Source organism: Hyaena hyaena, unplaced genomic scaffold (assembly GCF_003009895.1).
Source record: "Hyaena hyaena isolate Hyena2069 unplaced genomic scaffold, ASM300989v1 scaffold_606, whole genome shotgun sequence".
NCBI classification, from domain to species: Eukaryota; Metazoa; Chordata; class Mammalia; order Carnivora; family Hyaenidae; genus Hyaena; species Hyaena hyaena.
The window spans coordinates 1,142,413-1,214,501 of NW_024081238.1; the positions used below are offsets into that span (position 1 = coordinate 1,142,413).

General features: G+C 39.0%; 1 protein-coding gene and 1 pseudogene across 1 annotated transcript in view; one reads left to right on the plus strand and one right to left on the minus strand.

The window, feature by feature from the left end:
* Window positions 1-23,650: 23,650 nt before the first annotated feature.
* On the plus strand, window positions 23,651-24,349 carry LOC120248728 (annotated as a pseudogene).
* Window positions 24,350-54,358: 30,009 nt separating this feature from the next.
* The window catches only part of CFHR2 (complement factor H related 2), a 25,044-nt gene continuing 7,313 nt past the window's right edge, over window positions 54,359-72,089 (minus strand). The window contains exons 4-5 of the mRNA XM_039257196.1: window positions 55,200-55,382; window positions 54,359-54,736 (exon numbers count right to left, since the gene is read on the minus strand). Coding sequence (XP_039113127.1) covers window positions 54,528-54,736; window positions 55,200-55,382 — 392 coding nt within the window. The 3' untranslated portion in view covers window positions 54,359-54,527. The remainder of the gene's footprint in view (window positions 54,737-55,199; window positions 55,383-72,089) is intronic.

Consider the following 72,089-nt stretch of genomic DNA (forward strand, 5'->3'; position numbering starts at 1 on the left):
CTCGTTGGGTTGTATGTTATCTCAGTGACTGGCATTGCCCTGAGATTATTGCTGTTCTAAGAGTATTCCCCACATCAACCAAATCCTAACTGCAACACTGACAACCTACAGTGAGAGAAACATCTTTAAAATTGTTTGTTACTGGGGCACCTGGGTGGCTCAGTTGGTTGAATGTCCAGCTTTGGCTCAGGTCATGATCTCACAGTTCATAGCGTGAGCCCTGCACTGGACTCTGTGCTCACAGGTCAGAGCCTGGAACATGCTTCGGATTCTGTGTCTCAAATGCTCTTTGCCCCTCCCCCGCTCACAATCTGTCTCTCACTCTCTTTTTCTCAAAAATAAGTAAACATTTAAAAAATGTGCTAAGGAAGAAGGCATGATGTGGAATTTCTACTTACCCTACAACCTAACTGCCTCTGGATCCATTGAAAGGTGTAACGGCTTGTTTAAGCAAAAGCTTAGGTTGCTTGCTAACAATCTAGGTCTCAAAGCTTGGACTAAAACACAATGTCTAAAGTACAACTATGGAAAGGATGGAAAGACTCCTGTTGAATTCATATTGCAGTCTACATGCCACCAAGGGTACGTAAGGGTTCTTTTTTCCTTCACATCCTTGCCAACACTTGTTTCTTGAGGTGTTTTTTGTTGTTTTGGGGTAGGTTTGTTTTGTTTTGTTTTGCCATTCTGACCGTTCTGAGGTGTATCTCATTGCAATTTTGATTTTCATTTCCATGATGATGAATGATGAGCATCTTTTCATGTGTATGTTGGCCATCTGTATGTCCTCTTTGGAGAAAAGTCTGTTATTGTCTTCTGCCCACTTTTAATTGGCTTGTTTGTTTTTTAGGTGTTGAGTCATATAAGTTCTTCATATATTTTGGATACTGACCTGCTATCAGATGTGTCATTTGCAAGTATCTTATCCCAATAAGTCGGTTGTCTTTTACTTTTGTTGATAGTTTCATTCACTGTGCAGAAGTTTTTATTTTGATGTAGTTCTAATAGTTTGTTTTGGCTTTAATTTCTCTTACCTCAGGAAACATATCTGGAAAAATATTGCTATAGCTGATGAGAGAGAAATTACCACCTGTGTTCTCTTCTAGGATTTTTATGGTTTCAGGTCTCATATTTAGGTCTTTAATGTATTTTGAGTTTCTTTTTATGTGTGGCATGAGAAAGTGATCTGATTTTACTCTTTTGCCTGTAGCTGTCCAGTTTTCCCAACACCATTTGTTGAAGAGACTGTCCTTTCCACACTACATATCCTTGCCTCTTTTGTTCAAGATTAATTGACTATATAATTGTGAGTTTCTAATCTGGGCTTTCTAACCTGTTCCACTGATGTGTCTATTTTCAGTACCATACTGTTTTGATTATTACAGGTTTGTAGTATATCTTAAAATCTAGAATTGTGATACCTACAGCTTTGTTTTGCTTTTCCAGATTGTTTAGGCTATTGGGGGGTTTTTGTGGTGTCACATAAATTTTAGGATTATTCTAGCTCTGTGAAAAATGCTATTGGCATTTTGATAGGGATTGCATTAAATATGTAGATTGCTCTAAGTAGTGTAGACATTTTAACGATATTTGCTCTTCCAGTTCCTGAGCATGGAGTATCTTTCCATTTGTGTCTTTAATTCCTTTCATGAATGTGTTACAGTTTGCAGAATACAGGTCTTTCACTTCCTTGGTTAAGTTTATTCCTGGGTGTTTTATTACTTTTGGTGAAATTATGAATGGGATTATTTTATTAATTTCTCCTTCTGTTGCTTCATTATTAGTGTATAGAGATGCAACGGATTTCTGTACATTGACTTGTGTATTTTGTGACTTTACTGAATTCATTTATCAGTTGTAGTAGGTTTTTTTGGTGGATTCTTTCAGGCTTTCTATATATAGTATCATGTCATCTGCAAATAGTAAAAGTTTAATTTCTTCCTTACCAGTTTGGAGACCTTTAATTCCTTTTCCTTGTCTGATTGCTGTGGTTAGGACTTTTATGACTATGTTGAATAAAAGTAATGAGAGTGGACATCCTTTTCTTATTCCTGATCTTAAGGGGAAAGCTCTCAGTTTTCACCATTGAATATAATGTTAACTGTGGGTTTTTTTTTTTCTTATATGGCTTTTATTATGTTAGGGTATGTTCCCTCTAAAACCCACTTTATTAAGAGTTTTTATGATGAATGAATGTTGTATTTTGGCAAATTCTTCTTATTCATCTATTGAAATAATTGTATGGTTTTTATCCATTCTCTTATTGATGTGATTGTATCACAGTGATTGATTTTCTGAATATTGAACCACCCTTGCATCCCAGGAATAAATCCCACTTGATCATTGTGAATGATTTTTTTTAACGTATTGTTGGATTCAGTTTGCTAATATTTTGTTGAGGATCTTTGTATCTTTGTTCATCAGAGATATTAGCCTGTAGTTTTCTTTTTTTGTAGTGTCTTTATCTAGTTTTGGTATCAGGTTAATGCAGTCCTCCTACAATGAATTTGGAAGTTTTCTATTTTTTGGAATAATTTGAAAAAATAGTTATCTTCTTTAAGTGTTTGATAGAACTCACCTGTGAAGTCATCTGGTCCTGTACTTTGGTTTTGGGGGAGTTTTTTGATTATTGATTCAATTTCATTGCTAGTAATAAGTCTGTTCAAATTTTTTTACTTCTTCCTGATTCAATTTTGGGAGGTTATCTGTTCTAGGAATTTATCCATTTTTTCTAGGTTGTCCAGTTTGTGGGCATATAATTTTTCAAAATATTCTCTTAGGATCTTTTGTATTTCTGTGCTGTCAGTCATTTTTTATCCTCTTTCATTTGTGATTTTGTTCATTTTAATTCTCTCTCTCTTTGATGAGTCTGACTTAAGGTTTACATTTATTTTTATATTTTCAAAGAACAAGCTCCTGGTTTCATTGATGTGTTCTATTAGGGGGTTTTTTAGTTTGCTTTTTTTTTTTTTTAATTTCTGTTCTAATCTTTATTATTTCCTTTCCTCTACTGGTTTTGGATTTTGTTATTTTTCTAAGTTCCTTAAGTATAAGGTTATGTTGTTTGAGATTTGTCTTGCTTCTTGAGGTAGACCTGTATTGTTATAAACTTCCCTCTTAAAACAGCTTTTGCTGCATCCAAAAGATTTTGGACCATTGTGCTTTTGTTTTCATTTGTCTCATGTATTTCTTTTTAATTTCCCCTTTGATTTCTTGGTTGATCCATTCTTTGTTTAGTAGCCTTTTATTTAACCTCATGTATTTGTGCTCTTTCCAAATTTCTTCTTATGGTTGACTTCTAGTTTCATAATACTGTGGTCATGAAAGGTATATGGAATGACTTTGAACCTTTTGAATTTGTTGAGATTTATTTTGTGGGATAATATATGATCAGTTCTGGAAAATGTTCTATGTGCACTTGAAAAGAATGTGTATTCTGTTTTAAGATGAAATGTTCTGAATATATCTGTTAAATCCATCTGGTCCAATGTGTCATTCAAAGCTACTGTTTCCTTGTTGATTTTCTGTATGAATGATCTATGTGTTGGTGTAAGTAGAGTGTTAAAGTCCCTTGCTATTTTTGTATTACTCTCAAGTACTTCCATTGTGTTTGTTATTAATTGCTTTAAATATTTGGGTGCTTTCATGTTGGGTGTGTAAATATTTACAAGGATTTCATCTTCCTGTTGGATTATCCCGTTATTATTATAAAACGTCCTTTGTCTCTTGTTACAGCCTTTGTATTTAAAGTCCATTTGGTCTGATATAAGTACTGCAACCCGAGATTCCTTTTATTTTTTTATTTTTTTAAATAATTTTAAGTATAGTTTCTTGTCAAGTTGGTTTCCATGTAATATCCAGTGCTCATCCCAAGTGCTCTCCTCAATGCCCGTCACCCATTTTCCCATCTCCCCCACCCTCCATTATCTCTCAGTTTGTTCTCAGTATTTAAGAGTCTTTTATGGTTTGCCTCTCTCCCTCTCCATAATTATTTTTCCCCTTCCCCTCCCTCATGATCTTCTGTTACATTTCTCCTGATCTACATATGAGGGAAAACATATGGTATCTGTCTTTCTCTGCCTGACTTATTTCACTTAGCATAATACCTTCAAGTTCCATCCATGTTGCTACATATGGCCAGATTTCATTCTTTCTCATTGCCATGTAGTATTCCAAAGTATAAATAAACCACATCTTCTTGATCCATTCATCAGATGATGGACAATTAGGCTCTTTCCATGATTTGGCTATTGTAGAAAGTGCTGCTATGAACATTGGGGTACATGTGCCCCTATGCATCAGCACTCCTGTATCCCTTGGGTAAATTCCTAGCAGTGCTATTGCTGGGTCATAGGGGGGTTCTATTGTTAATTTTTTGAGGAAACTCCACGGTGTTTTCCAGAGGGGCTGCATTCCCACAGTTTACATTCCCACCAACAGTGTAAGAGGGTGCCTGTTTCCCCACATCCTCGCCAGCATCTATAGTTTCCAGATTTGTTCATTTTAGCATGGGGTGGTAGCTTAGTGTGGTTTTGATTTGTATTTCCCTGATGAGGAGGGATGCTGAGCATTGTTTCATGTGTCTATTGGCCATCTGGATGTCTTCTTTGGAAAAGTATCTATTTATATCTTCTGCCCATTTCTTCACTGGATTATCTGTCTTTTGGGTGTGGAGTTTGGTGAGTTCCTTATAGATTTTGGATACTAGCCCTTTATCGGATATGTCATTTGCAACCATCTTTTCCCATTCCATTGGTTGCCTATTAGTTTTATTGATTCCTTTGCTGAGCAGATTTTTATCTTGCTGAGGTCCTAATAGTTCATGTTTGCTTTTGATTCCCTTGCCTTTGGAGATGTGTCAAGTAAGAAATTGCTGTGGCTGAGGTCAAGGAGGTTGTTTACTGCTTTCTTCTCTACGGTTTTGATGGTTTCCTGTCTTACGTTCAGGTCCTTCATCCATTTTGAGTTTAGTTTTGTGTATGGTGTAAGAAAATGGTCTAGTTTCATTCTTTTGCATGTTGCTGTCCACTTCTCCCAGCACCATCTGTTAAAAAGGCTGTCTTTTCTCCATTGGATAAACTTTCCTGTTCTGTCAAAGATGAATTGTCCATACATTTGTAGGTCTAATTCTGGGTTCTCTATTCGATTCCATTGGTCTATGTGTCTATTTTTGTGCCAATACCATACTGTCTTGATGATGACAGCTTTGTAGTAGAGGCTAAAGTCTGGGATTGTGATGCCTCCTGTTTTGGTTTTCTTCTTCAATATTACTTTGGCTATTGGGGATCTTTTGTGGTTCCATACAAATTTTAGGATAATTTGTTCTAGCTTTGAGAAGAATGCTGGTGCAATTTTGATTGGGATTCCATTGAATGTGTAGATTGCTTTGGGTAGTAATGACATTTTAACAATATTTATTCTTCTGATCCATGAGCATGGAATGTTTTTCCATTTCTTTGTGTCCTCTTCAATTTCCTTCATAAGTTTTTCTATAGTTTTCAGCATATAGATCTTTTACATCTTTGGTTAGGTTTATTCCTAGGTATTTTGTGGGTTTTTTGTGCAATTGTGAATGGGATCAGTTTCTTGATTTCTCTGTTTCTTCATTATTGGTGTATAAACATGCAACCGATTTCTGTACGATTGATTTTGTACCCTGTGACTTTGCTGAATCATGGATCAGTTCTAACAGACTTTTGGTGGAGTCTGTCGGGTTTTCCATGCAGAGTATCATGCCGTCTTCAAAAAGTGAAAGTTTGACTTCATCTTTGCCAATTCTGATCCCTTTTATTTCCTTTTGTTGTCTGATGCCTGACGCTAGGACTTCCAGCACTATGTTAAACAGTGAGAGTGGACATCCCTGTCGTGTTTCTGATCTCAGGGGAAAGTTCTCAGTTTTTCCCCATTGAGGATGATATTAGCTGTGGGCTTTTCATAAATGGCTTTTATGATGTTTAAGTAAGTTTCTTCTATCCTGACTTTCTCGAGGGTTTTTATTAAGAAAGGGTGCTGTATTTTGTCAAATGCTTTTTCTGCATCTATTGACAGGATCATATGGTTCTTATCTTTTCTTTTGTTAATGTTATGTATCACGTTGATTGATTTGTGAATATTGAACCAGCCCTGCAACCCAGGAATGAATCCCACTTGATCATGGTGAATAATTCTTTTTGTATGCTATTGAATTTGATTTGCTAGTATCTTGTTGAGGATTTTTGCATCCATATTTATCAAGTATATTGACCTGTAGTTTTCTTTTCTTTTTACTTTTTTCTTTGTTGTTGTTGTTGTTGTTGTTGTTGTTGTTGGATCACTGTCTGGTTTGGGAATCAAAGTGATGCTGGCTTCATAGAATAAGTCTGGAAGTTTTCTTTCCATTTCTATTGTTTTGGAACAACTTGAGAAGAATGGGTATTAACTCTGTTTTAAATGTCTGGTAGAATTCCCCAGGCAAGCCATCTGGTCCAGGGCTGTTATTGTTGGGAGATTTTTGATTATTGATTCCATTTTTTCACTCGTTTTACGTCTGTTCAGATTTTCTATCTCTTCCCATTTAAGTTTTGGTAGTGTGTGTGTGTGTGTGTGTGTGTGTGTGTGTACGAATTTGTCCATTTCTTCTAGGTTGTCCAGTTTTTTAGCATATAATTTTCATAGTATTCCCTGATAATTGCTTGTATTTCTGAGGGATTGGTTGTAATAAATCCATTCTCATATTTGATTTCATCTATTTAGGTGCTCTCTCTTTTCTTTTTGAGAAGCCTGGCGATAGGTTTATCAATTTTTTTTAAGCCAACTCTTGGTTTCATTGATCTGTTCAACTTTTTTTTTATTCTATATTGTTTATTTTGCCTTGATCTTTAGTATTTCTCTTCTGCTTGGTTTGGGGTGGTCTTGCTGCTCTGCTTCTAGTTTCTTTAGGTGTGCTGTTAGATTTTGTATTTGGGCTTTTTCTAGTTTCTTGTGATAGGCCTGGATTGCAATGTATTTTTCTCTTAGGACTGCCTTTGCTGCATCCCAAAGAGTTTGGATTGTTGTATTTTCATTTGTTTCCACAGATTTTAAAAGTTCTTCTCTAATAGTCTGGTTGACCCATTTATTCTTTGGTTTCTTTAACCTCCATGTTTTTAGAGGTTTTCCAGACATTTTTCTTTGATTGATTTCAAGTTTCATAGCATTGTGATCTGAAAGTGCACATGGTATGATCTCAATTCTTTTATATTTATTGAGGGCTGCTTTGTGACCCAGTATGTGATCAGTCTTGGAGAATGTACCATGTGCACTCAAGAAGAAAGTGAATTCCACAGCTTTGGGATATAGAGTTCTAAATATGTCTGTCAAGTCCATCTGGTCCAATGTGTCTTTCAGGGCTATTGTTTCTTTAGTGTTTTCTGTCTAGTTGATCTATCTATTGCTGTAAGTGGAGTATTAAAGTCCCCTGCAATTAGCACATTCTTATCAGTGAGGTTGCTTATGTTTGTGATTAGTTGTTTTATATATTTGGGTCTCACGAATTCGGCACATAGATATTTATAATTGTTAGGTCTTCCTGATGGATAGACCTTGTAATTATTATATAATGCCCTTCTTCATCTCTTGTTACTGCCTTTACTTTAAAGTCCAGTTTGTCCAATATAAGCATGGCTACTCCAGCTTTCTTTGCACTTCCAGTAGCATGATAGCTATTTCTCCATCCCCTCACTTTCAATCTGAAGGTGTCCTGAGCTCTAAAATGAGTCTCTTGTAGACAGCAAATAGAGGGGTCTTGTTGTTTTTTTTTTTTAATCCATTCTGATACCCTGTGTCTTTTGATTGGAGTGTTTAGTCCATTTACATTCAGTGTTATAATTGAAAAATATGGGTTTAGGATTCATGCTTGTAGTAATGTCTCTGGTACCTTGTGTTCCTTGCAACATTTCCCTCATAGAGTCCCCCTTAGGATCTCTTGTAGGGCTGGTGTAGTGGTGATGATTTCCTTCAGTTTTTGTTGGTCTGGGAAAACCTTTATCTCTCCTTCTATTCTGAATGCAGGCTTGCTGGATAAAAGATTCTTGGCTGCATAGTTTTCCTGTTCATCACATTGAAGTTTTCCTGCCATTCCTTTCTGGCCTGCCAAGTTTCAGTAGATAGGTCCCTTATGTGTCTACCTTTTTTATGTTAAGGCCCATTTATCCCTATCTGCTTTCGGAATTCTCTCTTTATCCTTTTATTTTGCCAGTTTCACTATGATATGTCATGCAGAAGATTGATTCAAGTTACATCTGAGGGGAGTTCTCTGTGCCTCTTGGATTTCAGTGTCTGTTTCTTTCACCAGGTTGGGGAGGTTCTTAGCTATGATTTGTTCAAGTACCCCTTCAACCCTTTCTCTCTTTGTCTTCTGAAATTCCTATGATACAGATATTGTTCCATTTGATTACATCACTCAGTTCCCAAATTCTCCTTTTGTGCTCCTGGATCAATTTATGTCTCTTTTTCTCGGCTTCCTCTTTTTCTATAATTTTATCATCTAATTCACCTATTCTCCTTTCTGCCTCTTCAGTCTGTGCTGTGGCCACCTCCATTTTATTTTGCACCTCATTTATAGCATTTCTTAATTCTTCATGACTATTTTTAAGATCCTTGATCTTTGCAGCAATGGAGCCTCTGCTGTCTTCTATGCGTTTTTCAAGCCCAGCGATTAATTTTACGACTATTATTCTAAATTCTTATTCAGTTATGTTGGTTATATCTGTTTTGATCAATTCTTTAGGTGTCACTTCTTCCTGGAAATTCTTTTGAGGAGAATTCTTCTGTTTCATCATTTTGGCTAGCTTTCTGTATCTTGTAAGATTTGAAAGCTTGTTATGTGCTCTGCACCAGTGAGTACTGTGATATTAAAGGAGGCTCATACACTGTCCAGGGCCTGGCCATTCAGGAGGTGTTTTTTGAAGAGTGTCACTTGCTCTGTTCTTGTGATATTGGTTATTTTATTTCCCTGCTCATAGTGATGTTTTGGACTCTCTACCCTATGTGCTTTGGTTTATTCCCTGATGTAGCCCAGTGGTAGTGTGCTGAAGTGCTGTAGCAGGTCAAGAATGGAAGCAGGAAAGCAGAAAGTGATCACAATCCATGGTGTGGTCGTCCTCATGCCTAAAAGGACCTTATTTGAGGGCTTTTCACTTCAGCTTCTGAGCTAGAGGCCAAGCTGCACCGAACGTCCCAGATTTCTTTTAAAATGTATTTGTTTGGTTAATGTTGTCTATCCCCTCACTTTTAATCTACATGTGTCTTCAGGTCTGAAATGAGTCTCTTGTAGGTGGCATATAGATGTTTTGTTTTGTTTTGTTTTAATCCATTCCATCACTGTATGTATTTTGCTTAGAGTGTTTGGTTCATTTACGTTCAAATAAACAACTGATAGGTATGTATTTATTGCCATTTTGTTACTTGTTTTATGGTTGTTTTTATAGCTTTTCTCCATTCTTTTTTCTCTTGCTCTCTTCTCTTACAATGAGCTGTCTTTCTTTACTGATATACTTAGATTCCTTTCTTTTTATTTTTGCATATCTATTACTGGTTTTTTGATTTGTGGTTATCAGTTTGTAGATAACATCCTCTGTATTTAGCAGTCTATGTTAAGTGGACATTTACTTAAGTTTGAACCCATTCTTTACTCCTTCCCATGTTTCAGGAATATGGTGTCATACAGTATATCCCTTTTTTTTAATTCCTTTGACTGATTTTTACAGATAAACTTATTTTTACTGTGTTTATGCTTCCTATTTTGCTTATTCCTGGTTATGGTCTCTCTTTTCCAGTCTAAGAGTCCCCTTTAACATTTCTTGTAGGGCTGGTTTAGTGGTCATGAATTCCTTTAAGTTTTGTTTGTCAGGGAGACTCTTTATGTTTTATTCTGAATGATGGCCTTGCTGGATAGAGTATTCTTGGCTACAGATTATTTTTCTTTTTAGCACTTTGAATATTATCATGCTACTCACCTCTGCCCTACAAAGTTTCTGCTGAAAAATTAGCTGATAGCCTTAAAGAGTTTCCCTGGTATGTAACTGCTTTTTTTTTTCTTGTTGCCTTTAAAATTTTCTATCACTACTTTTTTGCCATCCTAACTACTATGTGTATTGGTGTAGACTTCCTTCGGTTGATTTTGTTGGGGGATCTCCATGTCTCCTGGATCTGGATTTCTGTTTCCTTCCCCAGATTAGAAAAGTTTTCAGCTATTATTTCTTCAAATACATTTTCTGCCCCCTTTTCTCTCTACTTCTTCTGGGATCCCTATAATACAAATGTTATTACACTTGATGATGACGATAAGTTCCCTAAGTCTGTTGTCATTTTGCATAATATTTTTTCTATCCTGCTCAGCTTGATTACTTTCCATTATTATGTCCTCCAGGTTGCTGAGTCATTCTTCTGCTTTGTCTCATCTATTTATTCCATCTAGTTTATTTTTATTTATTGTGTTTTTCATCTCTAATTGGTTATTTTTTATTTCATTGTTAAGGGTCTCACTGTTTTGCTCTACTCTTTTCTCAAGCCCAATGAGTATCTTTATGATCACTGCTATAAATTATCAGGCATATTACTTATTTTGTTGCTTAGGTCTCTTGCTTTGATTTTGTTCTGAACTTTCATTTGGGACCTATTCCTCTGTCTCCTCATCTTATCTAACTCTATGTCTCTTTCTGAGTGTTAGGGAAAAGAGGTTTGTCTCTTCCCCATGAAAGTAATGGCCTTATGAAGAAGAGGTTCTGTAGTGCCTTGCTGTGCAGTGTCCTCTATTCACCAGGACCTGATGCTTCAGGATTGTCTCCTATGTGTGATATGATATGTACACTCTACTATAGTGTCTGAGCTGCTTTTTCCTTCAGTCATCTGCAGTGGTTGTCTTTGCCTGTTGTGGACAGTGTTTGATCCTTGTGGTGTGGGTGGGTCAGTCTGGGGATACCTTGGGGTTGAGTTGATTTAGACCAGGTGTTTCCCAGGGATGCAGTCATACCAAACTGCAGGGCATTTTCTTTGTGTTGTCCTCTGAGCTTTTGTTGGTGGGTAGGGCCCATCATCAGAACAGTTGTCTGCCTTCAACCCTTTCTCAAGGGCAAGAGTCACTTTGGAGTGGTGCTGGCCACTATTGGGGCTGCTTGCACACTGCCAGACCTGTGGCACTGCCCTGTATGGGCTCTGGCCAAGAGCATATTAGAGAGGAAAGATCTGTCAGAGCACAGCACAAGGGGGTGGGGCAGCAGGCTGGCAGGCTGGCAGTGTTAGTAAGTTAGGTAGTGGATGCCACAGATGGTTTTGTGTTTATACTGGAGGGTAAGGGAGGAAATGGCACCTGCCAGTTCCTTTGTTCCTAGGGGACTTCCCCAGCAATTTCTGTCCCTTTGGGACACACTCTGAGATTAGTAAATCTCTCTCCCTTATGCCCCAAGCATTTTTCAAACTCTGCTTCTATGTTGTATCTTTGCGGCCTGTTTGTTGTGCTGTCTCTTTAATGGGATGGACTGTTTTCTCTTATTCTCCCGACTCTCCTAGAGCTGAGCCCACTAATTTGTTTTTAAACTCCAGGTTTTACATCCCATTGGTTGTAAGAACTCTCAAAATTCAGCCCCTCTAGTTTTCAAAGCCACATGTTATAGGGAATTCTCTTACCTATGCAGGCTTCCCAGTGTGGGCATCTGTTTTTCTCCCTTCTCCAAGCCCACAGTGTTGCTCCTTCCAACAGAAAGTCCAGTGAATCCATTTCATTCCTGTGTCTTTGCCCTTCTTACACTCTTTGATGTGGCTTCTTCTCTACACTCATTGAGGAGATTATTCTGCCAGCCTTTGGGTTATTTTCTGGGTTTACTCTGATGTGAGTGTTTTCTGGTTGTATCCATGGGATGAGGTGAGCCTGGGGTCCTCCTACTCCATCACCTTCCCCAAAAGTCCCTAAATCATTTTGTTTTTTAAAGTTAAATTTTAGAAATCTTTGCCTTTTTAGTTTTCCTAGTGAGTTTGTCTACCTGGTTATTTGGTTCCTTCAGCATTGTCCTTTTGATGTATGTGATGAATATGCACTTATATTCTGCCATGTCCTTACCCCCTATGTTCTTATTTCTCATTTGCATCATTTTCCCAATATGTTCCAAAGAGCTATTCCATTAGCTACTGCCCATTTAGTCTGAGAAAAGTTATACCTCATTCTGATTCTCATTAACAGACTATTCAGTCACCTATTTTAAGACTATTTGTTAAGCATATTTTGCTGATTCTCCTGAGCCTGATTCTGTCAGGGTTAGACCATCTTTAGTCCTCAAGGCCATGGACAGCCAGCATAATTCAGATGGTGTCATGGAGGTGATCCATCTATAGACCATGTATTGTTGAGCCATGGGCGCGGGTGCTCTTGATTGCCTAATCACTTCATCTCGGATGGTCTCACCCTTGAGAATCTGGAACCACCACTGGCTTTGCTGGGATTAGCTTAGTTCATGCAGAGGGTTGATCCTCCATCCATTTGTCCTGCCTAGAAATATGCCATTTCCATGATAAGAGTTTATGGTCAGGAGTAATTTCTCTCTGTCCGGAGTCTGCTTTACCCATTCTAGAATAGGCTGTTGAAGTATAATTCATTTATTTTTGTTGGTGGCTCTGTATTTTGTAGGGCCTCATGGAGTGCCCAGCTGCGCCTTTCAATTGGCTGGTATGTAATCTATGTTCTTTATGACTGGGCCTGACATTTTTCTGCCTTCAGGGTACCTACTCATGCCTAGAAATTTTACTGTAGCTTGGGGTCCTTGGACAGCACTTGAATTAATGACCATCCTCGATGGATGGAATTCAATTAACTCTATTTTTTACACTTTCTGTTCTTTCAAATTATCACATACAAAGATGTCATTAATGTGAGTAATGCTAGTTTTTATGTGTTGTGTTTTCATCAAAGGCCTGCATGTCTTGTGTTAGATAGTTGTCATGATTACTAAGCTGTTAAGGTATCCTGTGGTACTGTAGAAAACTGGTATTGTCTGCCCTGCCTTCCCATGTGATTGCAGTCATGGGTTGCTTTCCTCAATAATTAGAATAGCAAAGAACATGTCAGATAAATCTATCACCAGGTAATCACTTCCAGATCCAGTGGTGATATTTATGATAGCACCTATATCTGAGAGTGCTCCCTCAATTTGGGGAGAGTATTTAAATTCCTATAATCTGCTGTAAATCTACATGAGATGTCTGGCTTTTTAATGGGCCAGATTGGGTTAATATATGGCAAAATAGTAGGCACAGTAATTTGTTTATTTATGAGTTCCTAAGTGTTTACCTTAATCTTTGTGTGTCCTATTACATCCATTCCAAGAATGTTTTGTTTTATTTATTTTTTAATTTACATCCAAGTTAGTTAGCATATAGTGCTATAATGATTTCAGGAGTAGATTCCAGTAATTCATGCCCCATGTGAAACACCCAGTGTTCATCCCAACAAGTGTCTTCCTTAATGCCCCCCACCCATTTAACCCATCTCCCCTCCCACAACCCCTCCAACAACCCTCAGTTTGTTCTCTGTATTTGTCCCCCTCCTCATTTTTATATTCTTTTTGCTTCAACAACCCTCAATTTGTTCTCTGTATTTGTCCCCCTCCTCATTTTTATATTCTTTTTGCTTCTCTTCTCTTACGTTCATCTGTTTTGTATCTTAAATTCCTCATATGAGTAAAGTCATGATATTTGTCTTTGTCTAATTTCGCTTAGCATAATACCCTCTAGTTCTTTCCACATAGTTGCAAATGACAAGATTTCATCCAAGAATGTTTTCTAAACTGCAGCCTATTAGGCATTTAGCTGTAATGGGTGGTCTATACCCACCTTTCATTGTTATGAATATAAATACCCATGTCCCTGGGGTTAATTTTCCTCCTAATTCTTAAATAGTCCCTTTTTATTGTTAAAGAGTTTTCTAAATTAGGACATCCTTGTATCAGTGTTACTTGGGAAACTGTATCTAACAGCATAATGGTACACTGCAGTTATTTTTATTTACAAAAGGGTTTTCTGTTGACATGGCTGGTGTAGCTTATGGGCAATTGCTTCTGGCTTAGGCCCAGAGCCAGAGACTGCTGACAGGGTTTTGCTCTCTTTGGCAATCCATGGCTTATTTATTAATGGGATTGGGTTTTATAAAGGGGCTAGTCTTACAGTAAATAGGTTACTGTTTACCAAACAGGTTATCAAATGTGGGTTTATTTTCTGTAAGTCTGTCTACTTAAAGGTTTGGTTGTTTCTGTTTCTCTACAACTATATGTAGTTTTTGACGTTTCTATTTGGATTTCTCTTTTTATGACTTGTTTTAAAGGGTGGTTGTCTAAATGGTTTCAGAGGCTAATAAGGCCTTATAACTATATGGTCTATTTTGATTGGGTCTATTTACATTAGGTATCAGCTTGTCTTGTCTATGTGTGTGTATGTGTGTTAAAGCCATAGTCTTTATCTTGACTTAAGTTCCTCAGTTGTTCTTATCAAGTCGGTCAGTCCTGTGCTTCTGGAACCTGCAAATACTGTGAATAATCCTGCTGTGTCCTGCAGGGTGCAGCTTTTAGACAGACCTTATAAATTTGCTCTGTTGCTTCCATAAGTAATGGTGAGGGTGTCTGCCCCCTAACATTAATCATAGTTAATAGTACTAATTTCATTATTAATAGCTCGCCTGCTCTTTTCCATAGAGATGTTTTAGGGAACATATATGAGGTATAGGCCATCTTAATCTCCAGGTTGCTGCTCCCCAAATATCTTTGTAAATTGGCATTATTTTCTCCAAATGCTCTAAAGTGTTGTTTCAATTTCATGTCAGTGGTAATGAGTCCAAGTTGCACAATCTCTGTTCTGATAAGGACCATGTTTTGTTTTTCTTTGGCCCATAAATCTAATAGCCACTGAGTTTGTGTCCATTTGAATTTGTTAGAATTCCATTCTAATGTTTGTTATTTCTTGTCTAAGCCTGCCCTTCAGTGTCTCTGATTGGTTCCATATTCTCAGTTGTAGTTTTGTCTGTTTTCATGGGTCTGGCTTTTGGTTAAAATTACCAGGGTCAGGGTGGTTAAAATAATCCTTTTCTTGGGGTGTGGATTGGTGCCCATAAGAGAAAAGGGACTGGTTTCTTCCTACTCTGGGGACTACTTTCTATGCCAGTACTTTCTTCCCTACATCTGTTATTTCAATGCTCCTAATAAGAGCACTGGAATGTTTTCCTCACTTCTTTTCAATACAGGGTATAACTCAGTGAATTGGGTGATCGGACTAACATCCAGAGTTTAAGTTTTATTGGTCTCCAGGGATCTTCAGAAGGTAAATGTCACTCTTAAATCATCTCTTGAGCAACTTTGGTAGGGTGAATGAGTGAGGCATAGTTGCCATTGTCTTCTTGTTGCCTGATGGGGTCCCATGCTTCTCTAGGAACCAGGACTCCAAGGTGTCTTCCAATAGAGGGTGCCCTGTCATGTGCTTTCAGCCCCTCCCCTGCAAATCAGTTGAAAACTCTCCAGCTCTGTCTTCAAGCAAAATATGCCACTGGGGATAGTTAGGCCTTTATGCATTAGGGCTAATGCCTTGTCCCCCCACTAACCCCCATCCTGAGACATTGGCTACCCTGACCTGTGCAGCCTGTGCCTGCACAGCCCACAGTTACCTTCAGGCCCATGGAGCTCGGGGTTCGGGGTGGCCCCCAACCCCTTGAATGGCCTCAGAGTGCAGCGAACCCACCCTTTGAAGATTAAGTGGCAGCTTTAAACTGGAAACAGTCTGTCCCAATATGGCACTGGTTGTCTGATTGGGTCCTGGGCTTTTCCAACAGTGAGGGCTCCCACAGAAGAGCCTGGCTTAAGCTGGAAGCTAAGAGGCTGGCTTTAAGAGACACCCGGGAGTCTTTGATGATTATAGGTAAACCTGGGATTGAATGTTGCCAGTTTCCAGCTGCCGCCTCAGATTTATGAAGGGTGGTGGGCTGGATTGATTTTGCCCTGGAGGCTATGCAGGCGGTTAGTGGCCGCTCCAACCACCTGAGGTGCTCCTGGTGGCTCAGGCCCGCTGAAGGGAATGAACTGCACATGTGTGTGTTGCCAGGGACCCAAAACCTAGCAGTGGTCTTGAGAGGCTGGGTCACAGGAGAATCTCTTGAAGAAAAGACGTATGTATATATGCAAACCTAATCTAATTCTCCCCCCTGAAGGCAGAGGTTGAATTAATGGCCTGCACTGGGCAGGTCTGGGAGTGCTGGCCGTGGTATCATCTAATAAGAGCTTCCTTCAGTCTAAGGTTGCAGAAGCTCCAAAGCTCTCAGACATCAAGTCCAAATGGGGACTATTGCCAATAGCCAGCTGCTGCTTCCAGGTGATTTTCATGGCAGGCCCACAACACAGTAGAAACTGTGTGGTTCTTTGGGAAAGGCCCAAGCTCCATGGGTCTAAAGGAACTGAATCTCGAGGAACTGGAAGGGGATAACCTGTGAACACTCAGGCCACTCAGGCCAGGTAAGCTGGGAACCTGGAAATGGGCATGAACTGGAGAGGCTGTAGAGCAGGATCACGGATACAGAAGGCCTCTGCTTCATTCCAAGCCTTAACTACACAGACGTGCATATTCCTCCTGAAGCCACCACTGAAAGAAACTGGACTGCCTTGCTACGGTGGGACTGGGCAAACTAGATGGGGTCTCCTTCAATAAGAGACCCCTAGGGGCCTAGAATCCCATCAAGCAGCTAGTCAAATATGTACTGACTGTCACCAGTTTAAAGGTGTTGCCACAGGAGATTTTTGAGGCTGGGATCCCTTTGCCCTGGAGGTTTATGCAGGTGGTTGGGAACTGGCCTGAGTTCTGTCAGGCCACAGATGCCCTCAGTGGGCTAATGGGCTGCATATGAAGCAAACACCAGCTAGCAGGTCAGGGTACCCAGGGACCTGGTGCTGGATAATGTTGGGAGAGTTCAGATCTCAAGAGTGGGCTCTTGAGGATCCATAGCATCTGCCTAATTCTAAGCCCTAACCTATGCAGATATGCATATTCTCCCTTAAAGGCATCACTGGAAGAAACAAGACTGACTTTCCAGAAAAACTCCGTGATCAAGACTCCCAGACAACTCTTGTTGGAAGATACCCCATCAGTCAGCCAGTCCACACCTGGTCAGGGCAGTTCCATTTCCTCCAGCTCTGCCTGCAGGGAGAATATGAGCTTTCATGTAGGTGAGTTTGCAATGGGGCAGATGCCTGGTACCCCCTGCAGCCCACTCCTGTGACCCAGTCTCCTGACACTTGTCTTTTAACAGGTCCCTGGCCACCCTGACCTGTGTGGCCTGTGCCTGTGTAGTTCCGGCCTTGGGCAGCCTAGGACCTTCAGGAATGTATAGTACTGGTTGTCCAAACTACACACATGGGCTCCAGAGCAGAGGGAACCCTCCCCCTGAAAATTTCTCTGAGAAGCATTAAAGTGTCAATAGCCTCCATTTGGTCTGGCTGCCTGATGAGGTTCCGGGTTTACCAGGGTAGGGGCCCAGAGAAGGCCACCCAAAAAATTTCCGCAGTGACATATTATTTTGAATTAAAGTTACTTTAAAAGTGGCCAGTGACCTTTGTCACCTGAAAGCACTGAGTACATCTCCTGTGTGAAAGATACCCTCCCTGCACCAGAAGGAAGAGCGACATTCTTCTCCTCAGAAAAAGGTAATTCAGGGCTGAATAACCCTACATAACCTGTGTCACTTTTACTAATTTATTACCTCAGCCCAAATTTTGTTTAGGATTCTTTACTAATTGAAGCTCTTGAACATAAGTTTTGTTTGTCCTGTCCATTCCTCAGAGTTGTATTTCTTTGTCTAAAACATTTAAAAATGACATGCCTCCGTCATTGATTTCTTAGGATCTCACTTTTAATATTGGGCCTCTATGCACACATAATTTGACTTTTTTTTTCCCCCTCATGTGAACCTTCTCATGTCAACTAAAGGTAGAGAAAAAATTTTCCTCCCAAACAGCTGGCATTAGAGGCAGGATAAATTTCCCAGCCTGGATACTGTTGGCTTGGAGGCTGTGGCAGCTGAGAGACCCCAGCACATCTGATAAACAGCTGACAGAGGGTAAAGAATCTTTACTACAACAGCTTTCTGGTTCTCTGCCTACAGTGTCTAACAGAGCAAGAGTAGGGAGAGTCCTTTTTCTCTAAATTTAGATTCCAGAAGAAAATATTTACATAACTAGTTCCTTGGGCTTAGCAACTCTTGTAAATTTGATGGACTACTCTTGGTTTGAATAATTCACTCCTCCTAGAGATGGAATGACTTTTTTGCTTCATAAAAAAGGAATTACTGTAGAGTAAGAATGCAGGTATAGGTCCTTCTAAGTCTGCTGTTTGAGCCAGTCCCATACTGTTAAGTTCATAGTGGTTATCATACCGGCATCTGTTTAGACAAGCTTTGCTGTGGGTCCTCTATGAAAAAAAAAATCCATAAGGCTTTTCCTTTTGTCTTTCTTTATACATGTGAGAGCTTGGCTTTGTGACTAGTGAGAATATACTCTCTGGTCTCCACCATCCAGAGGATGCACTGAGTGTGCCTTGTGGCCAAATAGGCTGAGCTTTGAAGACATGTAGTTACAAGCCACATTCTTTTTCTGGCCATCCCAGCTCTCAGGGGAGTTTCTCATAAGGAGTCCCAGCCCATAAAACACATTTTTCATCTAACCTTTGTTCCTGGTTATGTTAGCTCTGGAATGTACCACTCTAGTAGTGCCTGTTGAGTGTCATGGACTAGCATATCAGGAGAGGTGTCATATTTTCACAGGAGACCAGAGAAACAATCTTGACTACACCATTACTTCCTGTGCAATGAAAGCATTTGTTTTCTTATACCATTTTGGGGCATAAACTTTTGAATAATGGTGGCCATTATTCTGTGTCTATAATCTGAGACTGGAAAGTTGCCTCAGGGTCTTTCCATTAAAAAAATGTTTATTGGTTTGAGTCATCATTAAGATTAATAAGATCCTATTTATCAATGGCCAGATGATGGATCCTTTAAAGAAAAAAAAATCTTTATGGAATGGCTGGTCTTAAGAACTCCTTTAATAAGCCTAATTTCTGATTTTTCATTTTAATATCTATATTAGGTATAAATCTCCCTTCTCCAAATCTCTGGCCTCCAACTGCTTATTCCTCTAGGATTTAGAGAGAGCACTCTGGCCTAATATTTAGGCCAAAGTATACAGGTTACGCATGTAAATGCTGAAAACCAGAAAGTAAATTTAGCAGAAGGTGGTCCTTACAATTCCTCTTACTTTTTAGGGCCCTGTAATCAGGCTCTCCTGGCTTTAGGCATTCTTGTGCATGGTCCTTTGCAGATATATCATAAACTCCCCACCGAAAAGAAATTCATGCCCCCTGGACAGCAAAGCTTTTAGAAGATCCTACCAAATTAGAGAAAAATTAGAAAGATTCATGACGATTCACAGCACCAGCCTCAATGAGAAAACAGACAACCAGTATTTCTCCTTAGACCCTCCTACAAGTCATCAGCTAAAGGCCAATATATTCAGAGCCAAGGATGGATTGCATACTCAAAATGCTGTACACAGACTTTACAAAGGCATTAATCTTTTCAGTCTCCCTGATATAAAGAAAGGTGGGTTAGTCTCTTGATACTCAGGTTGTAATCCAGTTCTTTGCCTTCCAAATCCTGACAAAACCAAAATACAGATCTAGAAGAAAGGTCAAAACCCACCTATTTTACCAATCCCCAAAGTGAGCTATTCCTCTCAAAATTGAACTGTCCTTAAGGCATTTAAAGACTTAGATTTCTTCTCTGTCCCTTAAAGTTATAAATTTCATTGTGTCTTTGAAGTGTAAACATACCCCACAATCTCTTGAGAGTGGGGGGGGCGGGGGGAAGGAGGGAAAGAGGCCTTGGTAAAAATACAAAGTGCAATTAGTGCTCTTGCCCACACTATAGACCATAATTTCTAGAAGATTACTTCCAGGAAATACAAATCTTAAAAGTCCTCTCCAAAAATAGCAAAAGACTTGTATCATCAGAGTAAACTTGATATTCCACCTACGGTTCAAAAACTAGTGAGTTTTATAGGGTTTCAAAACCAAAGCTCTGAGATTTATTTGTCTATATGTATATGTGTGTGTGTGTCATTTAGAGGTATATTTTTCTACTCCTGGATGGTATTGCCAAATTTGGTGTGTAAAAGAGCTGTATTTAATAAGCATTTATATAAATTTAATATTCATAAACTCTCAAAAATAAGATACAAACTTAATCCAAATAAATTTCAGGTTCATATGACCTGGGAAAACATTTGATATTAAAAATAATTTAAGGTTTTTGAGTTAATTAAAATAGACCTGTAAATGAAAATGTCTATTCAGGGGCGGCTCAGTCGGTTGAGCATCTGACTTTGGCTCAGGTCATGATTTCACGATTCGTGGTTCGAGCCCCACGTCATGCTCTGTGCTGACAGCTCAGAGTCTGGAGCCTGCTTCAGATTCTGTGTCTCCCTCTCTCTCTGACCCTCCCCTCCTCACACTGTGTCTCTCTGTCTCAAAAATAAATAAAAAACATTAAAAAAAATGTTTATTCAGTTGCTAAAAGTTAAATAAGTTCATATTATATAGGCTACAGAATTTTTCAGAACAAAATAGCTTGGGAAAATGGTTAATTTTGTCTGAGATCTCATCGAGTTTTTGTGGATGATCTAAACATAATTGTTAAGATTAAGTAAACTGAGGACTGATGAGTATGAGGGGAAGGAGGGAGATGGGCATGGAGGAGGGCACTTGTGGGGATGATCACTGGGTGTTATATGGAAACCAACTTGACAATAAACTATTTTAAAAAAATTGAATGGGTGTAAATAAGTTAAAAAGCTTTTAGGTAAGCTTTTCAATAGTTGCCCCCTGTTTTTGAAAACAAAATTTTAAAGTTTCAGGTTAAGGAATGAGTTAAGTTAAATTCATTGACTATCTAAATCATTTCCAAATAAGGTAAAATGAAATATTAGTTACTAAATATAGGTTTACCTAGTTTTGGCTTCCCTGTAATACAAAAAAAAAACAAAGATAAATTTGTATCTGTTACTAAATATTTTTGTGCTTCATTGGAAAATTGTATTATAAAGAAGCACATGTTTCTAGAAATGTATTCATAAGTTTGCCAATCTAAGAAATTTAATTTCTAGTGAAATCTAGGTAGTAAGTATGAATCTGTTATGCCAGCATTTCTAAGAGTTAAAAAGTCTAAAATATGTGGGTGTATCTAAAAAATAATAAGGGAAACATCTCTAGTAAAATGTGTGCTTTTTGTAGAAGAAAGTATGAGGAATGGAAATTGGTTGGAGAAAGAAAGTAATCTTATCCTAACATGAGGCTGGTTATTGAAAAAGGAAAAACTTAGGCCAAAAATCTGAATATAAAAGAGGAAAGTTATAAAAGGTTTGTGAAAAGGGAATCTTTAAAGGAATTTTAGATTAAGATTAAAATGAATTTATTTAGGGGCACCTTGGGTAGCTAAGTCGGTTAAGCATCTGACTTTGGTTCAGATCATGCTCTCAAGGTTCATGGGTTGGTGGGTTCTGTGTTGGCTTTGTGCTGACAGCTCAGAGCCTGGAGCCTGCTTCAGATTCTGTGTCTCTCCTTCTCTCTCTCCCTGTTCCTCCCCCCCTTGTGCGCTCGCTCACTCTCTCTCTCAAAAATAAACATTCAAAAAACTTTTTAATGAATTTATGGGCTCTGGTTTAAGATGTTGATGTCAGAAGAGCCTGAACTCACCTTCTCCACAGACACACTAAATATACACCTATTTATAGAGCAATTCCCCCTGAAGAACTGAGGGCTGAGAAGCTCCTGCACAATAAAAGATGGAGAAAGTGGCAGGAAAGTTGGTGACTCTGGAAGAAAGGCACTCCCATCTTGATGCTACAGACTGCAGCAGGGAGGAATAGTACTACCAACGGACTATGAGCAGATGTGTCTGCCTGGGGCACAGAAGAAAAAAAAAGCTGCAGTTTAAAAGATCACTGAGAATATAAAGGAACTAGCTCTGGAACCCTGCTGTGTGGTGACTGGATCTGCTGGAACTCTCTAGGTCTGACAGGCTGCTGGGCACCATGGTTTACATTCCTCGTCCACCCTGATAACGCAGATGGAAGCATCCAAGGTCATAGCTGTCCTGCTATGTCCTCAGTGAGCCCTGGCCCCTACCACACACCGGCCCCAGATCCCCTGGATATGGACAGAAAGCTGTGGTTTCAAAGAGCAACTTGAATATAAAAGACCTAGCCCTAGGACTCTGTCAGATAGAAAGAGAGTGGTTGGAACTCTGGGTCAAAGGGGCTGGCAAGTACCATAGTTGATGTTCCTTCCCCACCTTGATAGCAAGGATGGGAGCAGTGTCCAGGTGCCATGGCTGGCCTACCCCTTCATGGAGCCTAAAGAGCCTAGCCCATAACTGTCCCAGTCATCTCACTAAAGTGGCCCACGTGCAGCACATGCCAGCCCAGCCCTGGTCAGCATTTACTATAGCTCCAGCCAATGTACCAAGGTGACAGAGCTGTAAAGCATGCCAGAACACTCCAGAACCATAGCACTTTGGCCCCAGCTGGCTTGTAAGGCACCCCTGGTACAAAGCATTCTGGGACCTTCCAGCCTAGGCCTGCCTCTGCTTCTGCTGCCCTTTTCCTGAACACCCCAGTTTGCACCCATTCCAACTTTATCCATCCTTCTGGGGCATCCTCTCTGCACAGAGAAACTCAGGAACACCAAGCTCATGCCCACATCAGCTCCAACCATCCCACCAAGGTAGCCCCAGAATGGTGTACCCCAGGACCCCCACACCAGTCACAATTCCAGCCAAAGTCACCAGACACACACGGTCTGCACAGGGGTTGACCATACACAAGACCACTTTCTCAGTTTAAGAGAAGTAACCATTCCATCTAATCCAAAGAAGCAAACACAAATTCCAGGAAGATGGAGAGAAGAATGTGCTCCAATGAAAGAACAAGACAAAGCTTCAGAAATAAAACTAAATGAAATGGAGATAAGCAACATGCCCAAGAAGGCACTTAAAGTAATGGTCACAAACATGCTCACTGGACTGGAGGAAAGAATGGAAGAACTGAGAGCTTCAACAAAAAGATGGAAAATATAAAGGAAGTAATCAGTTGAAGAATATAATAACCGAAATAAAAATACTCTAGAGGGAATCAACAGTACATTCACAGATGCAGAAGAATGGACCAGTGATCTGGAAGTCAGAGTAATGAAAAATCCTAAGCTGAACAGTAAAAAGGGGAAAAAATTTAACGAGGATAAAGGATCTCTTGGATAACATCAAGTAAACAAACATTTGCAGTATGGGTGTCCCAGACAGAGATGAGAGAAGAGGCAGAAAATGTATTCAAAGAAATAGCTGAAAACTTCCCAAATTTGAGGAAGGAAACACATCCAGGTTCGGGAAGAACAGAGTTCCAAACAAGATGAATCCAAGAGCATACACACCAAGACACATAATAATTAAAATGTCAAAAGTTAGATCATCTTGTGTCCCTGTGTCTGTGTACCTGATCTCGACTGGTCCACCTAAGATCCCTGAGTGCCAACCCTACTCCCCCACGGGACCTATTTCCGCTCCAAAAAGATGAAAGAAACTATCATGAACCAGGAGAAACTCACCAAACTGCAAGCACAAGTGTGCATTGGTGGGAAAGGAACTGCTCACTGAAAGAAGGTGGTTTATCGAATGGCTACAGCAGATGATTAAGCAAACAAACAAAAACTTCAGTTCTCCTTAAAGATGAGTATCTCTGGTATTGAAGAAGTGAATGTGTTCACAAACCAAGGACCAGTGATCCACTTTAACAACCCAAAAGTTGAGGCAGCGAACACAGTCACCATCACAGGCCACACTGAGACAGAGCAGCAGACAGAAATGCTGCTTAGTATCTTAAACCAACTTGGTGCAGACAGACTGACTAGTCTAAGAAAACTAGCTGAAGCTCTGTGCAAACAATGTGTGGATAGCAAAGCACCACTTGCTACTGGAGAGGAGGAGGAGGATGAAGTTCCAGATCTTACAGAGAATTTTGATGAAACTTCCAAGAATGAAGCAAACTGTAAATTGAGTCAACTTTGGAAGAAGATAAAACTTGAAGTTCCTGGGAGCTATTTTATATTCCGACTGCTTTTTAAAATTTTGTTCCTGGATGTGATAAAATCTAAATCTCTAATATTTTTAAGCCCCATCCCCTTGGACACTGCAGCTCTTTTTGGTTTGGGCTTATACACAATTCATTCTTTGCAGCTAATTAAGCTGAAGAAGCCTGGGAATAAAGTTTGAAACAAGGTTAATAAAGTTCTTTGCCAAGTTAAAAAAAAAAAAAAAAGAATCAAAGGTTAAAGATAGAGAATTTTAAAAGCAGTGAGAAGCAAAAAGTGATGTACAAAGGAAACCCTCCCTGTATGGCTGTGAGCGGATTGTTTTCAGCAGAAACTTCACAGTCCAGAAGGGAGTGGCATCATATATGCTAAGAGCTGAAAAAAACCAGTCTCCAGCCAAGAATACCCAGCAAAGTTTCTATTCAGAACTGAAGGAGAGGTAGAGATTCCCAGACAAGCAAAAGTTAAAGGGGTTACTTAAGGAAAAAAGAAAAGGCCATAATTAGAAGAAAATTATGAGTAAAATGATGTTAAATATGACAACATATACATAAAACATGGAAGGGTAGTAAAAAAGTCCTTTCAGAATGTGTTCAAACTTAGGTGACCATCAGTTCAATATAGACTGCTATAAAGTTAAGATATAAATCCTATATAAATTTACATATAAATTTATATATAAATCACACAGTAACCATGAACTCCAAACTTCTAACAGATACACACACACACACACACACAAAAAAAAACATGAGAAAGAAAGCCAAACATAGCACTACAGAAGCTAATCAAGCACAAGGGAAAAGCAATAAAAGAAAAGAATACAGATAGATACACACACACACACACACACACACACGTGAAAAGTAAAACACGCTAGCAGTAAGTACATACCTATCAATAATGACTTTAAATGCTAATAGTCTAAATGTTCAAATCAAAAGACACAGGGTGGTGAAAGGGGAAATAACAATCAAGACTCACCTATCTTATGCCTACAAGAGACTCACCTCAGACCTAAGGCACATACACACTGAAAGTTAAAGGGTCGAAAAAGATACTTCATGCAAATGAAAGGGTGGGGGCGGGGGGAGCCAAAGTAGCAATACTCATCCCAGACAAAATACACTTTAAAAAAAGACTGGAACAAGAGACAAAGAAGGGCATTACATAATGATAAAGGATCAATCCAACAAGAAAATAATAATTGTAAATATGTACCCAACATTGGAGTACCTAAATAGAGTAAATACTAACAGACATAAAGGGAGAAATTGGTAGTAATACAATAATACTAGGGGACTTTACCATCCCAATTATATCAATGGATGGACTGTCCAGGCAGAAATCAATAAGGAAACCGTGTCTTTGAGTGACTTTAAGAGATCTACAAAACATTTTATCTTAAAGCAGCACAGTACATATTCTTTTCCAGTGCACATGAAACATTCTCCAGGATAGATTACATATTAGGCCACAAAACAAGTCTCAATAAATTTAAGAAGATTGAAATTATATCAAACATCTTTTCTAACCACAAGAGTATAAAACTAGAAATCACAAGGAAAAAAATGAAAAAAACCCCACAAACGTGTTTTTATATATTTTATAAATATATATTTATATATAGCATAAGCTACTAATAAACAATAGACCAATGAAAAAATTAACAGGAAATTTAAAAATACATGGAAATAAATGAAAAGACAACAGTCCAAAATCTTTGTAACTCTGCAAAAGCAATTTGAAGAGCAAAGTTTATAAGGGTACAGTCCTACCCCAAGAAACAAGAAAAATCCCAAATTAACAATGTAACCTTACACCTAAAGGAATTAGAAAAAGAACAAACAAATCCTAAGGTTAGTAGAAGGAAGGAAATAATAAAGATCAGAGCAAAATAAATAGACTAGAAAAACAATTTTTAAAAGATCAATGGAAACAACAGCTGATTCTTTGAAAAGATAAAATTGATAAACCTTTAGCCAGACTCCTCAAAAAAAGTGAAAAAAAATAAAATCAGCAATGAAATATTAAAAACCAACACCACAGAAATACAAAGGATTATAAGAGATTACTATAAAAATTACATGCCAACAATTTGGACAACCTAGAAGAAATGAATACGTTCCTGGAAATATACAATCCTCTAAAACTGAATCCGAAAGAAACAAAAAAAAAATCTGAATAGATCAATTACTAGTAATGAAATTGACTCAGTAGTTGAAAAACCATCACCAAAGTCCGTTACCAGATGGCTTTAGGTGAATTCTACCGAACACTGAAAGAAGAGTTAATATCTATTCTTCTCAAAGTATTCAAAAACACAGAAAACAAATGAAAATCTTCCAAATTGATTCTACAAGACTAGCATTACCCTGATACCAAAACCAAAGATGCTACAAAAAAAGGAAAACTACAGACCAATGTCCCTGATGAACACAAACACAAAAATACTCAACAAAATATTAGCAAACCACATTCAACAATACATTAAAAGGATCATTAAATACCAACAGCATTTTTCACAGAACTAGAATAATCCTAAAATTTGTATGAAGCCACAAAAAAACTCAAATAGCCAAAATAATATGGACAAGAAGAAAGTTGAAATCACAATCCCAGATATCAAGACCTACTAGAACACTGTAGTAGTCAAACAGTATAGTACTGGCTCAAAAATAGATGCATAGATCAATGAAACAGAATAGAAAGCCGAGGAATAAACCCACATTTATATGGTCAATTCATCTATGACAAAGGAGATAAGAATATAAAATGAGGAAATGACTGTTCAATAAATGGTGCCAGGAAAACAGGACAGCAACATGCAAAATAATTAAACTGACAGCTTTCCTATATCATACATAAAAATAAACTGAAAATGAAGTAAAGACCTAACTGTGAGACCTGAAACCATAAAATCCTAGAAATGAACATAGGCACTAATCTGTTTGACATCAGTCTGGGCAACAATTTTGTAGATGTGTCTTCTCTGGTAAGGGAAACAAAAGCAAAAAAATAAAAGCAGAACAAAAAACACTACTGGGGTTACACAAAAATAAAAAGCTTTTTCACAGTGAAAGAAACCATCAACAAAATGAAAAGGCAACATACTAAATAGAAGATATTTGCAAGTTACACACCAATAAAGGGTTAATATAAAAAATAAAGAATTTATACAACTCAACACTAAAAAAAATCTGATTTAAAAATGGGCAGAGAACCTGAATAGACCTTTTTGCCAAAAAAGACATACAAATGGCCAACAGACACATGAAAAGATGCTCAACATGTCTAATTATCAGTAAAATGCAGATCAAAATCACAATGAGATCACTTTACACCTGTCAGAATAAAATCAAAAGAAAGAAATGGTGAGGATATGGAAAAAAAGGAACTCTGATGCACTGTTTGTGGGAACACAAATTGGTGCAGCCATTATGGGGACCAGTATTGCAGACTCCTTAAAATATCAAAGATAAAAATACCATATGATTCAGTATTTACCCAAAGAAAATAAAACCACTCATTTGAAAAGATATATGCACTCCTATATTTAATGGAGCATTATTTACACTAGTCAAGATATGGAAGAAACCCAAGTGTTCCTTGGTAGATGAATGAATAAACAAAGTGTGGTATATTACTCAGCCATGAAAAAGAATGAAATCTTGCTGTGTGTGACAACATGGATGGACCCAGAAGATGTTATACTAAGTGAAATACATCAGAGAAATACAAATACCATATGATTTCATTTACATGTGGAATGTAGAAAGAAAACACATGAATAAGCAAACAAAAAGCAGAAACAGATGCATAAATGCAGCATACCAACTGATGGTTGCCAGAGGGGGGTGGGAAATGGGCTAAAAGGGGAAAGGAGAGTGAGAGACCCTTCCAGTTATGAAATAAATAAGTCATGGGGATAAAAGGCGTAGCATACAAAATATAGTCAGTGGCATTGTAATGCACTGTGTGGTGACAGATGGATGCCACACGTATGGGGAGCATAGCACAACATATAGACTTGTCAGATCGCTGTGTTGTACACCCGAAACTAATGTACACCTGAAACTAACACTACATGTCAACTACAGTTTAGAAAGTAAGCTGGTACAAAACTAAAATTTGTGGGGTTTTTTGTTTTGCTGTTAAAAGAGCAAAGTTTTCTTAGATTACTAGTCTGATTTTAATAAATTATAAACAGATTTTTCTTTAACTTAATGTAATCTACCTAGAAAACAACCATTCTATGCTCTATCTTTATCAAATATTTGATTACTTTTAAAAAACAATCTAATATTAAAAGAGCAAAGACTTTTTATAACAGTTGAACTTTCTGTATTTACTTGTGAAGTCTTCATTTCATAGTGGATCTGTGATCCTATCAAATTTCCACACCTTTTGATATTTTTTGACAAACTTCTCAAAACTAAGTTCAAAACTGAAGTCTTCTGGGTGCTCAGTCAGTAAAGCGTCTGACTCTGACTCAGGTCATGATCTACTGATCCGTGGGTTCGAGCCCTATATCAGGCTCTGTGAGGACACTCAGGAGGCTGCTTTGGATTCTGGGTGTCCCTCTCTCTCCATGCTCATGCTCTCTTCCTCGCTCGCTCTCTCTCTCAAAAATAAACATTAAGAAAAATTTTAGATGAAGTCTTTTGGTCACAAACTATCTTTGAAATTTTTCAGCAAGTCCCTGGAATGATTCAAATTACTTTTCTCATAAAAGAGAGATTAAATAAATTAGGCTTATTTGGTATGTGAAATCACATGGAAAGCAATGTCAAATAAGAGTTGCTGAACCTTTTTTTAAAAATGTATTTCTTTGTTTATTTTTGAGACAGAGAGAGAGCACAAGTGGGGGAGGGGCAGAGAGAGGGAGACACAGAATCTGAAATAGGCTCCAGGCTCTGAGCTGTCAGCACAGAACCTCATGTGGGGCTCAAATTCACCAACTGTGAGATCATGACCTGAGCCAAAGTCGGATGCTTAACCAACTGAGCCACCAGCCGCCCCTAAGTTGCTAAACCTTCTTAAATTATATTTGTGTGAATATAAGTTACTAAAATAAATATTCTATAAATTGTATGAAACTCCTGGAAATCTGATATTATCTTTGTGTTATCACTATAATTCTAGTTATTATCTTGAAGTGCTGTATATCACAAAAATAACCTAATTTCCTTATCTATTGCATTATAATGAACTCAAATCAGATCTTTGACCATTGCCATTTGTTGAGACTTTTTGTCGTTTACAGAGTTATTCTTTTATTTTGATACTTTTACAAAAGGGCTTCATTTTGAAAGAGATTCAAGATAAAGATTCTGAGAAGTACTATAATATACAGGTCTCTACAGGAAACCATCAAAACCCTAGAGGAGAAAGCAGGCAATAACCTCTTTGACCTCAGCCACAGCCATTTCTTACTCGACACATCTCCAAAGGCAAAGGAATCAAAAGCAAACATGAACTATTAGGACCTCAGCAAGATAAAAAGCTTCTGCATGGCAAAGGAAACAATCAACAAAAGTAATAGGTAACCGGTAATGGGAAAAGATAGTTGCAAATAACGTATCCGACAACGGGCTAGTATCCAAAATCTATAAGGAACTCACCAAACTCCACACCCAAAAAACAAATAATCCAGGGAAGAAATGGGCAGAAGATATGAGTAGACACTTTTCCAAAGAAGACATCCAGATGGCCAACAGACACATGAAACGATGCTCAGCATCCCTCCTCATCAGGGAAATACAAATCAAAACCACACTGAGATACCACCTCACACCAGTCAGAGTGGCTAAAATGAACAAATCAGAAGACTCTAGATGCTGGCAAGGATGTGGAGAAACAGACACCCTCCTACACTGCTGGTGGGAATGTAAACTGGTGCAGCCCCTCTGGAAAACAGTGTGGAGGTTCCTCAAAAAATTAACAATAGAACTCCCCTATGACCCAACAATAGCACCGCTAGGAATTTACCCAAGGTATACACGAGTGCTGATGCGTAGGGGCACATGTACCCCAATGTTCATAGCAGCACTCTCAACAATAGCCAAATCATGGAAAAAGCCTAAGTGTCCATCAACTGATGAATACATAAAGAAGATGTGGTTTATATATACAATGGAATACTAGTTGGCAATAAGAAAGAATGAAATCTGGCCCTTTGTAGCAATGTGGATAGAACTGAAGGGTATTATGCTAAGTGAAGTAAGTCAGGCAGAGAAAGACAGATACCATATGTTTTCACTTATGTGGATCTTGAGAAACTTAACAGAAGACCATGGGGGTGGGGAAGGGGGGAAAATGTTACAGAGAGGGAAGGAGGCAAACCATAAGAGACTCTTAAAGACTGAGAACAAACAGGGTTGATGGGGGTGGGGGAGAGGGGAAAGTGAGTGATGAGCATTGAGGAGGGCACTTGTTGGGATGAGCACTGGGAGTTGTATGGAAACCAATCTGACAATAAATTATACTTAAAAAATACAGGTCTCTAATAACTTTAAGAGCATACCGTTCAACTTGTGTAAGGATTTATACAACTCTAATGAAGAAACTGATGACTTCACACAACCACTTCCAAAAAAAATAAAAAATCAGTTACACAGTACTGACCAAACTGAGGAGGGTCATTATACATTTTTATGATTTTTTGCTTGAAATGTTACTGGATCTTTAATGTTTTCCAAATAAAACTGTTCCTCTTAAGTAATTACTTATACTAATTTGGTAATTATACCTTTATAAGCAGGATTGAAGTGTTTATCTTTTTCTCCCTATCTAATCCCTCTAGAATCAGAAACTCCCAGGGAGTATTTTTATATTTTCAGGGCAATATATTTATTTTCATATGTTCAATAAGAATCTGGTCCCTCTGTGATAGGACACAATTGGTAGGATTAGTTATATTATCAAGGCTTTGACTTGAATGTCATATTTGAGAGAGACATGCATTGACTGAGACATGACCAGATTGCTTTAAGTAAGACTGACTTTCTGAAGCAATATTTCCTTGCTCCTTGGAAATATTGGCCTCATACCTTTTTTATAGGGATCCTGGCACCTTTACCAGATGAGTGAAGGAGGTCACTTCCTAGCAGGTATAGGAAACTCAGGATATTTGGAGGGAACTCAGGAAGACAGGAATTAACCCAGACACCAAGTACTGCAGGTGGAATCTGATAGCAAGTGTTTGACTTGGCCTCTTGGTCTCAAGATGCTTTTAAAAGTTCAGGCTGAGATTCTTTATGAAAAGTTTCAGCAAAGTAGATTTTTCAAGTGCATATATGATCAATTACTATTTTTTTTAACATTTATTCATTTTTAGAAAGAGAGAGAGTGCTAGTGGGGGAAGGGCAGAGAAAGGGAGACAGAATCTGAAGCAGGCTCCAGGCTCTGTGAGCTGTCAGCACAGAGCCTGACGCGGATCTCAAACCTACCAGCAGTGAGATCATGACCTGAGCCGAAGTCGGATGATGCTTAACTGATTAGCCACCCAGATGCCCTGATCAATTGCTATTTTTGCTGTGCTTGTATAAATAAGCAAGCTAACTTTATTGAAACTGGAGTTAATTTGCAAACAGATTAATCTTGCTAATATTATTGATAGAAGTGCGTAATTATAGAGAGAAAAATCACGTTTCAACTGAAACTGTAATACATACTTTTGGATATCAGAGTCTAATTCTGTTAATTATTAAGGAAATTTTGATTTCTACCTGTATACTAGACTGGATCCCAAATTCTTCTAGTTTCCTCTAATGTCTGGATACAACTCTTCAAATGAACATTTCCAATTATCTCCCATCCTTTTGACTTGAAATCATTGAAAACTAAAACTTCCCTTTTTCTTGAAGCCTTCCAAGCTGAATATGAATGACTTGATATAAACTTTAGAGAAACAACCGCAACAGCTCATGTATGAACAATCTTGGTGCTGACAGCCACTTTGTGGTCACTAACAAAAATTAGAGACATTCAAACAGCAAACCAAAAAAAAAAAAATCCATCAGATGTCCATTGACGGCCTGCCTTCACTCCATATAAAAATACGTTGATCCTGACATCTGGAAATCATCTCAACTAGCTACCCTCTGAATTTAGAAATTGACTTATAATGTGTTCCAATCTTTAACCAGTGTTTTATTTTGTTTCCATTGAAATATCTTTTATTTAATCAGATTACTTATTACTGATTCCTTGAACCATAGGCCTAACTTCTGGAAAACGTGCACACCGCCTCCTGAAATGAGTTTAACTGAACTGACCTATTGCCAGCACAAAGAGACTGGTTCAACAAGAGGGACCATCAACCGATTATAGTGTGCAAAGCTATGATGTTAGCATGCAAAACTTCAGGGAAGCTTCAGAGGAGGGAACCATAGGAGCTAAAGGTAGGCTGTTCCCTACCCCCAAAATATGCCCTTTGGCACACTGATTATTTTGAATTAAAGTTACTGAAAATTGGCTACTCTATGAATAACACTCTGACACTCCTTCATCTCCATACAGCAGGAATTAAATCTCCCATGTGAGAGGCACCCTCCCCAGTCCAGGTAGAGAGACATCCTCACCATCAGAGCTAGGGAATTCAGAACCGGGAAGACTGTGTAATCAAAAGTAATTTACTTCTTGGGGCATCTGGGTGGCCCAGTCGGTTGAGTGTCTGACTTCGGCTGAGGTCATGACCTCACATTCATGGGTTTGAGCCCCGTGTCGTGCTCTGTGCTGAGAGCTCAGAGCCTGGAGCCCGTCTTCGGATTCTATGTCTCCCTCTTTCTCTGACCCTCCCCTGCTGATGCTTGCTCGCTTTCTCTCTCTCTCTCTCTCTCTCTCAAAAATAAATAAACATTTTTTAGAAGTAATTTACTTCTTTAGCCCAAATGCTGTTTAGAATTCTTCACTAAGCTCCAGAACATAAGTTTTCATTTGTCCCGTCAATTACAGATTTATGTTTCTCTGTATAGAACATAAAACATAATGTGACGTGATCATGTTTTGGGTCACAGTTTCATCATCAGGCCTCTCTATACACATAAAACTTCAGGGTTGTTTTTTTTTTCCTCCTATTAATCTGCCTTAGATCAATTCTTAGGTCAGTTAGAAGACCACGGAAGAGTAGGAAAAAAAAATTTCCTCCCCCAAACCAGTAATCAGTACCCCCAAGGATCTCTTACTGAAAGGCACCCTGACCAGTCTGCCTGCCATGACCCTGGCAAGGCGGTCCAGTTTCCTCCAGCTCTTCCTCAGAGAGAATACACACACATTATGGCTTGGAATTAGGCGGGTGACTTGTACCATAACAGCCTGCTCCTGTGACCAGACTTCTGCAGAACTTTCCCTGTAGTAGGTGCCTGGCTACCCTGACCTGAATGGCCCACACATACACTGTTTACACCTCAACAGCAGGTTTCTACAATAAAGCATATTTGAAACACAGGTGCGAGAGACAGGGCGACAATACTTAATATGTCTCACTCACTAGCCTTACCAAAATTACCTGAGAGCTGGTTTAGGGGTAGAATTGTTTATATATTCATTTCTGAGGATCCCTGGAGACCTACTGAAGACAGTCCAGACAAAACTTAAAATTAAGGAAATTCCAGATATTGGCCTGATCACCCAACCCAGTGAGTTATATTCTATATTAAAAAGAACAGCTCAGGAAGATATCCCAGCACCCTTATTAGGAGCCTTAAGTAAAATAGATGCCGATAGGCAGAAAAGAAATGTGCCTGCACAGAAAGTGATCTCCAGAGTAGGAAGAGACCCAGATCCTTTTCCTCTGAAGGGTACCAATCCACCTGAAGATGAGGGTTATTTTAACCCTTTTGACCCCAGTAACTTTAAATAGCTAGAAGGTAGGCCCACAAAAACAGACAAAACTACAACAAATGACAAAATGGAACCAATCACATACACTGAAGACCAAACTTATACCAGAGAAGAAATGACAAAAATTAGAATTCCAGTAAATCTAAATGGACACAGAAACCCAGTGGCTATTAGATTTGTGATCTGAAGAAAAAACATGGTCCTTACAGGAGCAGAGATTGTACAACTTGGAGCTGTCACCACTGATGCTAAACTGAATCAACACTTTAGGGCACTTGGACAAAATAATACTACTTTACAAAGATCTTTGGGTAGCAGCAACCCAGAAGTTAAGATGGCCTATACCTAATATATTATCCCTTAAAATATTTTCACGGAAAACAGCAGGGGAAGCTACTAATATAATAATGAAATTAGGACCATTAAGAATGATTTATGATCCTTGCTGATATAGGTGGAAAAGGAAAATTTTAAAAAGTCAGTCTAAAAGGTGTGCTCCCACACACTAGAACAGCATTATTTACAGTATTTGTGGGTGCCAGAAACACAAGAGAACTAATTGGCTTGATAAGAACAACTGAGAAACTGGGTTAAGATACAGGTTATGGCTTTAACACTCATGTGTATAGACAAAAAGGCCTACACCTCATATAAATAGACCAAATCAAAATAGAAAACATAGACCTAAATTTACAAGGCATTTTTGGCAACCTAAACCATTTAGACTACCACTGTTTAAAATAACTATAAAAATAGAAACCCAATAGAAACCTCAAAACTACATACAGTGGCAAAGAAATGGAAACCACAAAACTTTTAGAGTAAAATAAACTTATAGAAAATAAACTCACATATAGATTTGCTAACTCATTTACTATAAATACTAACTCCCTTACAAAAACCTAATTCCATTAATAAACAAGGCACTGATAGCCAAAGAGGAGCAAACCCCATGAGCCCCGATAGGGACTCAGCAGTCTCTGTCTCTTGGCCCAAGCCAGAGACAATGACCTGTATGTTACATTGGCCATAACAATAAAAACACTTTTTGTAAATAAAAGTACCAGATGTACTAGCATGTTGTTAGATACCAGATCTCAAGTAACAATGGTACAAAGATATCCTACAAATTTAGAAAACTCTTTAACAATAAAAAGGGACTAATTGAAGGACTAGGAGGAAAATTAACCCCCAGGACATGGGTACATGGATTCCTAAGAATTGATGACAGACCACCCATTAAGGCTAAACACCTTATAGATTCCAATTAAGAAAACATTCTTGGGGATGCCTGGGTGACTCAGTCAGTTAAGCTTCCGACTTCGGCTTAGGTCATGATCTCACAGTTTGTGAGTTTGAGCCCCGCGTTGGGCTCTGTGCTGACAGGTCAGAGCCTGGAGCCTCCTTTAGATTCTGTGTCTCCCCCTCTCTCTGCCCCTCCCGTGCTCATGCTCTCTCTCTCTCTCAATAATAAAATTTTAAAAAAAAACATTAAAAATTTTAAAAAAAAGAAAACATTCTTGGAATGGATGTGATAGGACATACAAAAAAAAAAATCATGGAAAACATCCAGTAACTATTAAATAATGCCTTACTGTTCCACCATATACTAATCCAATCTGGCCTGTTAAAAAGCCAGATGGATCATATAGATTTACAGTAGGTTTTAGAAATTTAAACAAACCCTATCCCCAAATTGAGGGAGCACTCCTAATATAATATCAACACTGAATCTGGATCCGATTACTTAATGATAGACTTATCTGACATGTTCTTTGCTATTCCAATTGATAAGGAGATCCAACTCATGACTGCCTTCACATAGGAAGGCAGAAAGTATTAGATTACTACCTTTCCACAATAGCCCACAACCATCTAACATAAGACATCCCAGCCTTTCATGAAAAACGCCACAAACATACAGATTAGCATTTCCTATACTGATGGCATACTTATGGTGATAACTTGGAAGAAGACTAGTGTCAAAATAGAGTTAAATAAACTCCTTACACTCAGAGGATAGACAATTGACCCGAGTAGTGGGTCACACTACTATAAAAATTCTAGGCTTAAGCTGGTCCTCTGAAGGGAGAAAAATACCAGATCCAATCATAAACAAGACAGATTGCAAACCAATTTCTACCAGAAAAGAAGCAGCTCAGAACCTTACAGAATTATTTGGATATTGGAAACAGCACATACCACATGTAGGGATCATATCAAGACACATTTATGAAATAAGTAGGGAGAATAGGGAATTTAGATGGAAAGACTCAACAGGCAGTCTTTACTTATTTGAAAAATGAAGTCAAAACTTCTTAACATATTGGCACAAACTAATGAGGACTTTAAATATAGAGTGCTTATATTCACAAGAGTTTACAACATAGTCACTGTGGACTAAAACACTGAAAAACTGAAAATTTTACCCAACTTCATTCTGGACTAAGAAATTCCCATGATCCAAGAACATAGACCAACCATCTGAAATGCTCACTCAGACATTCTCTAAGGCCACAAAATACAGAGCCACTACTCAGTCGGTTAGCTGTCTGACTTCAGCTCAGTTCAGGATCTCACAGTCCATGGGTTCAAGACCCGCATCAGGCTGTGTGCTGACATCTCAGATCCTGGAGCCTGCTTCAGATTCTGTGTCTCCCTCTCTTCCTGCCCCCCCATACTCTCTAGAAAATGAATAAATGTTAAAAATTTTTAAAATACATAGCCACTAGTAGAAAATACATCAGTTAAGTTTCAACAGCCTATTCTTGAATGGGTAAGACAGACCCCTGACAAAGAGGGTAAATACTGCTAACCATCAACTATTAATGTGGAAATGGTAGATTTCTGAGCAGGAAATTTATGGATGGAGGGTTAATCCTTGGTGCAAACTGAGGAAATTTCAGCAAAGCCAATAATGGTGCCAGAATTGTCAAGGGGTGAGCCATTTAAGCTCAAGTGAGTGGGCAATGGAGAGCACCCTGGGCCATGGAACTCATCGATGCATGATTTATAAATGGATCACCTCCATGAGACCATCTGAATTATGCGTGCAGTCCACGGCCTTCAGGACTAATGATGGTCTAACCCTGAAAAATCAGGCTCAGGAGAATCAGCACAATATGCTCAACAAATAGTCATAAAATAGGTGATTGGATAATCTGATAATGAAAATCAGAATGAGGTATATTTTTCCTCAGACTCATGGGCAGTAGCTAATGGATAGCTCTTTGGTCAGGAACATGTTGGGGGAATGACGGCAAAATGGGGTAAGAACATATGGCAGAACATAGCACTGGCTGACACCTCCATATTCAACCATACATGTCTCTGCACATCAAAAGGACAATGCTGAAGTACCCACATTTAATAACCAAGCAGAGAAACTCACTAGGCCAATGAAAGAGGCAAAGATTCCAAACATCTAGATTTAAAAGGAGAACGATTCATTGCTAAGGAAGAAACCAACTCAAAGCATAACCACACATATACAAGAAGGGCAATGCAACATATAACTGCACATTACCAGTTGATAGTATCATTGCATGGGCAGACCACCACATGGGTCATGCTGCACATGTAGCTGTAGAACATGGTTAGAGAAAAGAAACATGTATATACCCACCAGAAAACCCCAAATTCAAATTAAATGTGAGAACTGAAAAGTTTAAAGCTTGTAGGCTGTGAGTGTCCAGATAAAGTCAAAGCTGACAGACCCTCCCAAATTATACAAGTTGATTATATAGGACACTTGCCTATATCTGACTATAAACTACATGCATGTACCACTGTAGACACATGGTCAGGAATAGGAGTATCCTATTATTGCAGGAAAAAAATGATTTTAAAAATCCACTATCAGAGTATTAGAAACCTAGATGCTAGCTATGATATCCCAACCATCATAAAGTCAGATCAGGGCATATACTTTACAGGAAAGCAAAGACAAGAATGTGCTAAGGAACAAGGAATAATATGGAACATCTACTTACCCTATAATCCAGCTGCCTCTGGAAAGGTAAAATGGCTTGCTCAAGTCAAAGCTTAGATTGCTTACTAACAATCTAATTATGAAAGCTTGGACTGAAACTATCTGGGAAGCTGTAAGATATCTAAATCATAACTGTAGAAAGGATAGAAAAATTCCTATTGAATTCATATTTCTGACACTCAGAGACAAGCATTAACACTAATGACAATCTAGAATTTAAATTAAAATGAAAAGAATTAAATATATATGATATATATTTTTATATATGATATATATTTTATATATCATATATTTATGTGTGTGTGTGTATATATATATATATATAATCTCACATATCATATATATATAATCCTGGTGAAGTTATAGTACCTGACACTAATAAAACCTACTGGGCAACTGAAGGAAAATGCATATTACCTCAAATTAAAGAAAATAACATCATGCCTCGATAAAAATTTCTGATGTGAAGAACACCATTTTTTATTGTATCAACACTGATGCCAAATGTTTAGCCAATCACGATGCAGGGTGATTGGAGAACTAGTAGCAGTGATAGCCATTTTAACTATAGATTGCCTTGAATGGCAAGAACAATGTGAAAGAATTAAAAATTTATAGGACACTATCCTTATTTTGCAGGCATAAATCCAGTATGTATCTTTAATCATATCAAAATAATTAAGCAGGTTAGTGCAGCTTTCTGCCTCTGATCATAATGTTTTGCCTACTGCTTACTATTGAATACAGTTCGCATTGCAACTCTGGGTACCCCTCCGATGGCTCTAGTAATAGCAGTTGTGCAAAGTTAGCTCCAGGTTAGATTGCTGCTTTCTGGTCTGATACAATGCCATTGTCTGTGACATCCTCTACTCCCTGCATGGATCACCATTCTGGTCACCTTCTTGTAACTGAGGACTCCTCAGTATCACCAACATCACCAGCATCACTAATCCTAAACTCTCCATCCTCGTGTTTCCTATCAGCATCATCTGATCCCTGGGAAATTTTCAATCAATGGAGAAACCAAATACTTAGAGAAGCTGAAGAAGTGGAAACCTCCACTTCAATCTCCACAAAAATCAATGAGAATCCTGAACAATACCCTCAAGAGACACTGACTTAGAGGATAAAGATTGGTCTGAACTACTGACTGGTTGTTGGTATTATAACCTCACATAACTTATCATATCTTACTGAGTTGAATAAAGCATTGGATATGTAGTAGACACTGTTCAAATAACTCCAACTTAGTTCCTGATTTACTTTGTGATTTAGTATTTCATAAAAGAGGAGATGCTGACTACACAGAATGGGCAATCACATCTTTGAATATAAATAGGCCAAAATTGATTACTTACTATAATCCCAATTTACACTGCTTAATCAATACTGACCTATAGAAAATGAATAGATCCATGGACACTATGTCCAGACTTTAAAAGAGCATGGACACCTTGTAAGGTATATAGAGGACACAGAGGCAACTTGGCATATAATACTCTATCATTATCCTTCATGGTATATGTAAGGCTTCCTCACACCACAGGTTTATACCCCAAGTATATGGAAACCTAGGTTCATAATAAAATAAAAAATACACTATTGGGACTACACCAAAATAAAAAGCTTTTGCGAAGAACAGCATCAACAAAATGAAAACCATCAACTGAATGGGAGAAAATATTTGCAAATTATATATCCAATAATGGGCTAATATCAAAAATGCATAAAGAACTTATATAAGTCAATACCAAAAGAAAAACCCAATGACATTAAAAATGAGCAGAAGATATGAACAGGCATTTCTCTGAAGAAGACATACAGGTGGTCAACAGACACATGAAAATTTGCTCAACATCACTTATCAGGGAAACTACAATGAGATGTTACCTCACACCTGTCAGAATGAATAAAATGAAAAACACAAGAAACAGTGTTGACAAGGCTATGAAGAAAAAGGAACCCTCATGCACTATCGATGGGAATGCAAACTGGTGAAGCCACTGTGGAAAACAGTATGGAGGTTCTTCAAAAAATTAAAAATAGAATTATCATATGACCCAGTAATTCTGGGTATTTACCCAAAGAATATGAAAACACTAATTCTAAAAGATACACGCACCATGTTTATTGCAGCATCATATACATTAGCCAAATTATGGAAGCAACCCAAGTGTCCATCAATAGATGAATGGATAAAGAAGGTATGGTGTGTACACACACGCGCGCGCACACACACACACACACACACACAATATGGACTATTACTCAGCCATTAAAAAGAATGAACTCTTGCCATTTGCAACAAAATGGATGGATCTAGAGAGTATAATGCTTAGTGAAATAAATTAGAGAAAAACAAACACCTTATTATTTCACTCGTATGTGGAATTTAAGAAACAAACAAACAAAAAAAAAGAGAAACCAAAAACAGACCCTTAACTATGGAGGGTTATGTGGTTGAGGGGATGGGTGAAACAGGTAAAGAAGATTAAGAGTACATTTATGATGAGTACTAAGTAATGTATAGAACTGGTGAATCACTAAATTATACACCTGAAACACTGTATGTGTCTGAGATAACAGACAATTCAACCAGAAGTAAGTAAATGTACACATCCTAATGGCTGTGATTCCTGGGCAACTGTGAAATTAGACTATTAGCACTTAAGGGAGGGAACATGACATTGGGTTACCACACTTTTACAGCTCCCCAATATCAAAAGGGAGAGTAGAGCCTACAGAACATGGAAAGCCCCTCTTATGATAGAAGGAAGACACATTCCTAAGGATATTTGCTGGAATGAACCCAAAATACCTTTATTATTACTAGACTTTGGCTATATGTATGGTACAAGTACCTGTAGCTGTGGCCTTGACACTTCCTCTAATAGTTACATATAATATGGGAAACTGGACCAGGATAATATGCTCTAAGGCAAACCTCGCCCTAACTTACTGGAGTCGGGAAAATAAGAAACATAAGACATGCTGAGATGTATAAAACAAAAACAGGTAATGAATGTAAAAATAGAAGGGAAAAGATGTAATTACTGTCACTAGAAGGTAAGAGAACCAGGGGTACCTGGGTGGCTCAGTCGGTTAAGTGTCCAACTTCAGCTCAGGTCATGATTTCATATGGGTTGGTGGGTTCAAGCCCTGCATCAGATTCTGTACTGATAGTTTGGAGCCTGGAGGCTGATTTGAATTCTGTGTCTCCTTCTCTCTCTGTCCCTTCCCCACTTATGCTCTCTCTCTCTCTCTCTCTCAAAAATAAATAAACATTAAAAACACATTTTTTATAGAATGGAACTATTAAAATAACCAGAGAAATATTTCACACTAAATTACTAAGTAGATTACTAAAAGTCGTCTAATACATGCAAATTATACATTAGAAAACTTAAGACAAATAATGGCATGTTTGGAAGATGAAACTGCTGAAGTCAAAATAACTTTGCAGGGATTGAAAAGAAAACAAAAACGTACATTCCTAAAATGATGACAGGCTTGAATTCTGATGTTATAGCAATTGACAGTACTATGCAAGCTTGTGCCCCTGGAGCTTTATAAAAATAATCTCTACTTGTAAATGTGTTTGTCAAGGAAGTTGAGTGGTTTAAGGAAGTTTTTTATTCACTTTGCAGTTGGATATGTACTATGGCAGAGAGTTCTTTACGTTTCTATTGATAATATTAGGAATATGGTTGCTTAAACCGGTCATTAAACTATGGTGTAAAAGAATGTGTGTTAAAGTGTGGAGGTTCCTCAAAAAATTAACAATAGAACTCCCCTATGACCCAGCAACAGCACTGCTAGGAATTTACCCAAGGGATATAGGAGTGCTGATGCATAGGAGCACATGCACCCCAATGTTCATAGCAGCACTCTCAACAATAGCCAAAACATGGAAAGAGCCTAAGTGTCCATCAATGGATCAATGGATCAAGAAGATGTGGTTTATCTATACCATGGAATACTACATGGCAATGAGAAAGAATGAAATCTGGCCATGTGTAGCAGCATGGATGGCCCTTGAGGGTGTTATGCTGAGAGAAATAAGTCAGGCAGAGAAGGACAAATACCAAATGTTTGCACATATAGGAGGATTAGGAGGAACTTAACGGAGGACCGTGGGGGAGAAAAAGGGGGGAAATAGTGGGGGAGAGGGAAGGAGGCAAACTATGAGAGACTCTTGAATGCTGAGAACAAACTGAGGACTGATGGGTGTGTGTGTTGGGGGAGATGGGCATGGAGGAGGGCACTTGTGGGGATGAGCACTGGATGTTATATGGAAACCAACTTGACAATAAACTATTTGTAAAAAATAAATAAAGAGATGCTTTCCCTTGTGACTGTAAAAAAAAAAAAAAGAAAAAGAAAAAAGAAAGAATGTGGGTTGAGTAAAAACAACCCCAAAAGATGAATGAGTGTGATTAAGGCCATAACTGAATCACAGAGTGGACTGATATTTTTGTGAGCTTAGATTTGTACTGGGCATTAGGCCCTTAGCATTAATTAGCGTGGGAGTGATTTGAAATCACTGGGTAGATGTGTGCTGGTTGGATACTATTTCAAATCCACTTGTTTATGACCAAAAAAAGGTTGGTTAGAAAGTTGTTTTGACAGAAGAACAAAGGAAGTGGTGTCAGGATGTCAGTTCATCTATCCTCACTCATAAGAACTCAGTAGCTCGGCTCATGAGGAGCCCTGAAGAAGCAACAATGGCAAGGGGCCATGAGACTGCAAGTACACAGCATTTCTGAGGATAAGGAGACTGCTCAGTCCACACAAGGCTACACTTTTCTGATCTAAAATAGCTCTCTGAAGAGCATGGGGCAATTAACTACCTGATAAAGGCGACCCTTCTACCTTCAGTGGCCAGAGCTGTGCAGTCACCCCTTCTAGATGATTATCTTGCCCATCAACACCAGCACCATCACCATCAGCAACACGCTCTAGTGACATGAGACCTGCACTTTTGCACTGGCAGCTGGACATCAGCTCTCAGTTGGCGAAGCCATAATCCCAAGCAGCAACTCATATACATGTACATGTCAACTAAAGTTACACCATTCCTTTCATCTTCCCAAGCCTGGAGTGATTGTGTGATTCCCGATGTTTTGGAGTATGTCATTTCTTTAATGACTCACTAACAGAAATTGTTCCGTGTGCTATTGGCTTGCAAAATTGGCCTAGTGCACCAATCCAACTATATTCCTGGCAAAGACAAAATCATGGGGCGGGTGCCTGGGTGTCTCAGTTGGTGCAGCATGCAACTCTTGATCTCAGGGTTGTGGGTTCGAGCCCCATGCTGGGTATACAGATTACTTAAAATTTTTTAAAATCTTAAAAAAAAAAAAAAAAGGCAAAAGCAGTTCTTGAGCATTATTTGCCTCCCCAAACAAAACAGCCTGCAGTGGGAATGCGTGCATTTGCTTAGGCTACGGTTTGGAATTGGCAGATGCCAGGTACCAATAATAACCTGCTCCTGGGACCTGGCCTTGCCTGCCATTGCCCAATTGCAGGTCTCAGCTACCCGAAGTTGCGCACCCACACGGGCCATCCTCACTCTGTCAGCCACATTGGCCAGCTGGGGTCCTCCAGGCCTGTGGAGCTAAGGCCCATCTCCAACCAAATGCATTGCCACAAAGGTACAGGGAGCCCACCTTCCAAAGTTACTCTCAGGGAACCACTGAAATAGGGGATAGTCTGTCCCCATTATTTACTTACGGTCTGCTGAGGTCCTGGGCTTCTGCAGCAATCAAGGCTCCCACGTGTTTCCTGCTAGCGTACACCACAGCCAGCTGCTGGACCCAGCCATAGTAAAGCAACAGGGTGTCTTCCAGATCTGCCTTAGGGGGAATGTCGGCATTTATATAGGTTAGGGTTTGGAGTTAGGCAGACGCCTGGGACCCCCAACAAGACTCCCCATGATCTGGCTGTAGTAGACATTGACCTGTTCCAGGTCCCTGATATCCTGACCTGTGCCTTCCATATCTGCACAGCCCATACCTAGTCAGCCAGTCTTTGGTTGACCTTCTGGGATAGAGAGAGCCCACCCCAAAAATGTTTCTGAAGCTAAAACTTTTAACTGATGACTGTCAGTCCCCAGTTGGGCTTGCTGCTTGATCGGGTCCAGACTTCCCCAGCAATGGAGGCCCCCAGGTATCTATCATGGAGGATACCCTGGCCAGTCCTCCTGGTCCCGCCCTGGAAAGGCAGCCCAGACTCCTCCAGCTCTACCCTCAGGTGACTATGTTCATTCATGTAGATTAGGATTTGGAACGAGTCTGGTACCATGAGCCCCAACAACCTGCTCTTCAAACCCGAATTCCCCTGACTTTGCCCAGTTCCAGGTTGCTAGGTACCGTGAATTATGCAGCCTGTACATGAACCCCCCATCAGCTGTCCTTGGCCTGCCTGGACTCTAGTCCTCTGGAGCTCAGACAGGTCTCCAACTGCATAGTCTCCCATGTGAGGGCTGTCCAACCCCCACCCCAACTGTTCTGAGTGGTAGCTTTAAACTGGTGGCACTTAGTCCCCACGTGGACTTGCTGCCTGAGTGGTCCCAGGCTTCTCTAGGAAGCAGGACCCCCCACGTTTCTACAAATGGAAGGATAGCCTGTCCTGCCAGGGAGCCTCTATGTAGCAAAGCAATTGAAACACTCCAGCACTGCCTTCGGGGAGAATATTCCACAATAAGTAGGTGGGCCATGCATATGAGGACTTTGCACTGGATCACCAGTACCGTTGTCCTGTGATACTGTCTTATTCCAGGTCACTGGATACCCTGGTCTACACGGCCCATACATGTGCCGTTTGCAACCTGCCAGCCAGCATGGGCGAAGGGGGTGCTCCATTCCTATGAAGCTCCAGCCCAACGCCAACCACCTGAGCCCACACCCCCTCTCCCGAAAATCCCTGATACTCCAACCTAAATTGGCAACGGTCAGTCCCCATTTAGACCAGCTGCCTAACGGTGTCCTGAGCTTCTCCAAGCACACAGGCACCCAGGTGTCTCTTACTGAGGGTGCACCAGCCATCCCACCCACCTCTTGCCCTGGCAACAGTCCAGATTCTTCCAGCTCTGCCTTCAGGGAAAATACGTGCCTTTGTGGAGATTAAGCCCTGGAATTAGGCACATACCAGCCACTCCTAGTAGCCCTCTCCTGTGACCTGACCTTGCCCCTAACTGCCCTGATTCCACCCCTGTCAACTTTGACCTATATGGCTCACAAATGTATAATCCTTACCCTAACGCCTGGCGTTGGTGCTATAGAGAGCACTCTGGACCCCAACCACCTGAATGGCCTCAGGGTGGAGGGTCCTCACTTTCCTAATGTGAGCATAACTGTCCCCATTTGTACTGACTGCCTGATGAGGTCCCAGGGCTCTCCAGGAATCAGGGTTCCAGGCGTCTCTTTTTAAAAGATATACTGGCAAGCCTTCCTGGCCCCTCGCTGGCAAGGCAATCCAGATTCCTTCAGCTCTGCTCCTTCACCTCTGCAAATGGGGAATATGCGCATTTATGTAGATTATTTTCTATAATTAAGCAGTTGTCACGTTTCCCCAACAGCCTGCTCTTGTGACCTGAACTCTCCTGCCACTTGCCTGTTCCAGGTGCCTGGCTACCCTGACCAGCTTCTCTCATGGACGGGCAGTACTTCAAAAACTGTCCACAAGTCTGGTCCCCCAAGTCTGTGGATCTATAGCCCATCTCCTGCATAGCCTGGGGGAGCCACCCCCCAAAATTATTCTGAAGCAGGCACATCAATGAGCCATAGATAGTCCCCATGTAGACTTACTATCTCCTGTTGTCCCAGGCTTTCCCGGCCATCAAGTTTCCCAGGTGTCTCTTATTGGAAGATACCCAGGCCAGCCTTCCTGACTCCAGTTCTGCCTTCAGTGAAAATGTGCTCATTTGTGTAGGTTGGGGCTTGAAATTAGGCAGATGCCTTGTACCCCAAAGATCTGCCCCCCTGGCATTGCCAAGTGCCGGGACGGCTGGCTAATCTAGACTTGCAAAGCCTGCGCATGCATCCATCCTTCATACCCGGCAATGGGCTGCGGGCTGTAGAGGCATCTCTAGGCCTATGGAACTCTGCCTGGAATCCAACCACCTGGATGGCCCCAGGGTGGAAGGAGCTCACCCTCTGAAAACTTTGGGGGTGGCAGCTTTAGCCTGGCGACAGTCTGTCCCCACTGGCTGCATGATGGGATGTCAGCCTTCTCCAGCAGTTAAGGTGACCCCAGCCATCCCTCCCAGTCCTGCCCAGGCAAGGCAAGTCAGATTCCTTCAGCCGTCTCCAGGGAGAATATGCTCGCTTCTGTGGGTTAAGCCAGAATACCTCTATAGCCCCCTGCTGTGACCTGGCCCTACTCATTTCCAGTCCCTGGGCACTCTGAGCTTTGCAGCCTGCGTGTGTGTGCGCAGTCCAAATCCTGTCAGCCGGTCCCAATCCTTGTCTGTCAGGGCTCTGTGGAGCTCAAGCAGGTCCCCAAACCCCTGCTAGCCTCCAGGGTAGAGAGAGCCTACTACCTGAAACTCTCTCTGAGGCTTCAGCTTAAACTGATGATAGTCCCTATTTGGCCTAACTACCGATTGGGGCCACAGGCCTCTCCATTAATGAATGTTCCCAGGTGTCTGTGCTGGAGGGAACTCCATCCGTCTGACCCAACCTTGCCCAAGCAGGCAGTCCAGCTTCCTCCAGCCCTGCTTTCAGTGCGAAGCGAAGTAAAAACTGGCATATTCCAGGCCCCTCCAAGAGCACTTTCCTGTGACCTGGCCTTGCCTAGCTAACCCTGTTCCAGGGCCCTGGCTACCCTGACCTATGAGGCTCATATCAGCCAGCCCTTAGCTGTTGGGACCCTCCATGCCTGTGGAGCTTAAGCTGGCCCCCAAATACCTGTAGCCTACAGGGTAGAAAGAGCTCACCACCCCCCCCAAAATACATGAGGCTCTGTCTTAAACTGTCAGTCCCCACTTGGTCTGGCTGCCGAATGGGATCCTGGGCTTCCCCAGTAACCAAGGCTCCCAGGTATCTCTTATTGGGGAGTACCCCAGCCATCCCAGCCAGCCTGTCCTGAGCATTCCAGCTTTCTCTAGATCTGCCCTTAGGAAAAACACCAGTATTGGTGTAGGTGAAGGCTGGGAATTAGGCAGATACCATGTACTTCCAATGACCTGCTCTTGTGTCCTGGCCTCACAGGACCCTTGCTCTTTACCAAGTCCCTGGCTATCCTGATAGGAGCAGCACTTGCATACGAAGTACACGTACTCTGTCAGCCACTCATTGGAGCTGGGGCTCTCGAGGCCAGTGGAGCTAGGGCCCATGCTCAACAATCTAAAGAGCCTCAAGGGTGGAGAGAGCCAACCACCTCCGAATTGCTGAGACATCCCCTGAACTGGGCAACAGTTGGCCCCCATGAAAGACCTAATGGCTGCTGAGGTCCTGGGCTTCTTGCAGCTATCGAGGCTCCCAGGTGTCTTTTATTAGAGTATGCCCAGGCCCGCCCACCCAATCTCATTCATTCCAGGTCTGCATCAGCAGAAATACGTGCAGTTGTGTCAGTTAGGTTTGCTATTAGGCAGAGGCCCTGTAACCCAAAGAACCTGCTTCCACGACCTGGCCTACCCAGACATTTGCCTTTGCCCCAGGTCCCTGGGGAGGAGGCTGGCACTTGCACAATACATACCCCAAAGCAAGCCTTGGGCAGGCTGGCCTTCCAAGCCTATGGAACTCTGGTAAGACCCAACCAACAGCATAGGCTTGGCATGGAGGGAGCCCACTTTCTGAAAATCTGCTCTGAGCTGACAGCTCTGAATGGTCAACAGTCCCCATGTGAACTTGCTGTCTGATGGGGTCTCTAGCTCTAGAAACCACGACTCTCAGGTGTCTCCAAATGGAGGCCTGGCCCTTTCCTGGCACGGCAGTTGAAAATTCTCTAACTCAGCTTTACAGGAGGGGAATATGTGAATTTGTGTGGGAGAAGCCTTGGAATTAGGCAGGTGCCGGGCACCCCTTCTATCTCCTTCCTCTGCCTAGGACTGTCCTGACTGCCTAGGACTGTTAGTCTTAACCTGTTCTAAGTCCCTGGCTATTCTGACCTGCACAGCCTGAGTGTGCACAGTACCTACTGTGAAAGCCTCCTTGGGCAGCTGCCCTTGGGAACCCCCCACACCTGTGAAGCTAGGGCCCGTCCTCAACCCCCTGCATAGCCTAAAGTGTAGAAGGAGTCTAACTGTGAAAATTGCTCTGAGGCAGCCATGGGCGATAATCAGGCCCCACGTATTTACTACCTGCTATTATCACAGATAATGGCAGCACTCAGGGCTCCCAGCTGTCTCATTGGAGGCTATGCTGGCCAGGCCCCTGGACTCACAGCCCTGACAAGACAACCCAGATTACTCCAGCTCTGTCTTCAAGAGGAATATGCACATTTGTGTAGGATAGGGCTTGGAATTAGGCAGACGCTTTGAGATGCAAGAAGCCAATGTCCATGAGCTGGCAGCCTATTCCAGGTCTCTGGCTACCCTGTCCTGGGAGGCCCACACATGCGCCATAGGTACCAGTAAGCCTCCACTGCGCGGACCAGGCGCTCTGGGAAACTCTGGCCAGGCCCCAACCACCTGAATATTGCTATATATATGCAAAAGGGCCACAGGATTGGCAGCCTAATGGCATCCTAGGCTTCCCTAGGAGCTAGGACTCCCTCTTGTCTCCAAACGGAGGATCCCTGTCTGACAGCAGGGCCCTCCCTTGTTAGAGCAGTTGCCAAGGAACTCCAGCCCTGCCTTCGGAGGGAATATTCCACAATGGGTAGGCATACTTTGCACATTAGGCCAACTGCTTGTACCCCTAATAGCCCTCTCCTGTGACCCAGCCTCACCCAACACTGCCTTGTTCCAGGTCCTCGGGTGCCCTTACCTACATGGCCCACGTATGGGCAGTCGTATCCCATCACCCAGCCTTAGGCTGCAGGGGACATTTCAGGTCTCTCTGGGGGCAGAAGGTGGTCTCTTTCTGTCCTGGAGGCTGCAGGTAATTGGGACCAGCAGGGGCTCCACAGGCATGGAGGGCCCCACTGCCTAAAGTTCTGCTGATGAGGTGCACACTGCTCATGGGCAGCCTCCAGAGATCAGGGGGCCTGGGGGCCTGGGACTGTGCAAGTGTTGGAAGAGGCCATGTCATCCACCCAATTCCAAGCCCTAATCTACACAAGTACGCATATTCCCCCTAAAAGCAGAGGTGTAGATAATGAACTGCTTTGACAGGGCAGGGCTGGATAGACTGACCGAGGGATCTTTCAATAAGAAACACCTGGGGGGGCGCCTGGGGGGTCAGTCAGTTAAGCGTCCGACTTTGGCTCAGGTCATGATCTCACGGTTCGTGGATTCAAGCCCCATGTCGGGCTCTGTACTGACAGCTAGCTCAGAGCCTGGAGCCTGCTTCGGATTCTGTGTCTTCCTCTCTCTCTGACCCTCCCCTGCTCACGCTGCCTCTCTCTCTCTCTCTCAGAAATAAGTAAAACATTAAAAAAAAAATTAAAAAAAAGAAACACCCGGGAGCCTGGGAACTTCAGTGTCAGGAGACCCCAAGTCTCAACAACAGGTGCTTGGGGGTCTTTGACACTGGCGTAATTCCAAGCCCTAACTCATACAAGTGTGCATATTCCCCCTGACAATCAAGCTGGAGAACCTAGACTTCCAGGACAGGACAGGTCTGGACAAACTGATGAAAGTATCCTCCACTAAAAGACACCTGGAGTCATGGTCACTGATAAGCCCAAACCCCATCAGGCAGCCAGTCCAAACGGGAACTGACTCTTGGCACTATAAAGCAGCCATCTCAGGTCGGGGGGCTCCCTTCACCCCTATGCTGTTTACATAGGTTTTTAAAGTAGGTTATGATTACATAGTGATTCATTAACACGCAATATTACACTGAATAATTTATACACTTAAAAGTAAATCATATTGGTCAATATTTGCAGAATGAGTTGAGGGAACTAAAAGATCAAGTAATTTGCTCGCATCTTTTCTCTCTCAAAATAAATAAACTTTTAAAAAAAGAATCTCTCTCCCTCTCTCTCTCTGCTCCTCCCCTGCTTGCACTTTCTCCCCTCTCAAAATAAATAAACTTAAAAAAAGATCAAGTAATTCAATTATTGTTAAATAATAATTATTAAGTAAGTGATTTTGATAAATAGTGTTTCATTAAATATTGTTGCTATTTTGTTAATATTGTTGAATAATTCTTGTTAAGCAAGTTGTTCGGGATTCATGACCTGTGTTTCTGACAGAAGCTAAATTCCTTATTAAAGCATCTCTATCTGCATTTTTCATTGAACATAGTGTCAGGAAAAGTAGTTCAGCTCTGGGCATGGTAATGAGGTTCAATAAACAGAATAGATCTTATACTAGACAGAGAACTAAAAATTATTAAAATAACAGAGACACAAGAAATGCTTCATTAACACATGTCCTAAAATATCAGATAATTTACATATAGTTAGATGTTTTGAAGCACAAAAAGAAACCTCTTTTGTAATAAACACAAAGTATTGACATTTCCTATTTGCCCTAGGATGAGAATGTGTAGATCCAAATCTCTCCACACATCACTTGAAAAGCACCAAGGGAAAATGTAGATGAACAAGGAGAATAAATAACCCATGTCTTTCTTTAGCAGAACTGATTGAGACTCTTTACAGCCTGCAAAGTAGTTGTAAGTAGAGAGATCACCACAAATCCAAGCAGAACTAATCCTGGAAGGTCATGGCACAAGGCTGTTTGGAGAAATGATTGAGTCTAATGAGACTATGGGGAAGAGAAGAGGGGAGCTGAGGGCCTGACTTTGTTAGAATATAAATGAAATCATCTGAGGAAAGGGAAAGTCTTACCGGATATGTGAAACTTCTGGTTTGGACCTACTAGACAGGACGGCTACCCCCAGAGAAAGATCTTCAAAAACATGAGGGACAGGAAAGACAGTCTTTGAAAGCCATTGTTTCTGAAAGAGAAGAGAGTATGGGCCTCTCAGCTGCTAATCAACCCTTCCTTCCCTCCTTGTTCGGTGATAATATAGCTGGACCCACATGTATTTTTCCTTTGCTTACCGGCACCATGTTAAGCTTTGTCAGTAGAAGGATTCCTGAAGGAGGAAGGAATTATTTTCTTCCTGGGTGCTTCTTTCTTCAGGCTTCTACAAGGAGAATGGTTTTTCTGCAGGGGTTGCAGGCAGTTGTATAGATCATCCCTCCATCAGCAAACTTCCATGGTACCCCCTTGGGTGACTTTGCAGTGGAGTGTCACTGGGAAGGCTCCTCCTGTGCGTGATTTCTCTTGGTTGTCCAGGGGCTTCCCAGTGGGTGCTGTTGACTTGGTACCCATAGCCCCCTTCTTTTGTACAAGCTGTGACCTCATTCTGCTGACCTAGTGGCAAGCCACTGGAAGTCACATTTGATAAGAATTGAAACAAACTTTAAGAGGGACACCAGCGGCTGCATTCACTGGAGTGACAGATGCTACAGATTTAGTACAGACAAGGCATCAGAGTCCCTAAACAAGTATACAAACACGAACTGCAACACCAAATCCTGATGGGATCAGAATCCATGTGTCTACAAGTTATAAGAAATTTCCAGTTTTCTAAAATGACATCGAAACCTGCAAAGAAGTAGAAAAGTGTGACCTATAGAAAGAAAAGTATTTGATAGAAAGCATCACTAAAAGGGTGTAGATATTGGGCTAAGGGGGAAAAAAATCCCAGCTACCAGAAATATGCTCCAAGAACTAGAAACACATTTAAAGAATTAAAGGAACATCTATGACAATGACTCATCCAGTAAAGAATGTTAATAAAGGGAGAAACAATATTAAAATATTAAATGAAAACTCTATGCTTGCCTAGGTGAGTCTCAAATTTAAGTTAAATGAGATCATGTATCTTTCACTAAAAGCATTCTACTTTGTGGGAATAAGATCTTCAGACCAGCAGAGCATTGGGCTACAGGTTCAGGAAGCAAAATTTTTGCTAGTAGATTACTAGAGGTAATGTGAGTGGTATCATTCTCATTTCTACCCTTTGATCCCTGGATCTGTGAATCATGACCAAGGGAGAGTCAATGTTTTGATGTGATAGTTATGTTTTCATGGTGCTCTTGATCTTGTTTTCATGGATACTGAAAAATAATGTATATGTAAAAAGAAAAAAGGGAAGATGTGTTTATAAAGGGTTTTTTTTAACCCTCATTATTAACTTGAATTGGAAAATCCAATAGGAACTAATGAATCTTAAATTTCATTTCCTTTTCAAATTTCCGTCAACCAAAGGACCCTGGAAGTAAAGACACTTTAAGAGTATTGAACATTCCTATCTAGCACGAGTAATATGATTTGGGTTCTAATCACTGTTCTTCAAAAAGAACAATGAGAGCTTCTTAGAAAGGTGTATGACTATGGGTATGGGGCAGGGGAAGTATACAGCAAGCCTAGAATGTCATTTTGTGCTAAAAAGAAGACAAATACTCAGAGATGAGAGGGGTTATAACCAAGCAATCAGGAGCTAGTTGTACAGCACTCGTTAGCCAAATTTGGGATAAATTCAAAGAATAGTGGTTATAACTGTGCCAAATTGAATAAATAAAAGTTCACAAATCCAGGCTGATACCTTGTTTAAAAAAAGTTTTTAAATGTTTATTTATTTTTGAGAGAGACATAGAGTGCGGGTGGGGGAGGGATAGAGAGAGAGGGAGAGACAGAATCAGAAGCAGGCTCCAGGTTCTGAGCTCTCAGCACAGAGGCTAACGTGGGGCTCAAACTCATGAACCATGAAATCATGACCTGAGCCAAAATCGGACACTTAGCTGACTGAGCCACCCAGGCACCCCCCCAAAATTTTTTAAAGTGACCACAGAAGCTCACTATTCCATTAAGTCCTTATTCCAAAAGCTGGAAATAAAGGGCAAAAATAAAGATTAACCAAATCATTTTAGGTGAAAGTTTAATTTAAACAGAGTTGATAAACTGACACTCATCTTCACACAAGAATGACAGTAAGTGCAAAAAAAATGATACAATTGATCTTAAAAATCTCTATTTTGCAGCACACAATGAAATAATTGATTATATACAAGTATCAGAAATAGATCCACCAACAGGTGAAAGATTTTGGAGAATAGTATACACACCAGTGTTAACATTAATAGCAAAGATAACTTGCCAATTGTTAACAGTGTTCCTTCAGATATGAGAAAACTGGCTGTCCAGTGATTCATCTTTAGACAAATTGAGTCCATTGCTGACAGCCAGATTCCTCATTCTAAGTAAGAATGCCACTTGATTTGATGCAATGCAAAGTTATAAGCTATCACCTTAAAATATTTTTATCTTAATTGTATATATCCTTATTTTCAACTTAAAGTTGTATTTTTGTAGAAATTTAAAATGTTCATAGTCAACTAAATTTAACTAATTATTATTTGAAATAAACATAAAAATCATAGTTTGGACTCTTATTGTTGAATGTTTCCAAAGACCTCTATGACAGCAAAATTATGAAAATGTTTTCAGATCTGAAGAGCATCACTGAAGAGGTCTTTATAGTTCTCACTGTGTATTTTCTTACTTTTTATACGTATTTATTTTAAAATAACATATCTTATGGTTCAAAGGTAATATTAAAGATAGAAAAATTAGAGAATAAATCCTCTAAGTTGGAGAATTTAGAGATGATCTAAATTTAATTAAAGTTATTATAAATATTCTGTTGTACTTCCTGCCAACCTTTGTTCTATAAACATTTATTCAGTGTTCAAAGCATTGTGTGTGTGTGTGTGTGTGTGTTTGTGTGTGTGTGTGTGTGTGTGTGTCTATACTTGTTACTGGACTTTTAAAATCTCTTTTAATGTCATGTTATAATAGCTATGTACCTAATGAGATTTAAATGCCTCTTTATGATTTGTTTGAATTATTATGCTTGCTAGAGAGATATCTTGTAGGAGATTATTATGTATTTCATAAATTTTGGCATATATACCCATTGATAGAATAGCAAAAGTAAATGATAACTAATTACATCTTATTACTAACATAGATATGGCATAGGTTTCTATATGTTTGTGAAGTAATATTATTTTGAAGATGAGTGCAAGCTTCTCCCCCCATCCCCCCAATTTCCCCTGACATGGAGAGCCTCAGGCATTCTCAGGAGTTACGGAGAAATCTTGGAGAAAGTTAGCAGAAAGATGGATAGAAGCAGGCACTGAAGTGATCTCATCTAATTTCTTGCCATGGATATTTCATAAATAGGACACAGCATTTGGTTTACCAATTTTAATGCAGTGCTTTTAAGAAATGATTCATTTGAGTCTCAGATTATATCATCCACATAATATTTAACACAAATTCTGATTTATGAAAATTGGTTAAGCAATAGTTGAAACAATAACTGGAAGAACTGGATTCATAATGAAAAATTTGGAATCAATGTATATATTTTAATTTTAGGACTGTATTTTAACCACTGTTTTTTATACAAGTAGGATACACCAGTTTCCCTTCCTGACAGGTTATTCGAAATGTACGATCTGGTGTCTTTTTATAATATCCAGTTTTACATTCAAATTCAATAGTATCTCCTGTTTTAGAATAAATTTTTTGTGTGTGACTCCATCGTAACTGTATGTTATGTTTATCCATGGTTTCTTCTAATATCACACATGCGTCTGAAAGTATAAAAAATGAACATAAAACATTAAGTAGCATACAAATATTTTCCAAAGAATTTCAGACTTTTAAGTAGAATATTCTACACTGGTCAAGGGCTTCACTCTCAAACCTTTCCAAACCAACTCACTGAAAATCCATCATATAGATTTAAATCATTTTAAACAATTCAGGATATAAAAATGAGGGACTATGTTTAATGTGTAATAATTAAATATTATAATCAAAGATACAAATGTCAGTTATCATGGAAAGAGCTTTTATTAAAGAATCTGTTGCTGTTATGGCTTGAAGAAGCATGTTTCCAATTTCATTTCCTCACATGTTAATATTTGGTAGTCTGTCATTCAACAGAATGGTTGTTTGTTAATCCGTGAAAATTCTACAAATACAAATTCTGCAAATACGTCATATTCATTACACAGATTTTCCCAAGATCTATGAGAATGTTAAGATATTTACCTAAGCACTTTGGTGGCTCTGACCACTCTCCATGACTGCATGTTACACGCCTGTTTCCCTGAAGTTCATAGAAGGACTGACATTTGTACTCCACTGATAATCCTGGAGCGTACTCGGCTAATGGGAATGAGGTAATGTCTCCATTGGCAATAGGTGGAGGGGGCCCACACTTTCTTTTAGGGTCTAAAAAAAAACATAATTTGATTTATTGAAAAACCAAAGGAAATTACAGGTTAAAATAAAGCGATAAAAATATAGCTCAGTACTTATTATTGAGACCTGTGATTTCTGCTGACATAAATGATTCATTAAAGACATTTTAATCACTTTAAATGAGAGTTACACTTTTAAACCCTTCCTTTCAGCCCACATGAAAGCACACATAAAATATTAACAAATATGTCTGCTTTGCATTATTTCAGTATTAAAAAATGCTTTCCTTAGAGAATGTATGCTGAACAGCTGGAGAGCTTAAAGAAATACCTTTTTTTTCATATACAACATATTGTAATGTCTAGTGGATCTTTAGTCATTTTTATTGATTTTTCATTTATTTTTAAAATTTATATCCAAGTTAAATAGCATATAGTGCAACAATGATTTCAGGAGTAGATTCCTTAATGCCCCTTACCCATTTAGTCCCCCCCACTAACAACCCCTCCAGTAACCCTCTGTTTGTTCTCTATATTTAAGAGTCTCATGGGGTGCCTGGGTGGCTCAGTCGGTTGAGCGTCCGACTTCGGCTCAGGTCATGGTCTCAGGGTTTGTGGGTTCGAGCCCCGCATCGGGCTCTGTGCTAACAGCTAGCTCAGAGCCTGGAGCCTGCTTTGGATTCTGTGTCTCCCTCTCTCTCTGACCCTCCCCTGCTCATGCTGTCTCTATCTCTCTCTCAAAAATAAAAAAATAAAATATTTTTTAAAAAAAGAGAGTCTCTTTTGTTTTGTCCCCCTCCCTGTTTTTATATTGTTTTCGCTTCCCCTCCCTTATGTTCATCTGTTTTGTATCTTAAAGTCCTCATATAAGTGAAGGCATATGATATTTGTCTTTCTCTGACAGATAGCACTTAGCATAATACCCTCTAGTTCCATCCACATAGTTGATAAAGAAGATGTGGTATATATATACAATGGAGTATTACTCAGCAATCAAAAAGATTTTTTCATTTTTATTACAAAATAAATATCTATTCCTTTGATAACGTTCAAAGAATTACAAATTTGTATAATGTGGGAGGGAACTGCTGGCTTCCTAATCTGGACAAGATGAGGGAAAAACATTTCTGTGTATTCCTTTTGCGAAGTATGACTAAAAATCCTGAACATATTGTAAAAAGCAACATAAGACATATATAAGGCCTAGCAAGCAAGACAGAGACATTTCTGACAATACCTGAATTACTCCAGAGAAACACCATAGAAGAAACCTAAAACCACCCCTTTCTCCATCTTGCTCAACAAAGGCCAAGTAAGGAGCCTAGACTTCTACCTACACTCCTAGGGAATAAGATACTCTGCCCCTTTCCCATGGTGTTAGTAGAGGTCAAGTGGGAAGCCTGAACTTGTACCTTGAATGATGGTAGAGAGGACTTAATAAACAAAATATTTCAATAAAATACAGAGTTTTAAAACATAATACTCTAAATGTCCAGAATACAATCGAAAATCATTCATCAAAACAAGGACCAGGAAAATCTCAAAAGAGAAAAGAAAATAAACAGAAGACCACACTGAGATGACACAAATATTGGAATTATTAGAACATGGCTTTTAAAAATTCAAGAAAGTGGAACTCCTGGGTGGCTCAGTCAGTTAGGCATGTGACATCAACTCAGGTCATGATCTCACAGTTCTTGTGAGTTTGAGCCCCACATCCAGCTCTGTGCTGACAGCTCTAAGCCTAGAGCCTGCTTTGGATCTTGTATATGTCTCTCTTCTCCTTTCCCACTTGCATTCTCTCTCTCTCTCTCTCTCTCTCTCTCTCTCTCTCTCTCTCCCCCTCAAAAATAAATAATAAACAATTTTAAGAAAATAAAGAGTAAACTCACTGGATGGCCTCAGTAATAGATTACAGATGCCAGAAGGATAAATAAACTTGAATATAGAGCAATACAAATTATTCACTTTGGAAACAGACTGAAAAGAAGCCAACAAAAAAAAAAAAATAGAACTTCAGGGACCTACAGGAAGATAGCAAAGAGTAGATACTGAGGAAAAGAAAGAGGAAGGGTTTGGAGATGAAAAAAAATATTTCAAACAATAATGGCTGAAAATTTCCCAAATTGGTCATAAGACATAAACGTATATACCAAAAAAGTTGAGAAATCTCCAAACACATTAAACCCAAAGAAATTCATGCCAATATACATCATAATCAAACTGCTGAAAACAATTGAGGAAAGGAAAAAATACCAAAAGAAGCTAAATAGAAATTATGCAAACCTTTGGGAGAGAAAGGACATAGATATCAGTGGGGTGTTCATCTGTGACCACGGAGCCAGGAATAACTGTCAACCCCAAATTCTATTTCCAATGATACTATTCTAAAGGATTTAAGGGAGAAATGAATACATTCTGAGATAAAGGAAAACTGAGAGAATTTGCCTTCAGCAGACTTGTCCTTAAAGAATTTCTAAAGGAATTCTTTAAATAGAAAAGAAAAGATAACAGAAGAATTAAGACTTTGGGAAGGAAGAAAAAACAATGGAATTAATAAAAATGGGGGAAATAGAACAGACTTTTTCCTAGTTAGTTGGTTAAACTATGTTTGATGTTTGTATAAAATTACATCATTTGATACGATTTGATATTTGAGGAAAACCATATCACATGATAATGCATGTATAGGAAATACTTAAGAACTTTAATGTGGGGAGAGTAACTGGCCCTACGTGGAAGCCAGGTTTCCACATTTCACCTGATGTAGTAAAATGTCAATACCAGGGGGAATGATATGCTATATATGTTCATCTTAATACCTACAGCAACACTCATAAAACTATACAAAGAGATATGCTCAAAAACAATATCTAGATATCAAAATGAAATGAATTTAAAATGTTCTAGGGGCACCTGGGTGGCTCAGTAGGTTAAGTGGCCGACTTCAGCTCAGGTCATGATCTCACAGTTTGTGGGTTCGAGCCCCACATCAGACTTTGTGCTGACAGCTCAGAGCCTGGAGCCTGCTTCCAATTCTGTGTGTGTCTCTCTCTGTGTGTGTCTCTGTGTGTGTCCCTCCCCCACTCCTGCTTTGTCTCTTTCTCTCTCTCTTTCTCTCTCTCTCAAGATTAAATATTTTTAAAAAATTTTTTAAATAAATAAAATAAAATGTTCCAAAAATCCACAGGGAAGGCAAGAAAACAGGAATTAGAAACACAGGAAACACACACAAAACAAAACAATAAAATGGCTTACATGGTGCCTAATCTATCCATAATGACTTTAAGTGTAAATGGTTTAAATACTTCAGTTAAAAGACTGAAAATGGCAAAGTGGACAAATAAACAAGATTCAACTGTATGGCATGTAAAAGAAACTCACTTCAAACGTAGAAATATAGGTGGGCTCCAAGTAAAAGGCTGGAAAATATATGTGCCAGGCAAAAGTTGATTTGAAAAACTACAAGTGGCTAATATAAGATCTCTTTTGTTGGCTCCCTTTATTTCCTGAACTCTAAATATTAGCGTGTCCTATCACCAAGTTCTCCGACTTCTTTTTTGGTATACAGTAATTACCTGGACAAACTCAGCTAGTTATCTATCTTGAAATATAATCCACATGTTGAAGGAGCCTAAATTTATAGCACATTCTACGATCACACACCAGCTGCCTATTTTAGGTCTCAAAGTGGAATTTCTTGGGCTGTCAAATGTACTTAAAGTATCTTCAATACATTTACTCCCCAGGAAATAACTGTCTTAATGCTTATGATAGGGGAATTTTCCATGATTCTAACTGTTCTTTTAATCTGGTCAAACCTTTTATGAAACAAATATACTATATTATTTAGTTCAGTCTGAAAAAAATTGGATTTGAAATACCATCATTTTATTTGTATATTTAAAATATTCTATAAGAACTACTTCATTACATATTTATAGCAACATATTTTATCTTTAATATGTTCTTGAAAATTTGGAGATGAAATTATAAATAATAAAATTTGGAATGAAATAATCTTCCTTTGCACCTGAGGTAGTTCTGTCCAGGTTCCATTTAAATATACTACTTCTATTTCATCAAAGAATTCTAAAGGTTTGATGTATTCATAAGGTACTGTCTTATTAGATAGATACCTAAGTATCTTATTTTGTATAATAGTATTTTCTATTATGGGTGGATTCACACCAGAAACATCTGAATAGAAAATAAATATATCTCCAATGTAATTATAATGTGAGTAGCAAATCAACATATGGGATCTCAAATATATTTCAAGCAGGATTGAAAATCAATAGTTGTGGTACATGGGTCGGTTAAGCATCCGACTTCGGCTCAGGTCATGATCACATGGTTCACGGGTTTGAGCCCCGCATTGGGCTCTGTGCTGACAGCTAGCTCAGAGCCTGGAGCCTGTTTCAGATTCTGTATCTGCCTCTCTCTCTGACCCTCCCCTGTTCACGTTGTGTCTCTCTCTCTCTCTTTCAGAAATAAATTTTTAAAAAATTAAAGAAAATCAATAGTTGAACTGTCACTAAAAAAACATTTCTACTTATAATAAATTTACATGTAAGACTGAGGAAAATGAGATAAAACAATATTTTTTATAAGATTTAAGCTTCTAGACCTTACATTTCTCTCCCATCCATCACTAGAAGGTTGATAGATTTTTTTTTAATGTTTTATTTATTTCTAGGAGAGAGAGAGACAGCGTGGGCAGGGGAGGGTCAGAGAGAGAGGGAGACACAGACTCTGAAACGGGCTCCAGGCTCTGAGCTGGCAGTCAGCACAGAGCCTGATGCGGGGCTTGAACCCGCGAACCGCGAGATCATGACCTAAGCGAAAGTCCGACGCCCAACCGACTAAGCCACCCAGGCGCCCCAATAGACTTTTTGTAGAGGCCATTATAGATGAGAGTTTTCCTGGATATTTCCCTTTGAGTTTAGTAAAATAAATATTATATATAAATTAGATAAACTTTAAATGAATTTATAAACCACAAGAAAATTATTTTAAAAAGAGATTATTTGACATCGGAGTTTGGTTTACAATTATCCTGTTTTTGAATTGTAATTTTGGCCTTAGTAAAATAGACATAAATAGTCACTTCCTTAAAGACTAAATCAAGAATTTATTTACTTTGATTAAGACTTGGACATATTTCATTTGAGACAACATGGATGGACCTAAAGGGTATTAAGTAACGTGAAATAAATCAGACTGAGAAAGACAAATACAATATGATTCCACTCACAACCAAACTTTTAAAAAGTTTAATAAACAAAAAACAGGATCAGAACTATAAGCAAAAAGGACAAACTGACGGCTGCCAGAGGGAAGAGGGGTGGGAGGTTGGGTCAAAAGGGAGAAGGGGAGAGGGAAATACAGGCCTCCAATTATGGAACAAGTCACAGGAATAAAAAGCAAAAGCATAAGGAATACAGCCAATGACACTGTGATAACAATGTAATGTGACACATGGTAGCTCTACTTGTGAACATAGCATAATGTATAAACATGTTAAATCACTTAGTTGTACTCCTAAAACTAATGTAACATTATGTGTCAACTATACAGACAGACAGACACAGAGACAGACATATAAAGTAGGCTTTCTGTAGAAGCTGACAAGGTGACGTTAAAACTCAAAGAAAATGGAAAACAGCTAGGACAGAAACAGTTTTAAAAACTAATATGTTAGTTTTCTATTGCTGCTACAAGAGAAATCCACATATTTAGAGGCTTAAACAATACTAACTTATCATCTTCAAATGCTGTAGGACAAATTCTGATACAGATATTACTGTGCTAAAATCAAAGTGTTGGCAGGACTCTCTTTCTTTCCGGAGATTCCAAGGGAGAATCAGTTTCTTTGCCTTTTCCAGCCTCTCGATGTTACCTGCATTCCTTGGTTTATGGTCTCTTTCTCCGTCTTCAAAGCCAGCCTCTCTCTCTCTCTCTCTCTCTCTCTCTGACCTTTCTTTCACCTCACCATTCATTTTCTCTTCCTCTTTGTCTGTCTCCATCCCACTCCCTTTCCACATGATATTACCTCGAGCCCATTCAGATCATCCAAAATAAGTTTCCCATTTCAAGTCTCTTAACCTCAATAACATCTGCAAAGTTGCTTTCTCCATGTGAGGTACCATAATCACAGGTACCAGAGATCAGACATGGGCCATTATTCTGCGTTCTACAACTAGGAACAAATTGGAGGACTCACAAGGTAATCAAGGTAGGGCATAAAGATATGAGGATAAATATAAATATTAGTGGGAAAGACTTAAAGTCCATAAATTGACAAACACACATACCCCTATATTCAGTGGATTTTTTACAAATATGACAAGATATTCAGTGAGAAAATGATACCACTCCCAGCAAAGTGTGTAAATCAACTGAAAATCCATATGAGAAAAAAAAAAAAGGATGAACCCTAATCCATACACAAAATATCTGGAAATCAATCACAGACATGAATGTGAAAGTACATAAGTAAACTTTCTAGAAAAAAAAAAAGTATGGCAAATCTTTGCAACTTTGAAGTTGGAAAAATGTCCTATATAGGCCACAAAATTAAAAAAATAAAAAATTGATCAATTTGGATTTTATTGAAAGTTAAGGCATATGTTCCTGTAAATAAACTATTTGCAACTCAAAATACAAGACACAAATGTGAGAAAATATTTGCAAATTATGTACTTGATTAAAATAGTCGGGTAGAAATTTTAAAAATTATATAACCAAGATACTAAACTGACTGAATGCAATGAACACAAGGATGGAAGAAACAGAAACAAATAAGTGATACAGAAGATAAAGAGGGGAAGAAAAATATTAGATCATGAATGTAGTGATTATCTATATACTCCTTAGGGAAGTCAGCAATTCCATAAAGCACAATAACATTCATACCATAGGAGTCCTGAAGGAAGAGAGACAAAAAGGGACAGAAGTTTTATTTGAGCAAAGTATAGCTGAAAACTTCCCTAATGAGGAAGGAAACAGAGATCCAAATCCAGAAGGCACAGAATTCCCATCAAAATCAATAAAAGCAGGACAACACCAAGACATATTGTAGTCAAATATGCAAAATTCAGAGATAGGGAAAGAATCCAGAAATCAGCAAGGGAAAAGAAATCCCAACTTACAAGGGAAGACAAATAAAGTCAGCAGCAGATCTCTCCAAAGAAATATGGCAAGCCAGAAAGGAGTGTCATGATGTATTCAACACGCTGTATGGGAAAAATGTGCAGGCAAGAATACTTTGTCCAGCAAGGCTGTCATTCAGAATAGAAAGAGAGATAAAGAGTTTCCCAGACAAACAAAAACTAAAGGAGTTCATAACCACTAAACCAGCCATGCAAGAAATATTAAAGGAGACTCTGCATGGGAAAGAAAGGCCACAAGCAACAAAAATAGAAAGGAACAGAAAAAAATCTCCAGAAACATCAACTTTATAGGTAACACAATGACACTACATTCATATCTATCGATAATCACTCTGAAGGTAAATGGACTAAATGCTCCAATCAAAAGACAAAGGGTACCAGAATGGATAAAAACAAGACCCATAAATATGCTGCCTACAAGAGACTCATCTTTGACATAAAGACATCTGCAGATAGAATGAACTATCATGCTAATGGACATCAGAAGAAAGCCAGAGAAACCTTACTTATATCAGACAAACTAGATTTTGAACCAAAGACTGTAACAAGAGATGAGGAAGGGCATGATATCATAATAATGAGTCTATCCAACAAGATGATCTAACAATTGTAATTATTTATGTCCTCAACTTGAAGGCACACAAATATATAAATCAATTAATCACAAACACAAAGAAACTCATTGATAATAATAGTAGGCAACTTTGACACCCCACTTACAGAAATGGACAGACCATTTAACCAGAAAAATCAAAGAGAAAACAATGACTTTGAATGACACACTGGTCCAGATGAACTTAACAGATTTATTCAGAACACTTCATCCTAAAGTAGCAGAATATACATTCTTCTCAAGTGCACATAGAACATTCTCCAGAATAGGTCACATACTGGGTCACAAATCAGCCCTCAACAGGTACAAAAAGATTGAGATCATTCTATGTATATTTTCAGAACACAACACTATGAAACTTGAAATCAATCACAAGAAAAAATTTGGAAAGACCACAAATCCATGGAGCATAAAGAACACCCTACTAAACAATGAAATACATGGAAGCAAATAAAAATGAACGAATGACAGTCCAGAACGTTTGGGATGCACCAAAAGCGGTCATCAGAAAGAAGCAAGAAGTAAGGAAAGTCTCAAATACATAACCTAACCTTACGACTAAAGGAGCTAGGAAAATGAACAGCAAATGAAGCACAAAGGCAACAGAAAAAGGGAAATAATAAAGATTAGCACAGAAATAAATGATATGGAAACAAACAAAACAAAAAACAGAACAGATCAATAAAACTAGGAGCTGGTTCTTTGAAATAATTAGTAAAACTGATAAACCTATAGCCAGTCTTATCAAGAAGAAAAGAGAAAGGACCCAAATAAATAAAATCATGAATGAAAAGGGAGAGATAACAACCAACACTGCATAAATATAAAAGGTCATAACAGAAGAGTATAAAAATTATATTTCAACAAATTGAACCATCTGGAAGAGATGGGTAAATTCCTAGAAATACATAAATTACCAAAACTGCAACAGGAAGAAATATAAAATTTGAAAAGATCCATAACCAGCAAACAAATTGAATCAGTAGGGGCTCCTGGATGGCTCAGTCGGTTAAGCATCCGACTTCAGCTCAGGTCATGATCTTACAGTCGTGGGTTCAAGACCCACATTGGGCTCTATGCTGACAACTAGGTCAGAGCCTGGAGCCTGCTTTGGATTCTTTGTCTCCCTCTCTCTCTGACCCTCCCCTGCTCACGCTGCCTCTCTCTCTCTCTCTCTCTCTCTCTCTCAGAAATAAATAAAACATTTTTTTAAAAATTTTTAAAAAAGAAATTGAGTCAGTAATCAAAAATCTCCCAACAAAAAGTCCAGGTGACTTCACAGGGAATTCCACCAGGTATTTAAAGAGTTAATGCCTATTTACCTTAAATTGTTCCAAAAAATAGAAACAGAAAGACAACTTCCAAACTCATTCTACAAGGCCAGCATTATCTTGATTCCAAAACCAGACAAAACCCCACTAAAAATGAGAATTACAAGCCAATATCCCTGATGAACATGGATGCAAATATTCTCAACAAGATATCAGCAAATAGAATGCAAGAGAACATTAAAATAATTATTCACTATGATCATGTGAGGTTTACTCCTGGGCTCTAGTGCTGGTTCAATATTTGCCCATCAATCAGTATGATATACCAGATTAATAAAAGAAAGGATAAGAATCATATGATCCTCCCAAAAGATTTAGAAAAAGCATTTGACAAAATACAGCATCCATTCTTGATTAAAAAAAAAAACAAAAAACAGAGATAGAGGGAATTTACATCAATATCATAAAGGCCATATATGAAAGCTAATATCATCTTCAAAAGGGAAAAACTTAGAGCTTTTCCTCTAAGGTCAAGAACCAGACAGGGCTGTCTACTCTTCTCACCATTGTTATTTAACATAGTACTGGAAGTCTTAGCCTCATCAATCAGACAACAAAAAGAAATAAAAGGCAACCAAATCAGCAAGGAAGAAGTCAAACTTCTACTTTTTGCAGGTGGCATGATATTCTATGCAGAAAACCTGAAAGACTCCAAGAAAAAATTTCTAGAACTGATACACAAATTCAGCAACATCACAGGACACAAAATCAACATAAGGAAATCTGTTCTATTTCTATATGCCAATAATAAAGCAGCAGAAAGAGAAATCAAGGAATTGATCACGTTTATAATTGCACCAAAAACCATAAGGTAACCTATGGTTACCTATAAACCTATAAACCTAACCAAAGAGGTAATAAAAGTTCTGTACTCTGAAAACTATAGAACATTTATGAAAGAAATTGAAGAGGACACAAAGAAATGGGAAAGCATTCCATGCTCATAGATTGGAAAAATAAACATTGTTAAAATGTCTATACTGCCCAAAGCAATCTACACATTTAATGCAATCCCTATCAAAATAGAAGAGGTTTTTTCACAGAACTAGAACAAACAATCCTAAAATTTGTATGGAACCACAGAAGACCCTAAATAGCCAAAACAATCTTGAAAAAGAAAAGAAAAGCTGGAGGCATCACCTTTCTGGATTTCAAGCTATAGTCATCAAGCTGTATCATCACGACAGTGTGGTACTGGCACAAAAACAGACACATAAATCAATAGAATAGAATAGAAAACCCAGAAATGGACCCACAATTCTATGGTCAAATTATCTTTAGCAAAGCGAGAGATAATATCCAATGGAAAAAAAGATAGTCTTCTCAACACATGTTGTTGAGAAAACTGGACAGCAACATGCACAAGTATGAAACTGGACCACTTTCCTACACTGTACACAAAAATAAATTCAAAATGAATGAAAGACCTAAATCAGAGACAGAAAATCATCAAAATTTTAGAGAAAAACACTGGCATCTATCTCCTTAACTTTTTAAGAGACACATGTCTGGAAACTTCAGCAAAAATGAACTATTGGGACTTCTAGATAAAGTTTCTATATAGCGAAGGATACAGCCAACAAAACTAAAAGGCAACCGATGAAATGGGAGAAAATAGTTGCAAATGACATATCAGATAAAGGGTTAGTATCCAAAATCTATAAAGAATTTATCAAACTGAACACCAAAAAAACAAATAATCCAGTGAAGAAATGGGCAGAAGACATGAATAGACATTTTTTCCAAAGAAGACATCTAGATGGCCAACAGACACATGAAAAAAATATTCAACACTGCTCATCATCAGGGAAACACAAATCAAAACCACAATGAGATATCACCTCATAACTGTCAAAATGGCTAAAATTAACAACACAGGAAACAACAGATATTGGTAGCAGATATGATGAAACAGTCTGGAGAGTCCTCAAAACATTAAAAATAGAACTACCCTACAACCTAGCAATTGAACTATGAGTTATTTACCTAAAGGATACAAAATACTGATTCAAAGAGGCACATGTACCCGAATATTTATAGCAGCATTATCAATGATAGCCAAATTATGAAAAGAGCCCAACACCCATCAACTGATGAATAGATAAAGAGGAGATAATAGATATATATATATACCGAAAATGGATAAATAGATATATATACAGTAGAATATTACTCAGCCATCAAAAAGAATGAAATCTTGCCATTTGCAAGGATGTGGATAGATCTAGACAGTATTATGTTACATGAAATTAGTTAATCAGAGAAAAACAAATATCATATGATTTCACTCATATATGGAATTTGAAAAACAATACAGATGAACATAGGGCAAGGGGGAAAAAAAGAAGGCAAACCATAACAATACAGAACAAACTGAGGGTTGCTGGAGGGGAGGTAGGTGGAGATTGGGTTAAAGAGCAATGGGTATTAAGGAGGGCATTTGTGATGAGCACTGGGTGTTATATGTAATTGATGAATCACTAAATTCTACTCCTGAAACCGATATTACGCTATATGTTAACTAGCTAGAATTTAAAGAAAGACTTGAAAAAAATTGGCCAGTCTGTATTTCATCAAAGGCTAAAACATCTGTTACTGAAAATTAACTGTTAGAAACACAAAAGACAAGACACAGAATGTGAGAAGATATTTGCAAATTACATATCTGATAAAGGAATTCTATCACAACTATTTAAAGGACTATTATAACTGAATTATAGGACAAATTACCCAATTAAAATTGGGGGAAATTCAACATTTCGCAAAAGAATATGTAACAATGGCTAGTAGGGGTGCCTGGGTGGCTCAGTTGGTTAGGTGTCCAATTTTTGGTTTCAGCTCACGTCATGATCCTGTAGTTTTGTGAGTTCAAGCCCTGCATTGGGCTCTGTGCTAGCACTGCAGAGCCTGCTTTGGATCCTCTCTCTCCTTTTCTCTCAGACCCTCCCCCAGTTGCACTGCCTCTGTCTCTTTCAAAATAAATAAGGAAAAATTAAAAATTAAAAAAAAAAGGTCAACAAACAGATAAGCAGGTACTCACCATCAGTGACTAACCTGGAAAGTAAAATTGCAGCACAATGACATACCACTATACATGCATCATTGTGGTTAACAAACATCCTGTTTGTTAGTAAAGATGAGAATCAACTAGAACTCTCAAACATTGATGACGGAAATGTAAAATGCTACCGTCAACTTGGAATTCAGTATGGCAGTCACTCATGAATTTATTCACACAAACATCAAGTAACCAAAAAGTTTCCCTTTTAAGTATTTGTCCAAGAAGTAGTAAATATATGTTCAAAGACTTAAATTTAAATGTTCATAAATAGCTCAACCATAAGGGCGCCTGGGTGGCTCAGCCAGTTAAGCATCCAACTTTGGCTCAGGTAATGATCTTACAGTTTGTGAATTTGAGCCCCGTGTTGGGCTCTGTGCTGACAGCTCAAAGCCTGGAGCCTGCTTTGGATTCTGTGTGTGTCTCTCTCTCTGCCCCTCTGCCTCTCACGCTCTGTCTGTTTCTATACATAATAATAATAATAATAATAATAATAATAATAATTTTAATAAATAAAAAATAGCTCAACCAGAATTGCCAAAACCTAAAGTGTTTTGTTGGAAACATTCCAAAATTGTGTCTAGCTTCATTGAGATTGTGGTTACATACATGTACACATTTGTCAAATTACTGGCCTGCACACTGATATGTGTCACTTATATTATATATAATTCATATCTGAAGAAAGACGATTTTTAAAATGAGCATGTGGAAACTAAACATAGTTTAGTGATTACTGATTTAGTGACGAGAAGAAAAAGGCCAAAGCAATCTGTCTAAATAAAAAATAAAAAGTGAAAATACATGGAATTATGAGAAAAATCAAGCCAAATACCAAGAAGCTCCAGACAGAATGAACAGAAAAAAACTAAGACATAAAGACAAAAATAGCACAAGGAATGAGTGACATCAGTAAGATGGCCGAAAAGAGATTTCTCATAAATCCCTCCTCCCAGTAATTACCAAGTGGCATCTATCCATAGGCAAAAGTGCCTTTTATGGGAGATATAGGATCCAGGTAGGAGACTGTGAAATCCTGGTGCAATCTAAGAACAAGGAGAGCTGCTTGAGAAGATAGTCTGCACCCAGGCAGCCAGCTTACCACCCATCACCCCAGCTGGAATTGCAGAAACAGCTCTATAACCCTAAGGACTGGGCTACAGACCCATTTGACTTTGACCCTGTAACCAGCACCACCCACCAAGGGATATGGGAGGTGTCTCACCCACCCATGCCTATAATAATAGGTACACAGACTTTGGCCCTGGCTCTGGACCCTGAAGCAGCCTGCGAATCAGCACCAGCCCCTCTCAGTCACAGTCCAGGATCTCCTAGAGAATGCCAATTTCAGCAATTACCCCTGGATAAGAAGACTTTGTAGACGTCCAGGAGTCTAGCAGAGAAATTCCAGCACATCGTTGCAGCCAAAGATCCAACACTGGTTATTTTGAAGTGGGTCAGTTTGGCTTTACCATTGAAATCTCTCCCAGTGTAAAGGAGAAGTGTAAAGAAAGAGCCTCAGAATTTTCTGCTTTCAAATATAATTTCCCTGTAATAAACAATAACCCTGTTGCAATTCAATTCAATATCCCCAGCCTGTGTAAATAATCCACGTCTATGCCTGTTAGCTCAATGACATGAGAGGCCCAAGATAAGAAATTTACCATCAACTTTCCATAAAAGGAAATATTGACTTGTCCCTAGGGAAAGCATTGTATCTTAGGGCCTACCCCCAAAACTAGCAGGGTACAAACTTTCAAGTCTGGAGAAAGAATGTTATTACTGAGTAAACATCTTAACCAATGTGGATAAACTGATAACCAAATACAATTCAATACTTGATCAAAAAAGAAAACATAATCAACAAAATTCTCATAAACATGAATGGAAGACAATTTCTTTGAGCAAACAAAAAAGAGTTGTGAGATATTATGCTGCCAACATGCATAATTCCGATTTACTTGCAACATTGTTAAAAGCTGTGATATGATTTATAACAAATCTATATTTAGTCTTTGTTCCCACATCTGGCATAGAGCTCCTAAATGCTTGGGATTTCCTAAATGATGAGTGTGATCAAGGTATCTTCAGTCATGTAAATAAGGTGACTTTTGGAAATACCAAGGATGGGGACTTGTCGCCAGAGGGACCAGCCCTGTCTTTAGAGGGTCAGAACCTTGCAGCCCTACCATCCTGACCCCCAGGGAGGGGAGAGGGGCTGGAGGTTGAATCCACTGCCAATGGCCAATGATTTAATCAACTAGGGCTATGTAATGAAGCCTCTATAATAACCCCAAAGGACAGGGTTTTGAGAACTTCTGGGATGGGGAACACATGGAGGTGCCCGGTGGGTGGTGAACTCAGAGAGGGCGTGGGAGCTCCATGCCCTTTACCACAGATCTTGCCCTGTGCACCCCTTTCATCTGGCTATTCCTGAGTAACAGCTTTTTATAATAAACTAGTAACCTAGTAAACAAAATGGAGTGTTTTTTTTTTTTAAATTCTGTGAGCTACCCTAGTAAATTAATTGAACCAGAGAAGGTCCTAGAAACCTCTGATCTATAGCTATTTGGTTAGAAGCACAGGGGACACGCTGAACTAGCAATTGGCTTGTGAAGGGGCTGGGGGAGGTCTTGTAGGACTGAGCCCTCAATCTGTGGGATTTTATGCTATCTCCAGGTAGATAGTGTCAGAATTGAGTTGAATAGTAGGACGCCCTGCTGGTGTTGAGTCATTGCTTGGTGGTGTGGAAAAAACACACACATATCATAATAGAAAAGATTATCACACCAGTTGAACAAATTTCAGTTCAGCAAATTTCAGTCTGGATTACAAAAAGACCTCCATAGATGTAAGGTAAAAGCCATATACGATAACTGAAAATATCAGTTTTACAATTTGCTTTTGCACAATTAAAATAAAGCCAGTTTTCTCATCTCCCTGTGTTTCCTTTCCATATACCATCCACTCCTGATGGATGAGGGAGCATAATACAAGCTGAGGGCTTCTTTTAACGTATTGCTATATTATGTTAAATTATTAGGGATTATATACAAAATATACTATATATCAAAGAAGCAGCACAATATGTAATATCAAGACTCATGTGATTCTGAGGAAATAAATAATTCATTGGTGAAATTCTAATCATACCATTCAAAACTGAAGGAGAAATGAAGACATGGAACAAAAGCTAAGGGGATTTGTTATAAGTGAAGGTCACTATTAGGTAACTATAGGTAATAAAGGTAAATGTAAAAGCCATTTTTAGGGGTGCCTGGGTGGCTCAGTCGGTTAAGCGTCCATCTTCAGCTCAGGTCATGATCTCATGGTTCATGGGTTTGAGCCCTACATCAGGCTCTGTGCTGACAGCTAGCTCAGAGCCTGGAGCCTGTTTCAGATTCTGTATCTCCCTCTCTCTCTGACCCTCCCCTGCTCACGCTCTCTCTCTCTCTCTCTCTCTCTTTTCTCTCTCTCTCTCTCAGAAATAAAACATTGAAAAAATAAATTAAAAAAATTTTTAAAGCCATTTTTATTATATTTGTGTTTTTAAATTATTTTCCTTGGGGCATCTGACTGGCTCAGTGGCTGAGTGTCCAACTCTTGATTTTTGGCTCAGGTCATGATCTCACAGTTGTGGGATCAAGCAGCCCCACATCAGGCCCTGTGCTCAGCATAGAGCCTGCTTATGATTCTCTCCTTCCCACTCTCTCAGTCCCTCCCCCACTTGCATGCACACACACATTCTCACTCTCTTTCTCAAAAAAATTAAAATAAAAATGTTAATTATTTTTCTTATATGATTTAAAAGACAAATACATGAAACAATAATTATAAATGTAAATCAATGGAAATACAATGGACAAAGACATACTGTGTGATGATAACATATAAAGGAAAAGGAATGAAGATCTATAGAAGCAGATTTTTAGATATTACTGAAGGTTGGCTGGTACTAACTGAAACTAGGTAGTCATAAATTTAAGATGTAATTTGTCATTCCCAAAGAAACCACTCAAATAATCCCTAAAAAATAGAAAGAAAAGTAAATGAAAAGGGAATCAGACTGGTTCAGTATTAAAAACTCCATTAAACATTTTTTGAAAAAGCGTTAAAGATAAAAAAGATAGGCTACATACCAAAATTAAACACCAAATGGCAATGGTCAGAACTTTGTTGTCAGTAACTACTTTAAGGGGATTAAACTCTCCAATTAAAAAGCAGACTTTGGGAGAAAGGATTTTAAAAATGGGAATCACATATATGCTGTCTATAAGAAATGCTTTATTTCCCCCCCTTTATTGAGATATACTTGACAAATAACATTGTATAAGTTTAAGGTTTACAACATGATGATTGGATACTTGTGTATATTGTGAAATAATTGCCACAAAAAGGTTAACACATATATCACCTTACATAATTACTTGGGTGGAGTGTGTGTGTGTGTGTGTGTATGTGGTGAAAATATTTATGATCTGTTCTTTAGCAACTTCCAATATTGTTTATAGTACAGTGTTGTTAACTAGGGTCACCATCCTGTACATTAGATCCTCAGAAT